Here is a 72,089-nt window from a genome sequence, read left to right as displayed (position 1 = left end):
TAAAATCCTTCATTTGCATATGCCTCATCCTCTTTTGTTTCTTTATTTTCTTCATCCATGAGATGTATGGTGTGAAGGGACGTTAATCTCGTAGTGGAAATGGAGATCTCGTTCTTGAATTTTGACGAACAAAAAACACACAATTTGAAAAGGAAAGTACAGGGGAAAGAGAGACTTACATTTGAAGACCTTTTCGAAATATTTTCCAATGATTCCATTCAACACCACCATCGATCTTTCCGGCTATCCTCTGGGAACGAGAACTTACTTGTGGGAGCTTTGATTTGGAAGTAAAAGGGAATTAGGGAGAGATGAAGGTTGAGAGAAAATTTGCTGGGGAAGCTTTTGTTATGTTTCCTGTTTTGCACAACTATTCTACAAAACAAGAATGACATGAGGAGTTACCCCACGTCAAAACCAACCCCGAGTCCCCTGCAATTAAGCAGGGGAGTGTTTTATTTAATATAATATTAATATTAATTAAATTAAAATTAATAATAATTAATAAAAATATTTATATAATTAATTAATCTAATTAAAATTAATTAATTATATATATATATATTAAATAAATTATTATCATTTAATTATTTATTACCATAATAGAATCATATTCTAAAGCATTTCTCTCGTATAACCTATAGTTGTAATGTACATCTTATGTTCATTATTTTTAAACTATAGTTTTAATATGAATCATATTCATATTGATTTTTAGTTTTGAAACTCATTCAAATCATCTCTCATAATATATAGTTTCAATTTAGAATTAAACATATAATATAATGTATCAATATACATACATATAATCCCTTGAGCAATTTGAACATTTCAAATTCTTCCAAAAAAACTTAATCCTCATTTTACCCGTTGTGAGCTAGCAAGGGGATCTAAAGACGATTCTTTCTCTACTGCTTCCAATATGATTATCCACCATTAGCCAGTAATGTGGGTTGGCTTGGATTACTTAGTGTTGCGCGCCTAGGAGGGCAGCGCGCTTTGGGATGCGGAGGAGCTAATATCGCCCAACTCCCTAACCTAATGCGGCACCGGTAATGGACATACAGATCAGAAACTCCAACGAAGGAGATTAATCAGTCAAACTCATTAACCGAGTTAATCAAAATTTGTTAACTACGGGTCATTCTACTAAAAACCTGCAGTTGAGTCTTATTACTATTGAATATTTTTGTGTCCACGGATATCGACCATTGACCAGAAGTCATTCCTTCACGAGTGTTCGTAACCACAGATTGGTCAAATTAACGTTCTTCGACTGTGTTACATCTTGTACCTTAAGTATCGCTGATCCTCTAATGACAACCCGGTTATGGTCTGACCATTAACTGGAAGTCCCTCTTGGGTCAGTGAGAGGGTGGGGCCATTTGTTCATGTCCCGAAGTCAGCACTAAAGGGAAGACTCATCTACTCCCTTAAAGTCGGGGAGAAGTAAATTCCAACTTGTGAAGTTATGTTCCCAGCTCCCCACTCGGTCTCGTCCCCAAAATGGTAGGAATGTTGAGTCGGCGACTCGGGCCACTCTCACCCATACAGATCAAAAGACGAACCCTCACGGGCAGGAGTCCATAACTCACTCAGGATTGAGAATGAGTTGCCTGGTCATTCTATGAAATAGCAATCTGTCAGTCAACAGCGTTACATTTAAGGATTGGCTATTTCATGGTCCGGTTTTATACAAACTCATTGTATAGGATACCCTCATTTGTATGTCTCCACACGAACGAAATGGATCGGGTCGTCTCTAACAATTACAAAGCGGGTCGTATCCATAGTGGTGCTAGGATAAGGTACCCAGCCTTATCCATATACTATAAACCCTTTAGGTTATTCCCAGAATATTATCCATATGTATATCGACGGTATATCAAATATATACCCAGTATATAGACCATCTCGACATGATAATAACCTTCGATGTTTAGTTTATTCGATTTGGAAAATGCAATGCTATGAATTCAACAACAAATTGATTGAGTGGTCCTATATCTATAAGTGAGTTGTCGTGAAATTTTTTTTGAAGGAAATGAGAGAGTGATCCCATAGCTGCAAGTGGTGGGTTTGAGTCCATTGCAATCTCGTCATTTGAACTTGTCCCACCCTCTTCCTTTTCTAATCTTTTTTCTTCATTATGGAGATGAATATTCAACTCCCCCTCATGTATGTCTTGCTTATCCTTCAAAACTTGTTGAGGGAATGGAGAGAGTGGTTCCAAATTTACGAGCATTGGGTTTAGGCCTATTGCTACCTCATATTCATCTTTTTGTTCAATTACCTCAACCGACTGCTCAACTTCTTTCTCCTTCTCTACCTCGTTGGTCACATTAAAGATTGATTGGATCATTATTTTCCACTCAGAACTCAGGTTCCTCATAAACTAGCTCGCTCCCTAGGTTCACTACCTCACTTTGCTCTTCTCCTGCTCGCATTAGGGGTTCCACGTTAGTAGGCAATGCTTCTTGTGTAATGTTTCTCCATTCATCGGTCAATTGCCACAGACGGATCTGAAGGTTGCATATTGCTGCATCATTTCTTGCCATGAATTCCATCATCATCTCTTCAAGATTGCAACTTTGCGACGTTTGCACTTGTTCCAGCATCCATTGTTGATCATAGTCTTGCTTGGGCTGTGTCAGGAACTCTCGTGGAAATGTTTGCTCGTATTGCTGGGCAAGATTAGAATAACTTTCATTATATTGTCCTCGCCACGAGAAATTTGAACGATCTCCCCAACCTTCGTTGAACATGTTCAGGTAAGGGCTTGAGTTCCAATTGCTCTGTTGTTGACTTCAAAATAATTAGAACTAGGATTAGATGGACAATAATCAAATAGACGGTTACCACCATAATATATACAAGAATATTTATTTTCATTAACTATGAGGAAGTTACTTCCAATTGCTTGGTCAGCATTTGAAACATCGATGGAGCTTGAGCATTCCAAGTTGAAAAGAACCCATCTCAAGCACTTTTTGTTGGATGAAAGAATAAAAGTATCTTGTCCTACTTTTTTTTTTTTTTTTCAAATTTTCAGTTTATAACTTTCTGTTCTCCTATCAACCTACGAAAGGTTCTATCAATTTAAAGATCAGAGAGCAACAAAAATGATTAATGCGCTCATACACGTGAACAACAACCTTTCAGGTTACGTTTGAGAACAAAAACGGCAATTACAAAAACTAATCATAAAAATTAATAAAGACTAAAACAAATAGTCCCCGACAATGGCGCTAAAAACATGTTTGGGATTTTGGATTTAAAATAATTGAAAGAGCGCAAGTGCACACCCGTCACAAGTAGTAAAACAGAATGGACATTCCTAGTATCGATCCTCAGGGACAAATGAAGTCTTTTTAATGAAAATGAAGTTGATCGGTGACTTTACAATTGAATTTGGGGTAACAAATATCAAGGGTAATGTTGGTTTTGGTATTTTAAGACTCAATGCAATAAACCCAGCCTAGTTACATCGAATTGGATAAATATACTACAATTTTTTCCAACTAGGCGTCAGACACCTCTCAATATTTTTCATCGGTTTTGCTTCGTTGTCTTCTTATGTATAAGTGATTTTGAAGGTATAAGTTCATCCCTAATATGTCTATTAGAAAATTGAACTTAATTTTTTTCTTATATCTAAGTTATTTTGAAGGTATAAGTTCATCCCTAATATGTATATTAGAAAATTGAACTTAATTTAATAAAAACTGTTGACGGCGAATTTTGGCTAAGATCCGCGTGGTCTCAAGACGAGTAGTTCATAGATGAATCCACCAGACCTGAAACCAAAGAACTCGACGCTGGTGCGGTGTCCCACCTAATATACTTCAACGTTCAATTTAGTAATTAGAGTAAAGATAGGAATAATACACCAGAGAGTTCGGTGACAGGTTTTTCACTTACTTGGTATGGAAGATTGTAACGCCCCGAGTCCCTCAGGTTAGTTAGTCTCGAATCAGGAGATTTTTTTTTATTTTTTTTTTAAATTAAACTCTAAGTAAATTTATATTTATCAGGCTCTAAACTTTAATTAAATTTACATTTATCGGGCTCCGTGTGGTTGGTTTTGTCTTAAGTTCGGATGGATATCTTTTTCTCTTGGGCTTGGTCACGTTGGGTCTTTTGGGTTGGTTTGGGTTTTAAAAAAAAAGAAAAGAAAGTTAATAAAAGAAAAGAAAAGAAAACACAGGGTTTTTCTTTCCATCTTCTTCTTCCTTCTTGCCCTAGCCACCGTCACCCACCCCTCTTCTTCTTCTTGGTCACCGGCGACGGTACCACTCCGACGGTGGACGATTTCTCACGCAGCAGCGCACGGGGTAGCAGCAGACTCCGACGTCCCTTGCTGCGGCGGTGCGACGAGATCTCAGCCCCCACCCGCGTGTTGAACGAAGTTGGAGTTCGACGGCCGGTGACAAACTCCGATCAGAACCGGTGTGGCGGCGTGTTTTCCTTCGGAACCCGACGGTATCAGCGGCGGCCGACAAGATCTGGAACATCTTCGACACACCAGCAGCATTTTCGTTCGATTTTGACGTCCCACTAGCAAACGACGTGCAGCTGTAGTCTTCTCTCCTATCCACGACCCCTCAACGACCCACGAACCCGCGATCAGCACGTGAATCAACGCTTCGGTGACCTGTTCTGTGATCCCAACGCGAGCAGTAGCATTCCAGCGCATTTTGGCTTTGACCCATACCAAATCGGAGCTCGATTCATGATACCCATCCTTGTTTGAAGCTAGAATTAAGTTACCCACACCTACGAAGTCGATTTTGTGGTAATGAGTCATTTGAACCCTTTTAGAATTGATTTCGAAGGCGGAATAGTGTACGTAACTTGCTGTATTTTTCTGTTTTAGTGCTTAGGTGTGAGATCGACGCAAAACTTAAGGGCGCAGTTGTGAGCAAGTAGACAAGGGGCGTTTGCGTGCATCAATGTGTGTCAGATGACTTCTAATGTGTTGTTTCTATGTTTTTTGATATTATTTTGATACACTGTTGTGTTAGGTAGCTCTCGGTTGTGGTAATCTGTATACTTGGAGTAGTGTTGAATATTTGTCGGTGATAATGGTGTAATTATGAATTGTTCGGCGTGTTTCGTGTGTTTATTATATCTAGCAATGCTTGTTGAATATTGATGTTGGATATTAAGTGTTTTGAGTGAACTGTGTTGGGCTCTAATTGTTTAAAATTCGTTTGGTTATGCTTTGTTGCAACAAAACTCATTGTGGAGCTGTTGTTAAGAAATGTTATGTTGTGGAAGCATGCTGAATTGTGTTTGTGAGCTGAAAGATGCATGGGTCATGGCTTAAGAAAGTATATAGTAAGACTCTGGTGAGATCTGGATTCTTAGAGAAAGTGAATGGGTGAGTGTCAGGGCCTCGGATATAAATGGTCGGGGGCTGATACGTCATTAATTGAGTATCGAGGCCTCGGGTAAAAATGGTCGAGGGTCGATGCAAGGAGTCTTTTGGAAGGAAAGCTATTGGGGCCTTGGGTAAAAATGGTCAAGGGCCAATAGTGGTGAAGTCATTGGGGCCTTGGGTAAAAATGGTCGAGGGCCGATGCAGTAGTGTCAGTGGCCAACTTTACTCGAAGAAGTTAACTGTGGAGGGCTAGGATAGCTACGATAAGCGTAGAGGTTCTTAAGATGTTAGGAAGACTCGAGGTTGGTAACTGATTGGTTCATGGTTGTGGTTATTGCCGAATCTTATAGAATGTGTCTATGTTTGATTGCATAATGTGATGAAGAGCATGACTATGAATGTTTCATGATTTGGTTGAGCATGATGTGTGTGTTGTTGGTGAGGGCTACTTACGGAGTATATTTTATAGACTCACCCCCCCTCTACAATCATTGTTTCAGGTGAAGGACTCGTTGGCGACCATGGTGATGAGACGGGGGAGACATGACGAGCGAGGACCATAGGCTGCGTAGTTACTTTTGCTTAGCTTAAGTTTTTAGATGGTTAGGACCCTATGTTTTGGTCGATAAACTATTTGTTCTTATTTGAATAATTGGGAGGTTCCCACTTGTTGTTTATTTTATTTCGGGATAGGTGTTTATTTTAGTTTCTTCCATTCATTGAGTTTTGCCTAGTTGGAATAATAAAGTTGCCTCGCGAGGTTGTCCACGGATGATGTTTATTGATATTCTATACAATTGACTCACTGTTAAACTGATGAGAGGTGAAGCTTGATTTTATATAATTATTTCATAGGTAGTCGACATCTCGTGTTTGGGGTTAAGATTAAACAGTTGGGTAGTTAACGTAACCTAGAAGGGTGTGGGAAGTTCTGGGGCGTTACAAAGATCGTCCTTCCTTTTATAGCCTAAAGCAAAAATATAAAGTGTAAAGTTGAATCAATCCCTGGAATTGACACCAAAAACTTGTTGGTTACGGTTTAGAATTCTTTGTGCAAGTGTACACAACCGCTGTAGCAAGTGATAAAAAGATCGTCTCCACAGGGATTGATAACTAAACACTTCAAAATTACTTAAGAAAATAAACGAATTAACAAAATATGTTTTGAACAAGAAAAACTACAGGAACTCAAACAAAATAGTGCATATATGATTTGCTGAGTAAAAACAAGTCAGAACCAAGCAAAACGAAATCAATTAAAGGAAAATATACAAACAAGAGGTTAATTAGTGATATTTAAAAGGGTAAGGAGGAAGAGTTTGTGTGACTTTTTCTGGGCTACTCTAACAATGCTATAGCATTAACGATGTTTGATATACTGGCCAAACAGACACGAAATCTTCCCAGATTTCCAGATTTTCTGCTATTTATGTTTTTAGACAAACTTGACAGCATATATACTCAGTTTATAACTTTGCTAGGTGAGCCTTATTCCCAAGTACCCACACTCTAAACTCAAGTAGATCTAGCACGAGTTGAAGCCAAACACATCCTATTACAATTTTCCAAGAGTTAATAAGAAGATATTCCAATATGTTGCCAAGCACACTGAAAATAAAATGTTAAAAACAACTTCAACTCAGTATATATATATATCATCATTAAAGCCAAAGCAAAGTTTATAGCCCAAGAACAAGTTCACAACATCCTCCCCCTTACAAATAAACTTAGCTACTCAATGTCATACAAGAAAAGATAAGAAGAAAATACAAAATCGTGCACTTAAGAGTGCAAAAGAAGAAGAAAATGAAGAATAACAACAACCCTTCTCTCTTTGTTTTCTACTTCAACGGTTTCTTGGGAGCTTTCTTTAAGTGAGAGTAAAGTGATGGGACGAGGAATGTTGGAGAGTTGTTGGAGGCAACCCTAATTACAAGCTTTTATACCCCTCTTGATTTTAGGGCAACACAAATGACATATCAGACATTTTTCCGTTTTACTGAAGTAATTTCTCGGGTAAAAGCTGTAAATGCAAACTCTATCTTTTTCTGCCTTTTTGCTTATGATGTTGCAGCATTGTTGATGCTGTAACAAAACATTCAAAAATTAGGCCATTTTTCATAACTCTCAACATCATTTGCAAATATAGGGATGTTAGTGAATTTGAAACATTATTTGCACAAAATCGGTGTAGAGTGAGTGTTAGTGTGGCTATGCCTCTTGGTTTCAGCATTCTCTATGTTTATTGTTTGTATTCTACTATGCCTCTTCTTTTCAACTTCTGAGTGTGTACCAGTCTCTAGGCTTGTGCCTTAGCTGGGTCTGTCAACTCTTCTGCATTGGTTTTGGGCTCTGCAAGTGCTTCTTCGTGATCTTTTTCCTGTTGCTGTATTGGTGTTAAAGCTTTGCCACTCCGTAGTGTCAATGCTTTGCACTGCTTTTTACCATCTCTTTTAGGTTGCCCTATATCACTTGGCAGCACACCTTTTGGTCTATTCTTCAGTTCTGTCGCCAGCTGTCCTATTTGGACTTCCATGTTTCGCAGTGATGCTGCCTGACTCTGCAAGAGAGCTGCCTGACTTTGCACGTTGGCATCATTCTTAATCATGTAGATTTTAAACATCTCCTTTAAGCTCATTGATTCTGGTTGCTTTTGTGTATTCCATTGATTTTGTCCAGAAAAACCTGGCGGATACTGTGGTTTTTTAGTATACCCTTGGGTGTGACTTGAATCGGCGTTATTGCCTACTTGGTTCCCTCCCCAACTAAAGTTTGGGTGGTTCCTCCAACTTGAGTTGTATGTGTTACCATACACATTATTTATATTTTGCTGCTGATTGCCAAGTAATATACTGATGCGGGATTGCCCGAACAGTTTTCAAAATGATGTTGCCCTTCACAGTATGTGCACAGGTTGTTCTGTACAGCTGCCACCTTCGCCTTAGACCCTACGACCTCATTTGTAGTGACATTCTTCATGATAATATCGGCCAAGTGTGAAATTTTGGAATTGAGGTCTGCCACTACATCCTCTGTTACTAACCCTGTGGGACTTGCTGTTGTTGATGCAGCTTGTGATTTCGACCATTGATGTTTATTCCTTGAAATTCTTTCCAACATGTCAAAAGCTTCTGTATACGGTATTGACAGCAAAGCTCCATTAGTTGAGGCATCAATTACCAATTGTGTGACCTCGTTTACCCCATTATAATAAGTCTCAATCTGAATGTAGCGAGGTATTCCATGATGGAGGCATTTTTGCAACAACCCTTTGAATCTTTTCCAAGAATCACTTAAGGATTCTCTTGGTAACTGCTGAAAGTTGTTAATCTTGTTTCTGAGTTCAGCATTATTCGAAGGTGGGATGTACTGCATCAAAAATTGCCCTGCTAAGTCGTTCCATGAAGTAATTGATTCGGCCGGCAAGGAGTCCAACCATGCTCTAACAGAGTCCCTCAACGAGTAAGAAAATAGCTTCAATCTCATTGCTTCCTTACTAACTCCAACTTCCTTAAACAAATCAGCTACTTGCATAAAATATCTTAAGTGTTTGTGCGGGTCTTCTGATGCCAGTCCATAAAATGGTCCCACTATTTGCAACATTTGAAACATTGCAGGCTTTAGCTCAAATCTCCCTGCTTCGATGATTGGATCAGTAATGACATGGTTGAAGTCATAGAATGCTGGAGCTACATATGCTCTAATTTCCTACTCTGTGTCATCAGCGAGCAGAACGGCGTTCAGGGGAGGTACTCTATTGACAACTCCTTCCCCTAGTATTCTTACTACTTCTTTCTTAGGTGGGTTTTGCTCGTTGCGATTCATTTCTATTTCCTCTCTTTGCACCCGCCATTCAGCAGTCTTTTTCGTAAAATTCTTTCCGATTCTGGCTCAAAAGCGAATTCGAATGTAGGAAAATCGTTCATTCACAGCCCCCACACTCCTGAAAAAGAGCAACAAGGTCTTTAAGCACCGTACCCCCAAATAACTAACCACAATCTATAGTTTTCAAAAAAAATTCCCCAACAACGGCACCAAAAGCTTGTTGTGGTTTGTAGCAATGGGTAAATTATAGCGCAAGTATACACTAATTTTGTCAATTGTAGTACAAACAAGGTCGTCTCCACAAGGAATTTATGCATACAAAAAATGGTTAATTGATTCAAGCTACCCAAAAAAAATAATAAAAGAAAATGAAGTTGGTTTATCAATGTTGCTAGTAATTTGTAAAAATAACATGTAAATAAAGTAGTGAATAAGAGGACAAATAAACTTTTCGAGAATGCTTCCATCGAAGGATTGAATACAAGGGGGGTTTAAATCTATTTTTAGAGATTCGGGGAGAGAAAATCCACCTACTGATTTTAAGCGTCACCTACTGAAGAAAAACACATGAAACTCTTAGAACCCAGATCGTCACGGCTCTCTTCCGAGTTACCCAGAAAATGTTCTAACCCAACTCCCGTCGTGGTAACAACAAGCATGAAACCAATCTATAGTGCCGTAGAGTGAACCCCATTCGTAGGTACTCACTATTCTGTTTCAGAAAGAACACAGAAACTACGACTAACAATAGCGAATCTACACACAGGAGCTTTCCCACGCTTTGTTAGGGTTGACTTTTTACTGCAGAAACATGTGTCAGTAGCCCTGTTTGACCATATTTTTGACCCATTTTCCATTATTATTTGCCAAAAAGGACCACATACTCTTAAAGTAGAACATCCATAGATTATTTATGCATAAAAGTCAAACTATGGTACTTTACGAAAAATATGAGATAAATGCGGTCAAAGTTGGAAGAAAATAACAGAATTATGTCTTTTTCATAATTGCGCTTGGCGCATTTTTGGAGGACAATTTGTCAAAACGCACGTTTTGATTAATCAAGGGCAAGGAAGACATTTTCCACATGTTCAAAACCGTGAGTCCAAGTCCAAGTGAGGTGCTTAGGTCAATCTCAACCCTTTTCCACCTAAAATGGAGGGGAGTTTCAACCAACCTATGGTGCTATAAAAGGAAGTCATCCATCCCTCAGCAAATCATCCCTTCCAAGCTTCATTTCATCTTCTTTTAGATGCTCTCTAGTTGTAGAACACGTTTTTAGGGTTTATGTTCATGTTCTAGTTGTTCATTTCTTCATTTTGCACGCTTTTACCTTTTGTATTGCTTTTAATTCAGTTTCTTACTTCCGTTCTTTGTTCATTCTGTTATTTTAAAGTTCATTAGCGAGTTTCAACTCCCCTCACGCTCGAGAGAGAAGAGGGTCAAGCTAGAACTCCTTGTACGGCTTATTTATTCATTTAAATTCAATGAAAAAAACTTTCTTATTGTTTTCGTGCATTTACTTTCATTTAATTATGTTCTAAATTAGTTATCAACCTCCTGGTGGAATGCCTTAGTCAAATGATTTAATTTTCAACACGCTCGAGATTTTGGCCAGATTGCGCCTGGCACTTTTTTGGGTTAGTTTCTAAAAACTTCTCTTTACGTCTTTTTTCCATTTGGTCAGTGGGAACTTGATTTATACACCAAAGTCCAACCTTGGGAAAGGTGAGTTAGGTAAAATAATAGGAAACCAATTTGGGATGTGACTTAGGAATAAGCGCATAAAATATGGTCCTAGGCATAGGCCCTCTGACCCATAATGCAAATGAGTTGGAATATATTCTATAGGATTGTAATCACACATTGGAATATGATTGTAGCTTACCCTAGCCTCTGCAGCAACCAAAAGCGGTAGTGAAAGAGTAGATCTCAAATCCCAAGAAAAGTCAGGAATTGTGCCTGGTGCATTTTCCCAACATAGTGTGTTTTTCATGTTTTGCATCAAAACTAAGGTAGGAGACAAGGAGGTTGAGTTTCATTAAATCGCTTGTTAGTTAAAACCCCAAACAACAACATTTCACCACTATTTTTTTCCTAAATCACAATTGCATATTTGAACCATTTCACTGCATTACTTGATTTTGAAAAGCAACAAGTCCCTAAGGATTCGACCTTGGATTACTTCCGAGTATTACTTGTGAACGTGTGCGCTTGCACGAATCTCTAATCTTTTTAAAGGTGGAGAAAATCCCAACAAGTTTTTGGCGCCGTTGCCGGGGACTTAAGTTTTCAAATAATATTCTTTTCAAGTGAATTGTTTCATTGTGTGATTGTTGCATACCTGTGTATTTGGACATAATTGTTATATCTAACCTTTAAGGGAGTTGTGTATGAGCACAGGGTCTGGTTGGTTGTGTTGGGTGTGTTGCCCTAAACTCGTAGTTTGTATTTTGTAAAAACAAATGTCTATTTAATAAAGTTTTATTCAATAAATTTGTTGTCGAATCATAACTTTGCATTGTCCAAAATCCAATAAACTAAACATCCAAGGTTATTTTTGATGTAATCGGGAAAGTATATATACTGGGTATATAGTTGATATACGGGGTATATATTTGATATACCCCTGATATATGAATAGATAATGTCCCATGAATAACCTAAAGAGTCTATAGTATATGGATAAGGCTGGGTACCTTATCCTGGCAACACTATGGATACGGCCCACTCTGTAAAGGTTACAGACGACTCGATCCAGGTCGTTCGTGTGGAGACATGCGAGTAGGAGTATCCTGTACAATGAGTTTGTATAAGACCGGACCACAAAATAGCCAATCTTTAGATGTAACACCGTTAACTAATAGGTTGCTCTTTCTTAGGATGACCAAGCAACTCATTCTCAATCCTGAGTGAGTTATGGACTCCTGCCCGTGAGGGCTTGTCCTTTGATCTGTATGGGTGAGAGTAGCCCGAGTAGCCGACTCAACATTCCTACCATTTTGGGGACGAGACCGAGTGGGGAGCTGGGAACATAACTTCACAAGATGGAATTCACTCCTCCCCGACTTTAGGGGAGTAGATGAGTGTTCCCTTAAATGCTAACTCCGGGACTTGAACAAGGGGCCCCACCCTCTCATTGGCCGAGAGGGACTTCCGGTTATTGGTTGGACCATAACCGGGTTGTTCATTAGAGGAGCAGTGGTGTTTAAGGAGTAAGATGTAACTCAGGGGTAAAACGGTAATTTGACCCAACTTGAGTTACGAGCACTCGTGAAGGATTGACTCGTCACTAATGGGCGTATATCCATGGACACGAAAACATTCTGCAGTGAGAAGAGTGCAACTGCGGGTCTTTAGTGGAATGACCCGTAGTTAACGAATCTTGATTAACTCGGTCAATGAGTTTGACCAATTAATCTTGCATCGTTAGAGCTTCTGATCTGTAGGTCCATTAGGTCCCCTTTCTAGCTCATAACGGGTAAAACGAGGATCAAGTTTTTGGAAGAATTTGAATTGTTCAAATTTCTTAAGGGATTATATGTATATTGATACATTATAATATATAGTTAATTAAAAATTGAAACTATATATTATGAGAGAAATTATTTGAATGTGATTCAAATAAAATTAATATGAATAAGATTCATATTAAAACTATAGGTTAAAAATAATGTGCATAAGATGTACATTAGAACTATAGGTTATACGAGAGAAATGCTTTAGAATATGATTCTATTTTGATAATAAATAATTAAGTGTTAATTATTTATTTAATTAATATATATATTTAATTGATTATTAATTAGATTAATAATTAATTAATTAATATTAAATAATAAGATTAATTAATTAAATATATATATTAATTATTATTAATTAATAATATTATTTTATATTATTATTAATAATAAATCACTCCGTGCAAAATTGCAGGGGAGTGGGAAGTTGCATATGACGTGGGGAGTTACCCCACGTCATATTTCCATCTGTTCCTTTTGCAGTAAGTTCTGCACAGTACAGAAAAAAAAACCCAAGCATTGTTCAATCTCTCTCAAGATCTCTCTCAACTGTCACTGACATTCAAAACAAAACGCTCCCACAAGCGTGTTCTCGAAACCCAAGAGGATAGCAAGGAAGACTCGGTGGTGCTGTTCGGGTGGAAATCGTTGAAGAAAAGTTCTTCAAAGGTAATGGCTTTCCTCTGTATTTTCCTTCTTTGCAAATTGATTTTGTTTCTCAAATGTCACGAACAACGGTCCGCTTCCGCTCTGGGATTCACATCCCTTCAGGTTGACCTTTGATCCAGAGATTGAAAGAACCCTTAAGAGGAGAAGGCGTGACCAGAGGTTGAGAAAAGAGAAAGAAAGTAAAAAAAAGAAAGAAGTTGAAGAAGAAGAGACCATCGAGATGAATAGAAATCCACAAGATCCTCCACCGCCATAAAATCCACCTGTGAATGGAGATATGGCAGGTGAAGGAGCAGCAAACTAAGCAGGAGAAATTCCTAATCCGATCCTTCTAGCAGATAATCGAGATGTAGCCATGCGGAATTATGTTACTCATGCGTTCCACAACCTAAATTCAGGGATAAATAATCCTTTACCCCAAGCCGCACAGTTCGAGCTCAAGCCAGTCATGTTCCAGATGTTACAGACGATGGGCCAGTTCGGAGGATTAACTAACGAAGATCCTTACTCCCATCTCAAATCCTTTATTGAAATAGCTAATGCATTTCAACTTCCTGGTGTTTCTGAGGATGCACTAAGATTAAAAATGTTTCCTTTTTCTCTCAGGGATGGTGCAAGGACTTGGCTAAACGCGTTAGAACCAAATTCTATCAACACATGGGCGGAACTGATGGAGAAATTTTTGGCAAAGTACCACACTTTGACCAAGAACGCAGACCTTTGAGAGGACATTGTGTCTTTTAGACAGAAGGAGAACGAAGCAGTTCAAGAAGCTTGGGAGCGTTTTAAGGAGTTACTTGGAAGATGCCCGAGCCATGGATTGCCCGCATGTGTGTAGATTGAACAATTCTATAGAGGATTGGATCGTTCATCAAGGATGATGTAGAACACCGCAGCCAATGACTCGTTGTTAGAGAAGTCGGTAAATGAGATCGTTGATATCTTGAATAAGATGACAGACATTAATGACCAAGGCGAAATAGGAAGGTCATTACCAAAGAAGCAAGTATCAACTGGAATCTTTGAGTTAGACATAGTAGCTTCAATGCAAGCCCAAACGGCGGCTATGAACCAAATGTTAAAGCAGTTGACAATGGAGAAGGAAACCAAAACCACAATTTCGGTGATACCTGAACCCTCTCCTGTTTTACAAATTTCAGATATATCTTGTGTCTATTGTGGTGATAACCACCTGTATGAGAACTGTCCAGCTAATCCAGCATCTATTTTCTATGTAGGTCAAGGTGCCCAGTGGAATTTCAACACGTATTCAAACACTTACAACCCTGGATGGAGGCACCATCCAAACTTTTCCTGGAGTAACCAAGGAGTAGCTAGTAACAGTGCACAAGCACCCGCTCAACAATACAAGCAAAACTACACTCCTCCTGGTTTTCCAACTCAACCGCCGTCACAGCCTCAACAATACAATCAGCAAAGAGGTCAAAATACTACTCAGCAAAGTGGTAGCAACGCAAGTTTGGAGGCCATGATGAAAGAGTTCATGACAAGAACTGATGCTGCGATAAGAAGCTTGGAGATGCAGGTGGGGCAGATTGCAAATGACCAAAAGTCTAGACCCCAAGGTACATTGCCTGGACATACAGAAAACCCGAAGCGAGATCGTGAGGGAAAAGAGCACTGTAAGGCGGTCATCACGAGAAGCGGATTAAGTTATGAAGGACCCTCACTTCCAGACGACGGAACTCATATAGTTACACCTGTTCCTGCATCCACCTCCAATCCACAACAAGAAGAGAAAACAGAACCTGTAAGTTCAGAAGAAAAAGGTAACAAGGCAGATAAAGGTAAGCAAGTAGTCCGAGCACTACTCCACAAATAGGTAATATTAAGATTCCTCCACCCTTCCCCCAAAGGCTAGTTAAAAAGAATCAGGATAGTCATTTTAAGAAGTTCTTCGAGATTCTAAAACAGTTGCATATCAATGTACCTCTCATGGATGCTTTAGAACAAATGCCTAACTACACTAAGTTTTTACAGGACATCATATCTAGGCGTAAAAAGTTAGTGAGCATGAGATGGTAGCCTTGACAAAGTGTAGTAGTGATGTTCTAGGGAATCCATTGTCTGTTAAATGTAAGGACCCAGGTAGTTTTACCATCCCCTACTCAATAGGAGGTAAGAACCTAGGAAGAGCATTGTGTGACTTAGGAGCAAGCATTAATCTTATGCCTCTTTCTGTCTTTAAAGAGTTAAATATAGGAGAAGCTCGTCCCACTAATGTCACTTTACAACTAGCTGATAGATCCATAAAGAAACAGAAAGAAAAAATAGAAGATGTGTTTGTTAAAGTTGATAAGTTTATTTTTCCCGCCGATTTCATAACTTTGGACTGTGAAGCAGATCTTGAGGTGCCGATAATTCTTGGGAGGCCATTCTTAGCAACTGGAGATACAGTTTTCAATGTTAGGAAAGGAGAGATCACGATAAAGGTCAATGATGAGCAGGTAACCTTCAATGTCCTTGATGCGATGCGTCTCCCGGATGAAGTCGAGGAGTGCTCTACAATAGGAGCAATCATGGAGGAACTCCAGCAAATGATGGTGGAAGACTTGGAAGCAGATTTGGAGGCCGCAGAAAAAGAATCCAAAATTACGCCTGGCACAATTTTGCCCCAATTTGAGCGTTTTAAGTTTTTGCAACCGACAATAGCGGATTTGAAGGCCTTGTAACCTTCCATCATTGAACCTCCAGAATTGGAAAAGAAACCCCTACCTTCTCATTTAAAATATGCTTATTTGGGTTTAAACGATACTTTGCCCGTTATCATTTCTTCATATTTGTCTAATGAACATGAATCTTTGCTTTTGCAAGTTTTATCAAAGTACAAGAGGGCTATTGGATGGACCATAGCGGACATAAGAGGAATTAGCCCTACATTTTGCATGCACAAAATCATCCTGGAGGAAGGAGCCACCAATTCTATCGAGTGCCAAAGGAGGCTTAACCCGAAAATGAAAGAGGTGGTCAAAAAGGAAATCATAAAATGGTTAGATGCTGGAGTGATCTACCCCATTTCGGATAGCAGCTGGGTTAGCCCGGTTTAATGCGTTCCCAGGAAATGTGGTATGACGGTGATTACAAACGACGACAACGAGTTGATCCCAACTAGAACGGTGACTGGTTGGAGAGTGTGTATGGACTACCGTCGATTAGACAAGGTAACTCGAAAAGACCATTTTCGATTACCCTTTATTGACCAAATGCTTGATCGTCTTGGAAGGAAAAAATGCTATTGTTTCCTCGATGGGTATTCTGGTTACAACCAGATTACTATAGCTCCGGAGGACCAAGAAAAGACCACGTTCACGTGTCCCTATAGGACATTTGCGTTCCAGAGAATGTCGTTCGGTCTTTGTAATGCTCCCGCTACCTTCCAGAGATGCATGACCACTATTTTTTCAGACATGATAGAAAGCACGGTAGAGATTTTCACGAATGATTTTTCTGTGTTTGGTGAGTCGTTTGATGTTTGTTTAGAGAACTTAGAGAATGTTTTAAAAAGGTGTGAAGAGACTAACGTTGTGCTTAATTGGGAGAAGTGCCATTTTATGGTACGTGAAGGTAGAGTCTTAGGTCACAGAATTTCGGAAAAAGGAATTGAGGTCGATAGGGCTAAAATAGATGTGATTGCTAAACTACCCCCTCCTACAACTGTAAAAGGTGTTAGAAGTTTCTTAGGACAAGCAGGTTTCTACCGCCGTCTTATAAAACATTTTGCGAAAATTTCTAAACCCTTGTGTCAGTTGTTGGAAGTGGATTGACCCTTTGTTTTTTATGAACATTGTTTGAAAGCTTTTGAGACACGTAAGAAAGCACTTAGCTCAGCACCTATCATAATTGAACCAGATTGGAACTTGCCATTTGAACTAATGTGTGATGCAAGTGATTTTGCTGTAGGTGTGATGTTGGGTCAACGAAAAGGTAAAATTCTTCATCCTGTTTATTATGCAAGTAAAACTTTGAATAGTAGTTAGTTGAACTATACGGTGACTGAGAAAGAACTTTTGGCTGTTGTTTTCGCATTTGATAAGTTTCGTTCATATTTGATTGGGACTAAAGTGATAGTGTTTACTGATCATTTTGCACTTAAATACTTGTTTGCTAAAAAAGAAGCTAAGCCTAGGTTGATTAGATGGATCTTGTTGTTACAAGAGTTTGACTTAGAGATAAAAGATAGAAAAGGAAAAGAAAACCAAGTAGCGGATCATCTATCTAGGCTAGAGTCTTCTTTGCAGCATGATAGTTGTGAGATTAAAGAGCATTTTGTGGATGCGTATCTTTTAGCTATTTCTGAAGTCCCTTGGTATGCTGACTATGCGAACTATCTGGTGAGCAAAATAATTCCTAATGATTTGAGTAAGCACCAAATAAAGAAGTTCTTTCATGATGTTAGGTTTTATAGATGGGATGAACCTTTCTTGTTTAAACTATGACCTGATAATATTCTTTGTAGGTGTGTTGCTGAGCATGAACAGAAGGAGTAACTAGAGGCATGCCACAAATCACCATATGGTGGCATTTTGCTGGACATAAGACTGCAGCAAAGGTCCTCCAAAGTGGTTTCTTTTGGCCGTCTCTATTTCGAGATGCTCATATATTCACTCAAGGATGTGACCGCTGTCAAATATCAGGGAACTTGACAAGGAAGCATGAGATGCCCTTAAACCCAATATTGGAAGTTGAACTTTTCGATGTTTGGGGCATCGATTTCATGGGTCCGTTCCCACCTTCATTCGGTAAGAATTACATTTTCTTGGCTGTTGATTATGTCTCGAAATGGGTTGAGGCTTTGGCCACCCCTACTAACGATGCCAATGTAGTTTCTCTCTTCTTGAAAAAGTTTATTTTTACTAGATATTATACACCTAGATGTTTGATTAGTGATGATGGTATGCACTTTTTGAATAGAGCAGTAAGTAATTTGCTTAAAAAGTATAACATTCACCATAAGATTGCCACTGAATATCACCCACAAACTAATGGACTAGCAGAGGTATCAAATAGGGCAATAAAATTAATTTTAGAGAAGTCCGTGAATGTAAATAGGAAGGACCGGGCTATTAAACTTGATGACGCTTTGTGGGCGTATAGAACTGCTTATAAAACTCCATTAGGCATGTCCCCATATTGCATTGTTTTTGGTAAAGCATGTCATCTTCCGTTAGAATTAGAACATAGAGCATATTGGGCTACGCGGAAACTAAATTTTGATTATGTTGCTGCACGTGAAGCGAGATTGCTCCAGTTACATGAGTTGGATGAATTTCGTCAGTTTTCTTATGAGAATGCCAAGATGTACAAAAAACAAACTAAGAAGTGCCATGATAAAAAGATAAGAGACAAGAATTTAGAACCTGGAAACTTAGTTTTGCTTTTTAACTCTAGATTAAAGTTGTTTCCAGGTAAGCTTAAGTCTAGATGGTCAGGGCTATTCGTAGTTGAACATGTTTATCCACATGGAGCGGTGGATTTAAAGGGTTCTAAAGGTAATATCTTTAAGGTAAATGGGCATCGGGTCAAGAAATATTATGGCAAGTATATTGACAGAGGTAAAACCTCTGTAATACTGAAAGACCCATGACAAAACAATGGAAACAGTCCCTCGGACAGTTTGGGGGCGATTTTATGTAAAATATTTTTTTGTCTTCTTTTTACGAAATTTTTACACTTTCTTTAAGACTTTTTTGTGTAGATTCCAAATCTAATTTTTGTTTTTGGATTTGAATTTTGCAGGATCAAGATTCGACCCTCGTCAAAATTGCGCCAGGCGCAATTTAAGAGACAAATTCGATTTTTTTGAGTTATTGATTAGGGCTTTGGTGGGCTTTATGTGAGTTATGTTTAAATGGGCTTTGGGTTGTTTTTAAATCAAAAAGAGGCCCAATTTTAAACCCAATTATGTCTTTAATAGGTTTTAAAACATAAAACAAAACGCCCTAGAATTTGAAAACACCCCATTCACGATTTTTACCATAATTTTCTCACTTGTTTTCAAATCTTCTCTCAAAGTATCTTTCATCTCTCTCTTTTTCGGCACTTTTAGGGTTTATTGGAGGGCTTTTCGTTGTTGATCGTGAAGCAAACTCAAGAACCATGGAAGGTTCATCTTCCTCCTAGCCACAAGACAAAGAGAAGGAAAAAAAGAGAGTGTTGTTGCCTCCACCAACCAAACCGGATATGATTCTCTTGAACCTTCTAGGATTTCTCATGAAAAATTAGTTTTTGATCCTAGGGAACTAAGAAGAAAATATGAGGAAGCTATAAGAATGAACCCTAGGAGAAATCTATCCATAGGTGGTACAAATTCTGAAAAAATCAATATGGAATCTCATGATGCTAGGGTTAATAAAGAAGGTTCTAGTGAAAAGAAATTAGGAGGTGTTAATAAAGTTTATCTTCGAAAAAATCAATCTTTAGAGGAAAAAGGTGCTGTTTTAGATGAGAAAATAGCTAGACTTCAAGAGAGAGCGGAGATGTTCGGTAAAAATAACGAAATTAGGGATAAAGAGAATGAGAGGGTTGATGCGAAAATTGAGGAATTAAACATAAAATGGCAAGAATTCATTGAAAATTCAAAGAAAGTGAGTGAGAAGATTCAACTTGAGTTAAATAGCATGAGTATACGTCGTAGGATGAATCTTTCTCAAGATGACCTCGTTTCCGAGTCTTTAGAACTATCTATCCCTCCCCCTCTTTCCACTACTGTTGTTGTGCATATTGAAGGTCAAGAATAGGTTAGTGGGGACTCAGAACAGGACACGGAGCCCTTGGAGCATTCAGATTCAGCCACGGTCGAAATCCAATGCCAAATTGCGCCTAGCGCAATTATGGATGAGACTCCACCGGCCAATCTACAAGGTATTTTGTCTTCATCTTTTCCAGATCCTATCTTGACTAAAAAGCCCCTAGTTTTTGATGATTTAGAACAGGAAAGGACAACGTCGAAAATTGCCGAAATTTTGGTGGCGTTGAATGAAGCACGGGGAGAGGATCCATTGGAGGATGATGGAAACAGTGAGGCAGCACAAGAACAATTGAATGTTGATAGAGAAGATGAAAATTTTGGAGAATTACCCCAAGAAGTACATAGAGATGAGTTTGAGGACGAGGAAGACAATGACGATATCTCGAAATATGAAGTGAGAGTACAAACTCCGGTGCATGAATCTCAGCAAGATGATGAGGAGCCCCCTGCACAAGAGCAAGAAGGAACATCCGGTCTTGTGGATGTCCTAGTAAGGCCATTGAGGAATCATCTTCCACTTCTTCAGAAGGTAAGACCCCTTCTTTGTCGAGTTTGAATGTTTCTGACCCAAACTTTGTTCTACTACAGAGACTTCAGATGAGGAGGTGAGTTTGACCAAAGTGGTAAAGAAAACACAAAAGAAGAAAAAAGTTGTAGAAATTGTGTCTGGTGCAATTTCTTGGCTTAGGACCCGCGTCACTGTAGCACGTTTGGCTGCTCAAAAAGAAGCCGAGGCTGGTCCATCTAAAAAAGCCAAGAGGGCTAGGGTGAAAAGAGGGGCAGAAGAGCCACTTGAGGAGGCCAACGAAGAGGAGTCCGATTCTACCGAATAAACACCATCAAGAGTAAAAAGGGTAAGATTGGAGGTGAGGAGACCCACCTTCACAACATGTGATATCCTCTTTGAGAGAGGTTTTGATGAGGCCCAAGAGCCGGTGCTGGAATATGTTAGGAGAAGGCTTGTGGAGAATGGTTGGGGGGCATTGTTTGCCACAATTACACATGTATCAGAGGCCTTGGTGAAAGAGTTTTACACTGTCATCAATCCCAACCGAGAGGATGTAGTGAGAGTACGGGGTAAGGTGGTAAAATTCTTGCCTTCAATTATTAATACCCACTATGGTTTGTTGGATGTTTTTAATGCCATAGGTAATGAGATTTTGGTGCATCCATCGGACGAGCAAGTGAAGGAGGCGCATAGACTTATTTGTAGACCACATAAGACATGGACCATCTCAACCATGGGGAAGCTTTCCTTAAAGCCCCTTGACATTAATGAGCAAGCGACAGTTTGGAAGTATGTGGTGAAGAACTGGTTGATACCCACTTCTCAAGATTCCTCCATTAAGCGCAGTAGGGCGATGATGGTGTAAATTCTCATGAAGGGCGTTGAGTTCAACTTTGGGGAACTCATAAGAAACGAGATACGGAGTTGCTCGGAGAAAATGGTAGGTCCACTTGTTTTTCCTGGACTAATAACTGAGTTATGCTTTCCCCGATGAGCTGGCAGCCGATTTTTACCATCCTCTTCCCATTTTCCTACCGATTCCATTGACGATGAGTCTTCTGATGATGAATAGGGGATTATCTCCCTCTTTTTGTTTTGAAATATGGATCTTGATTTTGTATGTTAGATTGTTTAGTTTAGTCTACATGTTAGGTTATGTAGGTTGTTTTTGTTCTTTTAGTTTGCATGATAGGTTGTTTAGTATAGTTTTTGTTTTTGGTTAGTGTTGGAATGTTGTGCTGTTAGGAAGGTATATATGTTGTGTTTTTGCATATGTTTAAAGTTCAAGCTTGCATGTTTCCTTATTGTAGCTACTAGCTTGTCCTTGGCTTCTTCAATGCATCTTTTCTAAGCTATCAACATGTTCATCTTTTTAATGAAATGCTTTCTTTTGTTCTTTGTTTTTGTATCATGTCGATGAGGATTCTTAAGGGCATGAATGAGTTAGATTTCCTAGTTTTATGATCCAGCCATAAGTCATTTTCCATTCTTTTTGTTTTGGTTATAAAATTGTGTTCTGCTTCTTTTTGTTTTGAAACCTTAACTTTTTCATTGCTTTGGAAGTCCTTGTCCTTTTTGTGCCAAAATTTTGTATCTCTCAAAATTTCTTTCCCTAGTGAGGACACTGTTTCCGTTAAGTTTGGGGGGACAGTGTGTGTTTTTTTTGTTTTAAGAAAGAAAATGCATTTTATGTTTTGAAAAAGAGTCAAGAAAGAAAATGTAAGAAATAAAAGAGTCATATGCAATAAAATATTTTTGAAAGAAAGAGTATGAAAAAGAGTACAAAAAAAGAAAAGTAAGTTTAAAAAAAAAAGAGTCTTGAGAGAAAATAAGAGTGGGGGAAAGAAAAATAAAAGTGAGTAAGAAAAGAGTGGTAAGAAACATGAGAGGAAAGAACATGCACTTACTTTTTCACGAGTCCCACTATAGACATTCGTTTTCTTTAAATGGGTGGCGTTAGCATCTTGCAGGGTGGTTGCCTACATATTAAGGTGACTTCGTGAAAACCATTGTTGACATCATTTTATGCCGGGTTGCTACCTAACAAGTTTCTATGAGTGGCTGTGGTTTGAAACCGATATTAGTGTGTTGAAAACCTCAGGGGCTAGTAGCCGGTCCACGTGATATTAAAATTTTTTAATCAAAACGGAAGTGTGCATATTCCATGGTTTTGTAAAAGAGTTTTGTGTTTTAGAAAACAAGAGGATTTAGAATCGTTTTTATTTTCAAAACAAAGGATGGTTAATAGTTTGTTGGCTTGAGAGTAAAGTTAGGACGTTTAGCTTGTGGAGCCTTTCCTGAGACTTATATGATTCATTTGAAAGGATGTGAATCCCGGAGCGGAAACGGATTTTCGTTCCTGATTTTCGGGATACAAAATCGAATTACAAAGAAGGAAAATACAGAGGAAACTTTACCTTTGAAGAACGTTTCTTTAACGAGTTTCCCTCGAATGCCACCACTATGTCTACCTCGCTATCCTCTTGGGTCTCGGGATCGTGCTGGTAGGAGCAATCCTTTGGAACGAGAGGGAAAAAACCGAGAGAAAGAACTTGATCGAGAGAGCAAAAAAAACTTCGGAGAGCTTCTTCTGTTCTGTTCTGTATTTTTACAGAATTGCAAAAAACAAAAGCAGTGACGTGGGGTAACTCCTCACGTCACACTAACCTCCCACTCCCCTGCAATTTTGCAGGAGAGTTTAATATTATTAATATTAATAATATTAATAATATATATATATATTTATATAAATAATTAATATATATAATATATATATAATAATTAAAATATAAAATTAATTTATTAATTAATCATATTAATTAATAAATAATTATTAATTATTAATCCAATTAATAATTAATATATATATATATATATAAATCAAATAAATAATTAACACTTAATTATTTATCACAAAAATAGAATCATATTCTATAACATTTCTCTCGTATAACCTATAGTTCTAATGTACATCTTATACACATTATTTTTAACCTGTAGTTTTAATATGAATCTTATTGATATTAATTTTATTTGAATCTCATTCAAATAATTTCTCTCATAATATATAGTTTTAATTTATAATTAACTATATATTATAATGTATCAATATACATATAATCCCTTAAGTAATTTGAACAATTCAAATTCTTCCAAAACTTGATCCTCGTTTTACCCGTTATGAGCTAGCAAGGGGACCTAATGGACCTACAGATCCAAAGCTCCAACGATGCAAGATTAATCAGTCAAACTCATTGACCAAGTTAATCTAGATTCGTTAACTACGGGTCATTCCACTAAAGACCCGCAGTTGCACTCTTCTCACTGCATAATGTTTTCGTGTCCATAGATATACGACCATTAATGACGAGTCAATCCTTCACGAGTGTTTGTAACTCAAGTTGGGTCAAATTACTGTTTTACCCCTGAGTTACATCTTACTCCTTAAACATCACTGCTCCTCTAATGAACAACCCGGTTATGGACCAACCAATAACCAGAAGTCCCTCTGGGCCAATAAGAGGGTGGGGCCCCGTGTTCAAGTCCCGGAGTCAGCATTTAAGGGAACACTCATCTACTCCCCTAAAGTCGGGGAGGAGTGAATTCCATCTTGTGAAGTTATGTTCCCAGCTCCCCACTCGGTCTCGTCCCCAAAATGGTAGGAATGTTGAGTCGGCGACTCGGGCCACTCTTACCCATACAGATCAAAGGACGAGTCCTCACGGGCAGGAGTCCATAACTCACTCAGGATTGAGAATGAGTTGCCTGGTCATCCTAAGAAATAGCAACCTATTAGTTAACGGTGTTACATCTAAAGATTGCCTATTTCGTGGTCCGGTCTTATACAAACTCATTGTATAGGATACCCCCACTCGCATGTCTTCACACGAACGACCTAGATCGAGTCGTCTATAACCTTTACAGAGTGGGCCGTATCCATAGTGTTGCCAGGATAAGGTACCCAGCCTTATCCATATACTATAGAACCTTTAGGTTATTCATGGGACATTATCCATTCATATATCAGAGGTATATCAAATATATACCCATTATATATATTGTCCCGATTACATCATAAATAACCTTGGATGTTTAGTTTATTGGATTTTGGAAAATGCAAAGCTATGATTCAAAAACAAATTTATTGAATAAAACTTTATTAAATACACATATGTTTTTACAAAATACAAACTACGAGTTTAGGGCAACACACCCAACATCATTTACTTAGAACATTTGGATTGCTGATCATTCATATTTCTAACATGTTGATTGTTTTAGATTTGTTGTTGTTGTTTTTGCTTGAGGACAAGCAAATGGCTAAATTTGGGGGTGTGTTAGGGTTGACTTTTTCCTGCAGAAACATGTGTCGGTAGTCTTGTTTGACCACGTTTTTGACACATTTCCCATTATTATTTGCCAAAAAGGACCACATATTCTTAAAGTAGAACATACATAGATTATTTATGCATAATAGTCAAACTATGGTACTTTAGGAAAAATATGAGATAAATGCGGTCAAAGTTGGAAGAAAATAACAGAATTCTGTCTTTTGCAGAATTGCGCCTGGCGCATTTTTTTAGGGCAGTTTGTCAAAATGCACGTTTTGATTAATGAATGGCAAGGAGGACATTTCCCACAGGTTCAAAACCGTGAGTCCAAGTCCAAGTGAGGTGCTTAGGTGAATCTCAACCCTTTTCCACCTGAAATGGAGAGGAGTTTCAACCAACCTATGGTGCTATAAAAGGAAGCCATCCATCCCTCAGCAAATCATCCCTTCCAAGTTTCATTTCATCTTCTTTTAGATGCTCTCTAGTTGTAGAACACGTTTTTAGGGTTTATGTTCATGTTCTAGTTGTTCATTTCTTCGTTTTTCACGATTTTACCTTTCGTATTGCTCTTAATTCAGTTTCTTACTTCCGTTCTTTGTTCATTCTGTTATTTTAAAGTTCTTTAGCGAGTTTCAACTCCCCTCACGCTCGAGAGAGAAGAGGATCAAGCTAGAACTCCTTGTACGACTTATTTATTCATTTAAATTCAATGAAAAATACTTTCTTATTGTTTTCGTGCATTTACTTTCATTTAATTATGTTCTAAATTAGTTATCAACCTCCTTCTGGAATGCCTTACTCAAATGATTTGATTTTCAACACGCTCGAGAATTTGGCCAGATTGCGCCTAGCACTTTTTTGGGTTGGTTTCTAAAAACTTCTCTTTAGGTCTTTTTTCCATTTGGCCAGTGGGAACTTGATTTATACACCAAAGCCCAACCTTGGGAAAGGTGAGTTAGGTAAAATAATAGGAAACCAATTTGGGATGTGACTTAGGAATAAGCGCATAAAATATGGTCCTAGGCATAGGCCCTCTGACCCATAATGCAAATGAGTTAGTATATATTCTCTAAGATTGTAATCACACATAGGAATATGATTGTAGGTTACCCTAGCCTCTGCAGCAACCAAAAGCGGTAGTGAAAGAGTAGAACTCAAATCCCAAGAAAAGTCAGGAATTGCACCTGGTGCATTTTCCCAACATAGTGTGTTTTTCATGTTTTGCATCAAAACTAAGCTAGGAGACAAGGAGGTTGAGTTTCATTAAATCGCTTGTTAGTTAAAACCTCAAACAACAACATTTCACCACTACTTTCTTTCTAAATCACAATTGCATATTTGAACCATTTCACTACATTACTTTATTTTGAAAAGCAACAAGTCCTTGAGGATTCGACCTTGGATTACTTCCGAGTATTATTTATGACCGTGTGCGCTTGCATGAATCTCTAATCTTTTTAAAGGTAGAGAAAATCCCAACAAGCTTCCTATGAGCTTGCACACTAAACCTGTTGGCCAAACATGTTTAGAATGATGGAAAAATAAAACTCACTGCTATTAAATAAGAGTTCAAATGCATTCAATAGTAGTTCAACGTCTATTACAGCAAGTTTCAACCCCTCCTTGAAAGAGGGGGGATTAGTTCATGATGAAACAAATATAAGAAAATGCAAAGGTGGAAGAGGACTCCATTTCAGAAGGCGTAAAGAGAAAATCCATAAGCTTCCCCGGATGAACAGTGAAGATGATCTCGAGCCAAATCAATGTCTTTCTCTCTCCCATTGTCAATGGAGACCCCACGTCTTTCTTCAGAGGATGTTTTTCTGAAAACGATGCCTTCTGTCAGGTCCACTCTCCTCTCTCCCTTTTACGGCTGGGGTCGCTTTTTCTTTTTGTACTGGGCCTTTAGCTTAGGGCACCAAATAACCTCACGCGGATGCTATATAGACAATGTACGGACACTGTATGGACACGGTAACAGTGTGGGTGAAATCAAATTACTGCTTCAGTCTCTACTCTATAGCTTTCAAAGCGCTAGCCTGCTTCCGATCTATTCCACTAATGCTTCACCTGCTCCAAATGCACCAAACTTTGCTTTATTCACTAAACATCCACAATTTAGCATTCACTCAAAAATTTAATGAATCTACAAGAGTCTATGCATCGAAGGTTCCCTCTAGAATTTCTCACATTCTTGTGGTTTAATTAGCTTGTATCTCACATTCTTGGCACACAATTACCCTTAGCTTGGCCTAAAATTCACTCTCTATTTGAGAGCTATCAGTCTTACCCGTCATTACCTTTTTCATCAACCACTGGATGGGCCTCTTCCCGAACTTCCTCTTCTACCAGATCTTCTACAATCTTCTTCCCTTTGTCCTTTGCTCTTTTTCATGATTTCCCTTTTCCACGGTGGGAGGCACTTCTACAACAGGTGGATCAGGTCTTACATCAATGTCGTCTCTTGGAGGGAAACGATGCAGGCTTCCAGTGGAAGCATGATACGGTCCATGTGCTGTTGCTTAGCATCTGTCAACTCCAAGTATTCCTTCACCTTGGACTGCATAGAACCGATCGTTAGATCCAAATGAAAAAACAAATATCAAACATATGACCATTTGAGAATTACTTACTCGCGTGTTATCGAATACATCACTCGCCAACACACGAAACCCACGAGAATAGGTGCATGACCATCTGAGAAGCCGAGGAATGACGTCGTCACTCAACCTCGTTGCTACTCGCACACTCAACGTCGAGATAGTCTCATACACCCATACCTGGAATCATATGAAGTCAAATAAATGATGTAGTTAAATAATCAATTTAATTATACATTTGACTAAAACCCCACTTACCTAAAACGCGTACGGAAAGCCATGGAGACTATAAGTCTCAACGTGTGCAGGGTCGTCTCTCGCCTTTTGTTGCTACACCAGTAGTTTATCCTTTAGAGCGTTCTTCAAACTCCAAAATTGTCCTTTCGAAAATCATCATACTCTGGTTATAGTTGCAGAACAACTCCCACTGATCCACAATATCTAACAGGTTCGTATCCATGTACTATTTCCTCTCCTTATCCATCATGGCAAGTTCTATGAAGTAAACTATGGCAACCTTGACAACATTCTCGTCGTTGTCAAAACCATGCTGGATAACAACCTTCTTCAACTCGTTACACTAAACCCTCACACTGTCTTTAAAATATTGTGCTCTAAGTCTTCGGTCAATAATATCGTTACCTACTCTATTTATCCTATGTCTGAGCCTGGTGATTAAGTCAAACTCTTTCTTGCCGAAAGACACCCTTTTCCCAAACAGTTCAAAGCTAATAACATCCTGCCTAGGCTCCTCAACCTCTCTCAACAACAGGTGATGAATTGATAGATCGTTAAATGCAACGTCCATGTCCAAAATAGGACCAAAACATGTCTAATTGGGTTGGGGTTAACCTAGCCTTAAGAGTATAACTGATTTTATCTATATGGGCAATGTTTGTTAATGAGGCCAAAAACCAGTCATTACGGTTTAGCTTTAGTCTCAAATTCATCGTATTCCCTAGACAAAGTTAAAACAAGAATTAAATAAAAACTACAAATTAAGCAGAGAAAAAAAAAAGGCTTGGTGGGTGTCCTTGACCTTCTTCCAAGCATCTCGGTCCGAGACAGACCAAGATGATAGGAAGAAGGGTATGCTAACGCGTCGGGATTGAAAGACACGAGGAAATTTGTTCTTCTAATACATCTAGTAAATCTAGTTATCTAAATCTGGGGGGAATCTTGAGGCAATAAGGATATCTTCTCCTTTTGAATATAGGATATTTTCTCCTAAATCATAATGCCATCAAGATATATCTTCCCTTTTAAATTACTTAAATAAGGGGAATTCGAATGTTAGAAAATAGGGATTTTCTCATCCATAACAAAAACAAAAAAAAATGGTTATGAACATATATGATTTTTGTTTTTTAAAAACAAATAACCAAGATCAAAAATAAAAAACCAAAAAACATAAATCGTTATCAAACAGCCCTAAACGTTTGGAACTTAAAATTGATTAAAAACTTACAGTTTTGGTTTTTAGTTGGTCTATTTTCTATTTATGATTTCTTGTTTTTTTGTTTTTCTTTTTTTAAATAATACATGTTTGGTATTTTTTTTTCATTATATTTTGTGTTGAGGGAGAAATTCGAGCAGGATATGTGTCGAGCGATAGGGATGACATTGAGGCACAGGACCGCATATAGTTAGGAATATACACTTCGCATGCATATGGGCGTGACACCACCAAAGTTGTACAGTTAGAGTATCGAGGCCTACAGCCTAAGACCTACGACTGTAGGGGGCAAACTGGCAGACGGAGGCGCCACTCACGTATTGTCAGAAACGACTACCCACAACCGTTAGAATCTCGTACAGCTCGATATCATAACTGTCATCCTTCCTGATCGGCCACCCGCACCTATAAAAGGGAAGGACCCTATCACTACCAAGTAAGTGAAAAATCTGTCACTAAACCCTTAGAATTTTCGATAAGCCTTTTTTGAATAGCTGACCATCATTCATGATATGCCTTTAGGTGTCTACTCCTATTTCCTTTACTCCGATTATTGACTTGATCGTTGAAGTGTATTAGGCGGGACACTGCATTGGTGCCTAGTTTTCTGGTTGTAGGCTCATTTGCCCTTCGTGGACGTACGTTCATGAAGGACACATGGACATCTCCCAAACTCACGATGAACATTTTGAATTTTTTAAAAACTAAAAAATTTAGACTTGTTTGATAAACGTTGTTCTTCTTTTCTTTATTTTATAAATAAAAAACAATAAACTATGTGGTAGTTTGATTCTTGTTTCTAGTTTTGTATGTTTTATGATAGAAAATCAAACCATTTTTATAAGTTTGTAGTTTCGAAATTTAATGTCATATAATTGGAAATATTTTAAATGTTTAATAATAACTCTCAATCATAAGACAAATAACCAAATAAATATATGTCTAAAAGATATAAATAACAAATACCAGAAAATAATAATCGAAAACAAAATCTATTTGAATAAACCATGAAATGGATCTTAGATCTTTGGTTTAAATTATATTGACTATGGAACCTTACACTCTTTTATTTTAGTTCAGAAAATTACTTTTGACATATCTAAGTTTGAACATAATCTCTAACGTTATCATGTTAATTTTCGAATAACAGGTAATCTTAGGTTCAAGCTTAAAATTTTTTCATTAACAGACTTTTTAATTCAATGATACAGGGTGGAGATTCAATCCTCTTTTGACAACTTACAAATCTTCCCTGTAATATTTTAAATATTTTGTTTGTGGGAAACACTATATGGGATAAGATATTAAAACTAAATATAACTTATTCCAATAAAAAAAATTATCACAATATATTCAAAATATTCAAATGTATTCAAATACTTCAATAGACTTGTGAGGTCAGCAGATTCCCACTACAAAAGAAAACAAAGCCCGTATGGAATTTTTATAAATTAGAATCTATTCGTTTCCAATTTTATTAAAAAATCTAAACATTTCACAACAAAAATTTTGCAAATAACAAAAGTAAGATATTGTTTCATCATTCTTGAATCTACTAAATGGACCGTAAAAAATGAGAGAGTGAATTGATTATTTGATAAAACATAATCTAACAGAAAATTTAGATTCCTTCCCCAACTATTTCGCCTTTTATTTTTAAAAATTATACTGTTTTAATTTAATTTTTTAATACAATTAAATTTTTAGTCAATTTTCAAAAACAAAAATAAATTTTTAAAAAGAACTTTTTTTTTTAAGTTTTCAAAATTTAGCTTATCTATTAAAAACAATATTATTTCTAAATTTTGGATAGCAAAACAAAGAAAAAGGGGAGGCAAAATTAGTAATTACAAACTTTAACGTTAGAAAACCAAAAATAAAAAACAAATATTTTTTCAGTTTTAGTGAGCAGGAATATTTCCATATGCGTCTTGCCAACTCAAGAGTATAGAGTAAACTATCATTCAATGATGTGCCAAAATGTAAATGTAAACGGCCAACACAAATATACGATTTATTTATACAAAATTGATGAAACGTATTTTCGCTTTTTAGATGTAGTTTGATAATTAATAGTTGATGGCAAGATTTCACTCCATCAAAAAATATATCTTTTTTTTTTTTGACGGGAGGGTAATGAGGGCGATGATTGACAATGTCAGTTGAGCATAAAAGTAATTAAGGAAGCAATCCATATCTATTCTATAAACATTATTTGGCATACATAATATAAATCCCTCAAAATCATATCATAAGATAAAAGAAACAATAATCCATATTCTCTTAAAACAAATAAACAAACGATCCATATTTAATACTCATCATTTGCCATAGCCACAAATCCTCAAAATCATACCATAAAATAAATAACAAAATACCAAAAAAAAAATGTTACTAATAACATTCAATACGAAGACAAAAATATAAGAAGCAAAAAAAAAAAAAAAATTAATAAGGGTTAAGCACCACCCAAATGGGGTTAGGCCAAACATATGGGTGAGAAGGATAACCATAATTACCCAATAAATTTTGACATATTCTTTCTCTTGCGTCGTATAAACCAAAATCATGCCCACAAAACTTACTTTCAAGCTCCATGCTATCATTGGTGTAGAAGATTTGATTACCTCTCAGCTTGGGACAATCTTTAGACGAGATACAAAGAGAAGTATTCAACCCCAAGAAGATAGAACACCCGTCGAGGTTATAAATCTTAGACCATGTCGCTCGGCTTTCTACCCAATCCAACTTGTATAAGTTGAACCCAACAGTCTTCGACGCATAACTTGTTTTCCCTCTAAGTTGAACATGTTGCACCTTAAAAAGTCTTTCAACCATCAACAACTCATCATCTCGACCGACCAAATACAACGTGGACTCAATCGAAAGCCGTTGTCGCATGATCACATTCATGTTCTTCACTTTTATACCCGCCACTTGTGTCGGATCGTCGATAGGAGAGACAACAAGATCTTGAAATTTAGTCAAAGCATAGATCTTTTCATGGAATAATATGCAATCACAGATGTCTGACGTAGGAATAGCTGTCCATTTGTCGTCACCAAGCTTAGTAAAAGCAATCTTCGAGAATACATTATATATGGCCACTGCTATAAAATGGTCCTTCGAGTGCAATAGGCAAATTTTGTGTACATATGCAACAGGAACATCTGTTTGGTGGTCGATGCGGCCATTTGGATTGTAGATCAAATAGGGATCTGGAAAAGAAGAAGTCGAAGGGAGTTGGAGTTGGAGCTTTGTAAGAGGATTAAAGAGTTTTAGCGTCCAAGAGTTGTCGAGAAGTACCAACCAACCATTGGAAGAGCCAAGGCACCGACCACTGACTTCACTCAAATCAGGGCAATAAATTTCTTGGTTTAAAGGGTTGAAGAACCCTCTAAACAACGAAGAACAAACTTTATGAGGAATCATCAAGCGTGGAACTTGATAATATTGGTGCTTTGGCCACTTGGGCAAAGTGCTTCTACACGAAGCACAAACGGCTCGAAATCGAATGTAATCGGACAAATTTTCTAAGTGTTCTCCAATTATTGGTAGGATATCTTTAGGGAGATCGTTCCACCCAGGGATGAGAGCCATGGAAGAGGAAAAGAATGATGTTTGGAAGTTTAGAAAACGTTATCGAGATTAAGTATAGAAGAATGAATTAAGTTATATATATTTCAAAAGAAAAATGATTACGAAGTTCAAAATCTTTATTCAAACGAAACGAGATCTCAAATAATTTGAAATATACAAATAATATTCTATAAAATAATTTGAATGGTTTGTTTTGAATTTAAAAGGCAGAGAAGTAATTTTCAAAATCAAATGTTGAAATTGAGAATTCGAATTTAATTATGAAATAAGAAAAATAGTATTGAAATCTCCTTGATATCAAGGATGATTTTGAAATTGCAAGATTTTTTCATTCAAATCAATGATTTTGCTTCCAAAAGCTGGAATTTAAATTTTAAATTTTAAAACAAACGTGACCAAAAAAAAATAAAAAATTTTGTTTAATCGATTAATTTTTTTCTCTCCTTTGTAATTCAATTTATCAATTTCATTTGATGTATTTTTTATCTCAACGTTCAACTTTGCCTCGCTCATATTTTTTAGGTTGATATTACTGATTACTCTACTTCTATTTTAATTATAAAAAAAAACTATATAAAAATTCATATTTTTAATTCAAATCTTATTTATCTCTGATAAGTTTTAAATTTATACATGTACGGCTTTGTAAATTCAAATCAAAATTTTATTTAGTTTTAGAGAAATAACATATTTCAAGTTTCAAATTTGATTCTCTTGTTTAGGTTTTCATATCATAAAATTTAAATTTAAATGAAATATCATAAAATTCAACTGTGCGTTGAAATCTGCCACGTTCGAATTTGGCTCAGGGAGATTAAATTTAATATGAAGAGAGGAACATAAAATATTAAATAATGTGGACGAAGACAACTGTTTTTAAGTTTTATGAATTTGTTTAGTTTTCTATCCTAAGAAAAACTAATATTTAGTTTTTATTAAATATTTAACAATTTTTCTTTTGAGAAATAAATATTTAACAATTGGTTTCATTAAAAATATTTTTCTTTTTACTTTTTTTTTTAACATTAGTATTCTATTTTAAAAAAGGTTATCAAAAAATTGGTTAAATTGTAGGCAATAGTTCGAGATAGTTAATGAGGACGGTTGAAGAGTAGACGTTTGTATATCTCTTAACATTTAAGGATTTAATTGTAACCATTTGTAAGTTGTTTACATAGTGATGGATCAAAATAAAAGTTTGAACTTATTTGTAAAGAGGCGATTTGTGCAATTTTTTGTTTTATTGTTATTGAGCAAGGAGAAGTCAAGGCATATTAACAAGCCAGATGTTGATATCAAAGAAGATCAACAAGCGAGAGGTCGATCACCAAGGAAGCCGATCACCAAGAAAGATCAACAAGCTAGAGGCCAATAACAAAAGAAGATCAACAAGGCATAGGCCGAACACTAACGTAGATGAACAATCCTAGAGGTTGATCACCAAGGAAGATCAATAAACCTAGAGGCCGATCACTAACGAAGATCAACAAGCATATAGGCCAATTACCAAAAGAAGATCAAACCTTCTGTTAGATGAAACCTTGGGTTGGGTTGAATTGTAATTTTCCCAACCCGGGTTGGATTCGATCTGGGGTATAACCTTTAAAAAATCAGGTCAACCCAACCCAAATATATAATAATAATAATAATAATAATAATAATAATAATATCTTTATGTCAACTGTCCATTTAGTTTTAATCGTAGTTCTTCATTTAAGGTTTTCATATTATCTTATTTTGTTTTTTGTATCTTAATCTCATTCATCCATTTAGTTCTAATCCTATACCCCGTCTCCGCGATAATTAAAAATTAAAAAAATCACAAGACCCGATAACCCAACCCAACCCGAAAATATTTTGTTGGGTTGATCATCCAATTCAAACCCGACGGTTCCTATATATGGCCAACCCGAAAATTCGGGTTGGTTCCAAAATCTTTTCTAACCTGAGCCAACCCAACCCGTCAACACCCCTACAAGGCGCCATCGGAAGTGGATTGTTCTCATATCCCTTGTACGGACCAGTCTAGCGATAGTATCGCCACAGGAAAACAGGTTTTCAGGGACATAGAAAATGTAACGCTAAAAATCATATTATGTCGCTGAAACTATCAGCGACGATGACACGCGCGTCGCTAAAGTCGTCGCTAAAAATACGTCGTTTATACTTTTAGCGACGACAGTGCGGACACGTCGGTAATAACATTATCAGCAACAAAACGGTAAGTTGCTAATAATTTTATCAACGACATCATGACTCTGTCGCTAATAATATTCATTGCGACACATCGGATTTCGCAAATAATTTATTTGCGACACAAATGAAATGTCGCAAATATATTTATTAGCGACAATATTGTTTTGTCCATGATAAGGTTATCATCAACAAATTGTTTTTGTCGCTAATAATAATAATTGATTTTTTTTTCCTTTTTTCCACTTTGAAATTTTTTTCCTTTCTAAAGCGACAATCTTAATTATTCGTCATAACTTCCCTTTCTCTCAAATAATTTGCACTCAATAATTCCACAATACGTGAACCTCCTAAATCATTTGAATGCAAAAGTAACTTTTAAGATTAAATTGAAAAATGTAACATAAGATAAATTCAACTTGGAATACTAAAAAAATGAACCTTAAAATTGCAAATATATGTATTCAATCATTACATCCGAAAAAAAAAACATACATCAAAAGATCGAGTACGACCCATATAAGCTTTAATGTTCTGTTTGAGTTTATCTCAAAAGTAGCCTTCAAAATTAGACAAGATCTACACACCTGAAATGAATCAAATAATATTTGGAAATGTTATTGCATAAAGAAACAAATGTACGAAATTAAAATGTGGCAAAATAAAGTAGTTAAGTGAGATATGAAGACCAAAATCATGAAACGATACATTAAAACTATCTTCAACGTGTAAACGAGAATATAAACTATAAACTAAAACCATATAAACTAAGTCATAAACAAGTGTCTTTAAAGAGCCTAAATGCCCTCAAAGACCACAAACTAGCTTCAAAATCACACTAAAATGATATAAAATGAGAAATTAGAAAACTATTAAATAAGAAATATAAATAACCACTAACATTAAATTAACATTAAATAACAAGTATAAATAACCACCAAACAACAGAACTCATTAATGAATTCTCTCTCAACCAAGTCTATCCAAAACAAACAAAGCATAAGACAGTATACAAACTAAAACTAACTAACTTGGAGGAGGTGAATTCTCCCTTTGCCCCTCCTTACATAACTACCTAATATTTTGAGTCTTTCATCTAACCTCCAACCAAGCCCTATGCACAACTACGACTACCATAACGGTAAGATAGTCATAACGATTCAAATACATCAAAAACTCAAATTTTAAAGTACATGCATCAATATCTAGTCAAGCTTCATGAGCAACTATGACTACCATAACTGCATGATAGTCACAACGATTCCACTACATCAAAAACTCATTTAAAATGGCATAAATCAATATCTAGTCAATTTCTATGCACAACTACGACTACTATAACTGCAGGATAGTCACAACGATTCAAATACATCAAAAACTCAAATCTAAAAGTACATGCATCAATATCTAGTCAAGCTTTATGAACAAACTATGACTACCATAACTGCAGGATAGTCACAACGATTCCAATACATCAAAAACTCATTTAAAATGGCATAAATCAATATCTAGTCAATTTCTATGCACAACTACGACTACCATAACTGCAGGATAGTCACAACGATTCAAATACATCAAAAACTCAAATCTAAAAGTACATGCATTAATATCTAGTCAAGCTTTATGAACAATTATGACTACCATAACTGCAGGATAGTCACAACGATTCCACTACATCAATTTCAAATATCTATTATAAGTCATGAGATAATAGAAGCTATGAAAATTTTGTATGTGTACCTTTTTAAGTGTCATTGAGCGGCTGAGAACTACTTCCCTATTGTGATTGGGCGTTTAACCTCATTACTATTTCTCGCAATTGACCTATTTCAGCCACTGTTGAGTCAATTATGCCTTGTTGCAATTGTATCAATGCTTGTTGTGATTCCACAATAGCTTGTAGTTATGCGATTGGATTATGTGATTCCTTAAAGTTTTGGGAACTTCGTTCATTACGAGCATTCGATGTTGGTGGTCCCCATCCAAGTGCACCACGCTTACCTAACACTTGCACAGATACTTCTCGAGCTGATGGAGGTTCTACACCTTCTTCAACAAGAGCATTTCTCAGTTCAATCATTTATTCCTATAATATGATAGATTTAGTACAAGTAAAATAATATAAAAGTTAAATAACCAGTTTCACTTACATGTTTTTGACTTGCTATCGGGTTCACCCACTCTTGGTTTGCTCTTTTAGGAAGTTCATTTGCTCTATTCAAGAGCTTACCCGAGCCTTTATAACCCAATTTTTAGAAGGTCGAGATCGATTAAGGCCTGCCACACCTTCGCACCATCAAGCAAATGTCAAACGAAAGCCTCAATGACTATGCGGCCAAATTTAATAACAAGCAGTTCGGAGTCGACAGCCATACCGATGGAATATCCATCACGCTTTCAAGGCTAGCCTGAAGAACGAGAAGTTCTTGTACTTGTTGGGAAACAAGCCACCCAACAACCTTTGTCGAGGTGCTCTCCTGAGCATAAAAGTACATGAGTGCTGGAGAACTTATCCATATGAGCAACAACAAAAATGACCAACCTGAGCACAATGAATGGAAGAATTGAGTCATATCAGATCCTCAGTCCAATCCTGAGAGAAGGGAGACCGAGGATTGGATTGGCAGGAGCGTCAAGAGAGATGAGAGAGACTTTGAGATTCTTTGAGATTTCTTGAGAGAATATTTCAAAACAAGTGAGAAAATCTTGGTGAAAATCTTAAATGGGGTGTTTTGAAATCGTACGGCTTTTTGTTTTATGTTTTAAAACATATTAAAAACATAATTGAGTTTAAAATTGGGCCTCTTTTTTATTTAAAAACAACCTAAAGCCTATTAAAACATAACTCACATAAAGCCCACGAAAGCCCTAATCCATAGCTCAAAAATCGATTTTTTCTTTCTTAAATTGCGCCTGGCGCAATGTTGACGAGGGTTGGATCTTGATCCTTCACAATTCAAATGCAAAAACAAAAACTAGATTTGATATCTACATAAAAAAGCGTTAAAGAAAATGTAAAAATTTCGCAAAAAGAAGACAAAAAAAATATTTTACATAAAAACACCCCCCAAGACTGTCTGAGGGACTGTTTCCACTGTTTTCTCACGGATCTTTTAGTAATACAGAGGTTTTACCTTTGTCAATATACTCACCATAATATTTCTTGACCCGATGCCCATTTACCTTAAAGATATTACCTTTGGAACCCTTTAAATTCACCGTTCCATGTAGATAAACATGTTCAACTATGAATGGGTCCAACCATCTAGACTTAAACTTACCTGGAAACAATTTTAATCTAGAGTTAAATAGCAAAACTAAGTTTCCAGGTTCTAAATTCTTATCCATTATCTTTTTATCATGCCACTTTTTAGGTTGTTCTTTATACATCTTGACATTCTCATAAGAAAACTGACCAAATTCATCCAACTCATGTAACTGGAGGAATCTCGCTTCACCTGCAGCAACATAATCAAAAATTTAGTTTCTGTGTAGCCCAATATGCTCTATGTTCTAACTCTAATGGAAGATGACATGTTTTACCAAAAACAATGCGATATGGGGACATGCCTAATGGAGTTTTATATGCAGTTCTATAAGCCCACAAAGCATTATCAAGTTTAATAGCCCAGTCCTTCCTATTCACATTCACGGACTTCTCTAAAATTGACTTTATTGCCTTATTTGATACCTCCGCTAGTCCATTAGTAGGGATGGCCAGAGCCTCAACCCATTTCGAGACATAATCAGCAGCCAAGAGAATGTAATTCTTACTGAATGAAGATGGGAACGGACCCATAAAGTCGATGCCCCAAACATCAAAAAGTTCAACTTCCAATTTTGGATTTAAGAGCATCTCATGTTTCCTTGTCAAGTTACCTGATCTTTGACAACAGTCACATCCTGAGTGAATATGTGAGCATCTTGAAATAGGGACGGCCAAAAGAAACCACTTTGGAGGACCTTTGCTGCAGTCTTACGTCCAGCAAAAATGTCCACCATATGGTGATTTGTGGCACGCCTCTAGAATCTCCTTCTTTTCATGCTCAGTGACACACCTACGAAGAATATTGTCAGGTCCTAGTTTAAACAAGAAAGATTCGTCCCATCTATAAAACCTAACATCATGAAAGAACTTTTTTATCTGGTGCTTACTCGAATCATTAGTAATTATATTGCTAACCAGATAATTTGCATAGTCAGCATACCAAGGGACTTCAAAAATAGCTAAAAGATACTCATCCACAAAATTCTCTTTAATCTCACAACTATCATGCTGCAAAGAAGACTATAGCTTAGATAGATGATCCGCTATTTGGTTTTCTGTTCCTTTTCTATCTTTTATCTCTAAGTCAAACTCTTGCAGCAACAAGATCGATTTAATCAACCTAGGCTTAGCTTCTTTTTTTGCAAACAAGTATTTAAGTGCAGAATGATCAGTAAACACTATCACTTTAGTCCCAATCAAATATGAACAAAACTTATCAAATGCGAAAAAACAGCCAAAAGTTCTTTCTCTGTCACAGTATAGTTTAACTGACTACTATTCAAGGTTCTACTTGCATAATAAACAGGATGAAAAGCAATCACATCTATTTTGGCCCTATCGACCTCAATTCCTTTTCCTGAAATTCTGTGACCTAAGACTATACCTTCATGTACCATAAAATGGCACTTCTCCCAATTAAGCACAAGGTTAGTCTCTTCACACCTTTTTAAAACATTCTCTAAGTTCTCTAAACAAACATCAAACGACTCACCAAACATAAAAAAATCATCCATGAAAATCTCTACCGTGCTTTCTATCATGTCAGAGAAAATAGCAGTCATGCATCTCTGGAAGGTAGCAGAAGCGTTACAAAGACCGAACGGCATCCTCCGGAACGCAAACGTCCCATAGGGACACGTGAACATGGTCTTTTCTTGGTCCTCCGGAGTTATAGTAATCTGATTGTAACCAGAATACCCATCGAGGAAACAATAGCACTTTTTCCCTGCAAGAGGATCAAACATTTGGTCAATAAAAGGTAATGGAAAATGGTCTCTTCGAGTTACCTTGTTTAAGCGACGGTAGTCCATACACACTCTCCAACCAATCACCATTCTAGTTGGGATCAATTCATTGTCGTCATTTGTAATCACCGTCATACCACCCTTCTTGGGAACTCATTGAACCGGGCTAACCCAGTTGCTATCCGAGATGGGGATAATCAATCAAGCATCTAACCATTTTATGATTTCCTTTTTGACCACCTCTTTCATTTTGGCGTTACCCTCATTTGACACTCGATCGAATTGGTGGCTCCTTCTTCTAGGATGATTTTGTACATGCAAAAAGTAGGGTTAATTCCTATAATGTCCGCTATGGTCCATCCAATAGCCTCTTATACTTAGATAAAACCTGCAAAAGCAAAGATTCATGTTCATTAGACAAATACGAAGAAATGAGAACCGGCAAAGTATCGTTTAAACCCAAATAAGCATATTTGAAATGAGAAGGTAGGGGTTTCTTCTCCATTTCTGGAGGTTCAATGATGAAAGGTTGCAAGGTCTTCAAATTCGCTATAGTTGGCTACAAAAACTCAAAACGCTCAAATTGGGGCAAAATTGTGCCAGAGGCAATTTTCGCTTCTTTTTCTGCGGCCTCCAAATCTACTTCCAAGTCTTCCACCATGATTTGCTGGAGTTCCTCCGTGATTGCCCCTATTGTAGAGCACTCATCGACTTCATCTGGGAGACGCATCGCATCAAGGACATTCAAGGTTACCTACTCATCATTGACCTTCATAGTGGTTTCTCCTTTCCTAACATTGAATACCATATCTCCAGTTGCTAAAAATGGCCTCCCAAGAATGATCAGCACCTCAAAATCAGCTTCACAATCTAAAATTATGAAATCGGCGGGAAAAATAAACTTATCGACTTTAACAAGCACATCTTCTATTTTTCATTTCGGTTTCTTAATGGACTTATCAGCTAGTTGTAAAGTGACAGTAGTGGGACGAGCTTCTCCTATATTTAATTCTTTAAAGACAGAAAGAGGCATGAGATTAATGCTTGCTCCTAAGTCACGCAATGCTCTTCCTAGGTTCTTACCTCCTTTTGAGCAAGGGATAGTAAAACTACATGGGTCCTTACACTTAACAGGCAATGGATTCCCTAGAGCATCACTACTGATTACGCTTGTTTACATGCGTAAAAAGAAGGTTTTAAATGCTGTTTTTACTATGTTTCAGCTTTGTTTCGGATTTTTCTCGATCGTTTGAGTTCCAATTCATGCAAAATTCATATACTATGGTTTGTGGATGGCTTATATTGTATTTATGACATTTTAGGACCATTTGGGAGTGCAAATTAATCAAAAGAAGCAAAAAGACGAAAAAGTATCATGGGAGGCGCCAGGCGCCTGGGATGCCTACAGAAAAACAGGTTTTCTTCCAACTTTGCCCTTAATGAAACGCGTCTTCCAATGCGTTTTGGTGGTTCCAACCGATGCATACGTGTAGAAGAAGTGTTCCACTATCAGTTTGAGCACGATTTGGTCAGTCAAAAGAGTTGGAAATGGGTGATTCACCATCGTTTTAGGACCTACCTAACCAATTCTGCACAGCTATAAATTCCAGCAACTTCTCCACCAAATTCATCAAGCCTTGCTTCCTTCTCTTGATCATTTTTAGTGTTTCTTTGTTGCTTTCTAAGTACTTTTGAGTTGCTTTCATTAGTTGCTTTTGGTTTTTAAATCCCGAGTACTTTACATTCTTTTATTGAGCTTTGTTTTGTTTCCATTTGTACTTAGTCATTTTCTACTTATTCAAATATATAAAAATCTAGCACTTTGCTTATTCTCTCTTTGCCTTTACTTTATTTTTAGTTAAGAGAGTTGTGTTTTTGGAGGAAAGAGCACGTGACACTCCCCCTTGCTTGAAAGAGAAGGGTGAAGCTCTCAATCCCGATAAAAACTCTCCGTTAGTTAACTTTTGTTTTTCACACATGCATTCCACATTCAACCATTTTACTTGCTGTATTTTCTTCAATATGTCTTTCTAAATTCCCGTCTCTAGCCCGGTTATGGATAGTTAGCCTTTTATGTCTAAAAGGGGTTGCTAAGAAGTAGTGTTTTTGCTTTCCATTCATTGCTCAACATATTTTCCCAAAAAGTTAGGATTTAGAGAAGGCCACTGTAAGTCTTAACAAGTTAATACTGAAAAGGTTGCTTATTTGCATTGTTGAGTGGTTAAATCGAGGAGAGGAGCGCCTTAGACATAAGGGTTCCGCTTAAGTAGCCTAGACATAGGACCTTAACCCGAGGTTGCGACTATTTCCATCCTAAAACTAAGATATATCTCATAATAGACATATTAGGGAATGTCTTAGGACTTTGAACTTGCTTAGACATAAGTAAAGTGAGAAGCGTAGTCGTTAGTTTCTAAAGTAAAATGCATATTATCCTTAGTATGTCCTTGATTCTTTGTTGGCTAACTTGAAGTAAATCGGGCTAGGTTTTATTATTATAAGTCCAAATCCCAAATCCAAAACCATTATTTGTGACCACTTCCCATTTTACAAGAATCACTCATTTCAACATTCACTATTCTTTAAAACTTCAGAGTTTGGAAATTATTTAGAAGTCCTTGAGGATCGATACTTGGATACTCCATCCATTTTATATTACTCTGACAGGTGTGCGCTTGCATCTATATAATTGTTACCACGCTTAGTGCGTGCGTTCAGCATAAACACCCAGTCAACTACTACACTTTGTTAAGGCTACCGTCTCATGCTCAACTAACTTCTTACGTCTAGATATGATGTCTTTTAAAAACTTGGTGTAGTTAGGCATTTTTTTAAAAGCAGCTATGAGAGGTATATTTATATGCAAATGTTTTAGAATGTCAAAGAACTTCTTAAAATGACTATCCTCATTCTTTTTAACTAGCCTTTGGGGGAAATTTGGAGGAATCTTAATATTACCTACCTGTGGAGTAGTGTTGGGCACTACTTACTTACCTTTATTTGCCTTCTTACCTTTTTCTTCTGAACTTACGGGTTCTGCTTTCTTTTCTTGTTGTGGATTGGAGGTGGATGCAGGAACAGGTATAACTGCATCAGTTCCTTCGTCTGGGAGTGAGGGTCCTTCATAACTTAGTCTGCTTCTCATGATAACCGCCTTACAGTGCTCCTTTCCCTCACATCTCGCTTCGGGTTTTCTGTGTGTCCAGGCAATGTACCTTCGGGTCTAGATTTTTTGTCATTTGCTATCTACTCCACTTGCATCTCCAAGTTCCTTATCGCAGCATCAGTTTTTGTCATGAACTCTTTTGTTGTAGCTTCACTTTTTGACATGAATTCTTTCATCATGGCCTCCAAACTTGCGTTGCTACCACCTTGCCGAGTGTTATTTTGAGCTCTGTACTGATTGTATTGTTGAGGCTACGATGTCGGTTGAGTTGGAAAACCAGGAGGAGTGTAATTTTGTTTGTATTATTGAGCGGGTGCTTGCACACTACTACTAGCTACTCTTTGGTTACTCCAAGAAAAATTTGGATGGTGCCTCCATCCAGGATTGTAAGTATTCGAATACGGATTGAAGTTTCGTTGGGCACGTTGACCTACATAGAAAATACACGCTGGATTAGCTCGACAATTCTCTAGTGATTATCACCACAATAGACACATAAGATATATTTAAAATTTGTAAAACATGAGAGGGTTCAGGTATCGCCGAAATAGCGGTTTTGCTTTCCTTCTCCATTGTCAGATACTTTAACATCTGGTGCATAGCCGCCATTTGGGCTTGCATTGAAGCTACTGTGTCTAACTCAAAGACTCCAGCTGATACTTGCTTCTTTGGCAATGACCTTCCTATTTCGCCTTGGTCATTAATGTTTGTCATCTTGTTTAAGATATCAACGATCTCATTTACCGACTTTTCTAACAATAAGCCATTGGCTGCGGTGTTCAACATCATCCTTGATGAACGATCCAATCCTCTATAGAATTGTTCAATCCACACATGCGGGCAATCCATGGCTCGGGCATCTTCTCAGTAACTCTTTAAAACGCTCCCAAGCTTCTTGTACTGCTTCATTCTCCTTTTGTCGAAAAGACACAATGTCTTCTCGAAGGTCTGCGTTCCTGGTCAAAGTGTGGTACTTGCCAAAAATTTCTCCGTCAGTTCTGCTCATGTGTTGATAGAATTTGGTTCTAATGCGTTTAGCCAAGTCCTTGCACCATCCCTGAGGAAAAAGGAAACATTTTTAATCTTAGTGCATCCTCAAAGACACCAGGAAGTTAAAATGCATTAGCTATTTCAATAAAAGATTTGAGATGGGAGTAAGGATCTTCGTTAGTCAGTCCTCCGAACTGGCCCATCGTCTGTAACACCTGGAACATGACTGGCTTGAGCTCGAACTGTGCGGCATGGGGTAAAGGATTATTTATCCCTGAATTTAGGTTGTGGAACGAATGATTGACATAATTCTGCATGGCTACATCCCGGTTATCTGCTAGAAGGATCGGATTAGGAATTTCTCTTGCTCGGTCTGCTGCTCCTTCACCTGTCATATCTCCATTCACAGGTGGATTTTGTGGCGATGAAGGATCTTGTGGATTTCTATTCATCTCGATGGTCTCTTCTTCAACTTCTTTCTCATTTTTATTTTCTTGATTTGTTCTCAACCTCTACTCACGCCTTATCTTCTTAAGGGTTCCTTCAATCTCTGGATCAAAGGTCAACCAACCAGACCCTGTGCTCATACACAACTCCCTTAAAGGTTAGATATAACAATTAAGTCGAATGACAGATGTATGCAACAATCACACATAAAACAATTCACTTGAAAAAGAATATGATTTGAAAACTTAAGTCCTCGGCAACCGTGCCAAAAACTGGTTGGGACCTTCTCTACCTTTAACAAGATTAGAGACTCGTGAAAGCGCACACGGTCACAAGTAATACTCGAAAGTAATCCAAAGTCGAATCCTCAGGGACTTGTTGCTTTTCAAAATAGTTTTTAAGAAGTGAATGGTTCAAATATGCAATTGGGATTTAGGAAGAAAAATGTGATGAAATGTTGTTGTTTGGGGTTTTAACTAACAAGAAATTTAATAAAACTCAACCTCCTTATCTCCTACCTTAGTTTTGATGCAAAACATGGAAAACACACCATGTTGGAAAAATACACCAGGCGCAATTCCTGACATTTCTTGGGATTTGAGTTCTACTATTTCACTACTGCTTTTGGTTGCTGCGTAGGCTAGGTTAATCTACAATCATATGTCTATGTGTGATTACAATCCTAGAAAATATCTACCAACTCATTTGCATTATGGGTCAGAGGGCCTATGCCTAGGACCACGTTTTATGCGCTTATTCCTAAGTCACATCTCATATTGGTTTCCTATTATTCTACCTAACTCACCTTTCCCAATGTTGGGCTTTAGTGTATAAATCAAGTTCCCACTGGCCAAATGGAAAAAATATGTAAAGAGAAGTTTTTATAAACCAACCAAAAAAAGTGTCAGGCGCAATCTGGCCAAAATCTCGAGCAAAATCAAATCATTTGACTAAGGTATTCCACAAGGAGGTTTATAACTAATTTAGAACATAATTAAACGAAAGTAAATGCACGAAAACATAAAGAAAGTATTTTTCATTGAATTTAAATGAACAAAAAAGCCGTACAAGAAGTTCTAGCTTGACCCTCTTCTCTCTCGAGCGTGAGGGGAGTTGAAACTCGCTAAAGACCTTTAAAAGAATAGAATGAACAAAGAACGAAAGTAAGAACTTGAATTAAAAGCAATACAAAAGGTAAAAGCGTGAAAAACGAAAAAAAATTAACAACTAGAACATGAACATAAACCCTAAAAACGTGTTCTACAACTAGAGAGCTTCTAAAAGAAGATGAAATGAAGCTTGGAAGGGATGATTTGCTGATGGAGGGATGACTTCCTTTTATAGCACCATAGGTTTGTTGAAACTCCCCTCCATTTTAGGTGGAAAAGGTTGAGATTCACCTAACCACCTCACTTGGACTTGGACTCACGGTTTTGAACATGTGGGAAATGTCCTCTTTGCCCTTCATTAATCAAAATGTGTGTTTTGACATTTTGCCCTCCAAAAATGCGCCGGGCGCAATTCTGTAAAAATATAATTATGTTATTTTCTTCCAACTTTGACCGCATTTATCTCATACTTTTAAAGTACCATAGTTTGACTTTTATGCAGAAATAATCTATGCATGTTCTACTTATGTGGTCCTTTTGGGCAATAATGATGGGAAAGGGGTAAAAAACGTGGTCAAACAGGGCTACCGACACATGTTTCTGCAGTAAAAAGTTAACCCTAACAAAAAACTAAATGTCATATTTTTTATTGAAGAAACTAATAATCAAAATATATAAACTAATTTTAATGCTTTATGATATAAAATTTTGGACCTATCACTAAATGATGTTACTGTGTGCTTATGCAAGAAATTGCACTACGTCAATCTAACTTGAACCCCGTCCTTGTTCCGACCCGAAACAATAAGGGAAGACCTGCACAAGAGGGCAAAATCTCTGATGCTCATGTCAGTAAGCAGCTCGAACTCAATATTAAGTCCGAGGAGAAATTCGATACCTGGTGGTGAAATGAGGCCCTCTATTTATAGGTTTAGGTTCCGACAGGGGTTACGACAGACGGTTACCTTGGTCGGATTAGAGGTCTGTCGTGTCGGGTTCGAGCATATCGAACTCTGACACTTTCCTGGGAATAACAAGGTAATCCTTAATAAGAAGTGGCAAGTCTTCCGTCTCGGAACGTTCCGAGATGGAGCTCAGTAAGCTTGTTCCTTTGATTCTTCTGTCAGCAGCGAACCCCCGTCCTCCACGTGGCAAAAGGATATTTCATCCCAAAACATTGGCCCCCTCTCTGCCAGGTTCGATCTCGATTGGGCAGAGAAGTTCTCTTTGTAAAAAGAACCAATTCACGTGGTGACTTCCGACGCCGTCATAATAATTATTGTCGTTGGAAACCTTGAAAACGGAACCGTCATTCGGCGTGCACTCAAGTTCCCCTGTCATTCGGACTTCTTCCGATCTGGGTCATCTGATTTTGGACACGAGTGTGGTTGGGATTAAATCTCGGGATACTATAAACACCCCTAAATCTTGATCTCCACTTTTTATGCTTTCTGAAATCTTGGAGTCCGACCTCGTCAAATCGGAGTCTTTGCTTTAGGTCAGTCTCGTTCCTGCACTTTTGTTTCGTTTTCTCTTTTTTTTCGAAGTCACGTCGACGTCTTCTAGTTTCTCAAGCTCAAATAACAGTAGTTCGTCTAGTAGCACAGTTCGGAATCGGTACCCTTCGCCTAAGAGGGTCGATTCCATAAAGGATTGTGCGAATAGGTTAGACTCCAAACTAGAAGAAGAGATAGATAACTTTAGGTTCTCAGAAGATGACGGGGATGATAATGATACTTCAACCTCGAGGTAAGGTTTAGAATTCCCTTCCCAAATGCCTGAGAACTACCTCGGCCCCCTTCGTAGGAGATATAGCATACCATATGATATCATACTTAGGCTTCCCAAGGAAGGGGAGCAAGCTGACAGTCCTTCAGAGGGGTGTGTAACTTTATACTTAAAGATGTTCGAGTATGGCTTTCGCCTGCCCGTTCATCCTCTGGTGCAGGAGTTCCTAGCTCGAACTGGGTTGGCTTCTACTCAAGTGGCCCCCAATGGATGGGGAGTCATCTTTAGATTAGCCGTTTTGTTTTGGCTAAGGTGTAAGGAGGTAGAAGATTTGGACCTTCTCGGAGTCGACCAACTCTTAGCCTGTTTTGAGGTTAAGTGAATATCTAGGAAGTCGGGGAGGTATTACCTATGTGCTAGGAAAGGCGCGGGAGGCATTCTGAAGGGTCTGACCTCCACAAAGAAATGGGTTGGGAAGTGGTTCTTCGCCTCCGTTGCATGGCTGGCCAGGAACGAGTCCGACCTGCCTTTCTTCGACGTCCCTTGTAGGTTTGGGAATTTAGGTAAGGAGTAGAGTCTTTACTTGCCTCCAATTGTTTCCTTTCTTTGCTTAACTCATAATATTGATGTTTTCAGTTGCTATAAGGCCAATTCCCCAACTTTTCGAGCCGACCTTCAATGCTCTGAAGTTTTTAAAAGGCAGGTCCAAGAGCGGCAGACAGATCAGCACACTCATAACGGACAAGCTTCTCCTTGCCTCGGGATTGCTTGACTACAATCCCCTTCTCTACCCACCTATAGCTTAAAGACCGAACTCGGAACTAGGTTGGTGTACCTTTGGTGTGGTTTTGCACTTATCATACTGGTGCTTTCCTTTACTCTTTTTCGATACTTATTCCTCGTATGTTTTCTTTGTAGCCATGGTTTGTGGCTTTTCCCAAGATGTTAGGCGCAAGCGCCTACGCGCTGGGCAGGCTTCCAAGAGTAAGGAGGCACCAAGCGCTGCTGTCATTGATCCTCCTACCGAGGCCGAGGTGGTTGAGGTCGGACATGAAGCAGCTTCAACACAGGAGGCAACTGCAGCTGGAGCCCCTCAGGATCAAGAGATCCTTGAGGTCTCTCCCCTTAGAGAGATTTGGAGGAAGGCCTCCCCCAAGAAGTCCAAGAAGAAGAAGTGCAAGGCTCACCACTCGGAGGACGAGGTGAGGGAGGTACGCGCTGAGCAGCGAGTAAGTCCTTTCGGAGACTTGGTAGATGACCCTGAGGCCAGGATGCGCGACACCTCAGATATCGACATGAGGTTCAACGTGGAACCTTTAAGCACTAGGGTGAGGAAGAATGCAATGCGGATATCGACTGTCTGCCTCGACCACTACTGGAGGAGGGTGTCCAAGTTTGTTAGCACCCCAGGGTCAGCTATTCAACGAATGTTGGATTACTCGGCCGAGGTAAGATCTAATGTTACTTTAATCTCACGCAATCTTCCCAGGGCTAACCATTGCTTGTTTTTTGGCTTTTTCTTTCAGACTCACGATGCCATCTATTAAGCCACTCTTATGAAGAAGGCCGAGCTGGAGGGGCACGACCTTCTCACTGTGAAGGAGAGGGAGGTCTCCTCGGCTGCTTGGAGGCTGCTATTGCCTTAGAGGGAAAGCTCAAAGAGGCTCATGACGAGGCTCAGGCATGGAAATCCACCTCTAAAGCTGACAAGGCCGAGCTCAAAAGGGCCCAAGCGGAGGCTGCTCGGCACTTGGAGAATCTGAGCGGCGTGCACGCTGTGGCCAAGTGCCTTGAGAAAGAGAAGCTCGCACTGATGAAGAAGAACGACGACCTCGAGCGCCTCCGAGACAACCTGGAGGACAAGATAAAGGCTCGCGACTCCCAGGTGGCAGAATTAAAGGCTAAGCTCGAGCTCAAATAGTCCAAACTTAGCAATGAGGTTCTTTAGAAGGAGGCATTTCGCAAGCATTCTGACTTCACGGCTTTGCCAAGGACTTCAGCGATGCTGGTTTTAGGTTCCTGATAAAGGGAATACATGAAGTGGCTCCCGAGCTCGATCTCGCACCCATCAAGCTTAGGTATGCCAAGAAGTGGACCCCTGGCCCCCAAGACTTCGTGGAGCAATGCTTGAAGGAGCTCGAGTCTGACGTCGAGCTCAACGAAGGCGAGGATGCGGATCCGTCTTCCCAAGAAGTTGACGGGGCTCTCCTTCCAACTGCTGGTGTGGACTCTTCCCAAGAGGCTAGGATGATAAACTCTCAGGAGGTCGACATCCTTGGATCTCAAGTTCGGATCGCACCTCGGAAGCAGCTGAAACTTTCTCCATCTCTTTTCAGCTTTGTTGTTTTTGTCTTTATCTTTTCATCTCTTGTACTTGGCCACGAGGTTTATACACCTCGGCCAAAACTTTCATTTATTAATACAATGTCACATTTTGAACTATCTCTTGAGTCTGTCATCTCGGCTTCTGAATTCGCCTGTTTTACTTTGCCTTGCACTTCATACCCACAAGTCTTTAAAGGTTCTAAATTTTCTAAGTCTCAATTCACATCTTACCTCGAAACTCATAAATTCTAAAGTTTTGAATTTTCTAAGTCTTAATTCACATCCCATCTCGAACTCGTAAGTTCTAAAAGTTCGAATTTTCTAAGTCTTAATTCACATCCCACCTCAAACTCGTAAGTTAAAGGTTCGAATTTTCTAAGTCTTAATTCACATCCCAACTCGAACTTGTAAGTTCTAAAGGTTCGAATTTTCTAAGTCATAATTCATATCTCACTTGGAACTCGTAAGTTCTAAAGGTTCGAATTTTCTAAGTCTTACTTCACATCTCACCTCGAACTCGTAAGTTCTAAAGGCTCGAATCTTCTAAGTCTTAATTCACATCTCACCTTCGAACTCGTAAGTTGTAAAGGTTTGAATTTTCTAAGCCTTAATGCACATCTGCCCCCATTTAATTTCACATCAAACTCACGCCCTTAGAAGATATGAAATTAAATAACAAGAGTCCAATACTGGTACTATTCCTTGAAAATTTTACAAGTCTGATTTATTTTCAGACCCTTTCAACATTTCAAGGGTAATATCTCTTCAAATGCTCTGTTTTCCACGAGTGCAAGAGTAACTTTCCTTTCAGATGGCAAGCATATACGTCCCAGGTCGGACTATGCCCTTAACTTCAAATGGCCCCTCCCAGCTTGGTTCCAACTTGTCAACATGCTTCTGTACTTTGCAAAGGACTAAGTGTCCGACCTGAAAACTCCTAGGTCGGACTCTCGAGTTGTTTTGCCTTGCCATTCGATTTTGGTACTCTGTCAAACGTAGTTGGGCTGCTTCCATCTTCGTCAAGGAGGTCGAGGTTGAGGAGTAGCTCTTCCTCGTTTCTAACATGCTCGTAGTAGTCTATCCTCTCAGTTGGCATCCCAATTTCTACAGGCACTACGGCCTCGGAACCAAAGGCCATGACGAAGGGAGTTTCGCCAGTGGACTCCCGAGGTGTAGTTCGGTAGGACCAGAGTACTTCAGGTAGCTCCTCGGTACACCATCCTTTCCTTGCGTCCAGCCGTAGCTTAAGGCCGCACTTGATGATTTTTTTAACCGCCTCTACTTGTCTGTTGGCTTTAGGGTGAGCTAGAGATGAGCAGAGGTGACTAATTCCGAGCTTGTGGCAAAAACTTTTGAACTTTGTCTTGTCAAACTGCTTGCCATTGTCCGTCACAATAGTGTCGGATATGCCGAAGCGGCAGACCACGTTTGTCCAAATAAAAGTCGTGACTCTAGCCTCTATGATTGTCGAGAGTGCTTCGGCCTCGGCCCACTTGGTGAAGTAATCCACGACTACAACAGGATACTTGGTCTACCCCTTGCCAATTGGGAAAGGTCTAATCAGGTCAACTCCCCATTGTGCAAAGAGCCATGGAGCTGAGATCGGAGTCAGCAGCTCGGGAGGTTGGTGGATGAAGTTCGCGAAGCGCTGGCAGTTGTCACACATTTTCACGAACTCTTTTGCGTCTTGATCAATTGTAGGCCAGTAGTAACCCTGACGAACAACCTTGGCCGACACAAAATTCCTATCTTCCTTGGAAATGCACTTAAAGAGGGGTAAGGAGAACCCGCGCCGGTACATTGTTCCATCTCGGAGCAAGTATCGAGCTACTTTCTTTGCCATCTTTTTGGCTTCCATCGGGTATACTAGGATACTGCCTTCTAGGAAGCTCCTTATGGGATCCATCCATGACGGAGGCTGGCAATCAATTTCCATCATATCTGGCTTCAGAATGGATGGGTTGTCCAAGATTTCCATCGGGACCAATCTCGCCAGGTTAGTCTCGTAGGCAGATGCAAACTTGGCCAAGGCATCGGCATTGGAGTTTTGTCACCTCGGAATCTGGCTGATGTCGTAAGCCTGAAAATAGGCGAGGTGCGACCTGATCTTTCTCAGGTATTCTCCATCCGAGGGTCTCTTGTCTGATACTCTTCTTTAATCTAATTCACTATCAACTGTGAATCACTGAAAATTTGAAAGTAGCTGGCTCCCAGTCCTCTTACCATGCGCAGCCTGGCCAACATGGCTTCATATTCGGCCTCATTGTTTGAGGTACGGAAGTTGAAGCGAATGGCGTACTCGAAATTCATGCCATCTGGGGCGAGGAGGAGCACACATGCTCCACATCCTTTTTCATTTGAAGACCTGTCCACGTACATCATCCACGGCTGGTCAGACTCGGAGGTTGGAGCAGGAGGAGTTAGCTTAGCTATGAAGTCTGCGACAACTTGCCCCTTCACAGCTGTTCGAAGTTCGAATTGGATATCATACTTGCTCAGCTCCACAGCCCATTTCATTAAGCGGCCAGATGTCTCTGGCTTATGGAAAACTTGCTTCAAGGGCAAGTTTGTGAGCACGGTCAGAGTGTGGGCTTGGAAGTACGGCCTCAGTCTTCGTGTCGAGGTGACCAAGGCGAGGGCAGATTTTTCCATTTAGGGGTACCTGGTCTCGGCCTCGGTCATGGCCTTACTTGTGTAGTAAACAGGACTTTGCCGCACTCCGTCTTATTTAATTAGGGCCGAACTGACTGCGTTGTCGGACACGACCAAATATTAGTGTAGTTTGTTTCCTGGCATAGGCTTCGCGAACAATGGTGCCGAGCAGAGGTAGCTTTTGAGTTATTCAAAGGCTGTTTCACATTAGGCTGTCCATTCAAAAGGTCTCTTCTTTCTTAGGGTTTTGAAGAAATGGATGCATTTATCCGTGGATCTGGAGACAAACCTGTTGAGGGCAGTAATTCTCCCGTTAAGGCACTGTAGCTGCTTAAGGGTCCTTGGGGCTTGCATCTCGAGCACGGCCCTTATCTTCTCTAGGTTAGCCTCTATGCCACGATTATTCACCATGAACCCTAGAAACTTGCTAGATGAGACTCCAAAGGTGCACTTGGCAGGATTCAATTTCATCTGGTATTTCTGGAGGACCTCGAAAGTTTCGATCAGGTCGGCCAGGTGCGACCTAACTGCTTGCTTTTGACAAGCATATCGTCCATGTAGACTTCCATATTGCGTCCGATCTGGTTGGCGAACATCTTGTTCACCATCCTTTGATAAGTCGCCCCTGCGTTCTTTAGACCGAAGGGCATGACCTTATCGCAATATAGGCCTTGATCGGTTATGAAAGAGGTGTGGACTTGATCTGGCTCATGCATCTTTATCTGGTTGTATCCAGAGTAGCCATCCATGAAGGTGAGCAGCTCGTGCCCGACCGTAGCGTCCACGAGCTAGTCAATCTTTGGCAGTGGGAAACAATCTTTTGGGCAAGCTTTGTTAAGATTGGTGAAATCTATTGTAACGCCCCGAGTTCCTCAGGTTAGTTAGTCTCGAATCAGGAGATTTTATTTTCCTTCATTTAATTTTAAATTGATTGTTAATTAAATTTATATTTACTATCGGGCTCTAAACTCCAACTTAAATTAATAATTATCGGACTCCGTGTGGTGGGTCTTGTTTTAAGGGGGATGGACTTCTTTCCTCTTGGGCTTGAACGCGTTGGGCCTCCATTGAGGTAATTTGGTTTTAAAACAAAACAAAAGGAAAAGAAAACCCTAGCCCCAAGCCTCTTTTCTTTCTTCTTCTTTTTTTTTCTTCTACCCTAGCTGCCGCCCGGATTTCTCCTTCATCTTCCAACCCCGCCGCCCCTCTTCTCTTGTTTTCCGGCGAGGTGCAGCAGCGGCGTCGGCACCCTTCGGATCAAGCAGTGCTCCTTCGAACAGCAGCGGCAACGTCCCGATCCAGCGGCGTCACGGCCCCCTCCTCGCAGCGGCGCACGGCAGATTGTTATAGCGGCGGACCGGCGACGCGACTCCCCGACATTCCGACGGTCTGCAGCAGCGGTGGCGCACCCCGACGATCTGCAACGAACCAGCACGGCCTCCTACTCGCGGCGGCGCACGGCGGACGGGCGGTACAGCAGCGGAACGGTGGCAACATGCTGCTACGAGCCGACGCACAACAACTCCAGCGGCGGGATTTGTACGTTACAGCGGTGTTTAGGACGTTTGGCGGTGACCCACATCCGTTCGACGCTCGATTTAGGCTACCCACACCTTGGCGAGTTAGATCTAGGTGACCCACATCTATACGAAGTCGGTTTTGGTGGTAATGCGTCATTCGAACCCTTTTAGAGTTAATTTCGAAGGATAAATAGTGTACGTAACGTGCTGTATTTTCTGTTTTGGTGTGCTTAGGGTGAGGTCGACGTAAAACTTAAGGACGAGGTTGTGGGTAAGAAGACAAGGGGCGTGTGCGTGTATTAATGTATGCTCGATGGTCTCTAACATGCTGACTTTGTGGCATTTAATGCTAATTTTGTGATGTCATTGTGCTAAATAATTTTCGTTGTGTTAGTCGATATACTTGGAATGGTGTTGGATATTTGTCGATGAAAATGGTGAGTTTTCTGCTTGCTAAACTGTGAGTATTGCCGTGGTAATGTTTGTTGCCTGGATATGCATGTTTTGTTCGGCGTGTTTAGTGAGCTATTATCCTTAGTAATACTTGTTAAATAATGGTGCTGGATATTGAGCATGATTGGGTTATTATTATTTCGTTATTAGAAAGTTGCCAAGGTTGTGAAAGCATGCTGAACTGTACTTGTGAGTTGAAAGATGCAAGGTTAGTGGTAAAAGAAAGTATATAGTAAGACTCTGGTGAAAGCTGGATTTTTGGAATGAATGAAGGAGTGGGTCAGGGCCTCGGGTATAAATGGTCGGGGGCTGATACGTCACTAGTGGAGTGAAGGAGTGAGTGTCAGGGCCTCGGGTATAAATGGTCGAGGGCTGATACGTCACTAATGGAGTATCGAGGCCTCGGGTATAAATGGTCGAGGGTCGATACGAGGAGTCCTTTGGAGGGAAGACTATTGGGGCCTTTGGTATAAATGGTCAAGGACCAATGGATGGTGAAGTCATCGGGGCCTCGGGTATAAATGGTCGGGGGCAGATGCAGCAGGGTCGGGGCTCTGGGTATAAATGGTCAGGGGCCGACCCTACTCGAAGGGGATAGCTGTGGAAGGATAGGATAACTGTGATAAGCGTAGAGGTACTTGTGATGTTTGGGAGACTGGAGGTTGGTTGTTAACGTGTTCCCTGGTTGTGGTTGTCCCTATAATTTTATGGAATGTGTATATGTTTGAATGCATAATGTATTGGAAAGCATGATTACGAATGTTTCTTGATATAGTTGAGCATGACGTGGGTGTATGTTGGTGAGGGCTACTTACGGAGTATATTTTATATACTCACCCCCCTCCCCCTTTACAATGATCGTTTCAGGTGAAGGACTCGTGGGCGACCATGATGATGGGACGGAGGAGACATGACGAGCGAGGACCATAGACTGCTTAGTCACTCTTGCTTAGCTTAAGTGATTAGCTAAGACATTATGTTAAGGTCAATAGACGATTTGTCCGTATTTGAATAATTGAGATATTTCCCCTTGTTGTTAGTTTTATTTCGGGATAAGTGCCTATTTTAGTTTTATTCCATGCTTTGAGTTTTGCCTAGTTTGAATAATAAACTTGTCTTGTGAGGTGGTCCACGAATGTGTTTGAATGATATACTATGAGATTGATTTGTCGTTAAATTGATGAGAATTGGAATTTGATTTTATAAACTTGTTTGTATAGGGAGCTGGCATGACTTATTTGGGAGTTAAGTTTAATTAGTTGGGTAGTTAACGTGACCTAAATTGTGTGGGAAATTCTGGGGCGTTACATCTATGCACATTCTCCACTTTTCGTTGGATTTTTTAACTAAGACCACGTTATAGAGCCAGTCGGGATACAAAATTTCTTTAATGTATTCAGCTTTTAAAAGTTTGTTTACTTCCTCAATAATTACATCACTCATCTCTTTATTTACAGGTCTTCTTTTTTACTTGGACAGGTCAGAATGATGGGTCGATGTTAAGGCGATGGACCATAATCTTCGGATCTATTCCCGGCATGTCCTCATGAGACCATGCGAACACTAACCCTAAGGAAGGAGATGAGCTTTTCTCTGTCCACGGCTCCCAGCTTCGTGTCTATGCTCACTTGCTTTTCTAGGCTGAGCAAAGGGACAAGCTCCAACTCTTCCGTAGGCGCAGCCACTTCTCGCTGGCTAGTTTTGGGCAGCTCGTCCTTGGAAGCTTGAGCTATTGGACTTAAAAGATTTGTAAATTCTTCCATGATGCAAACTGCTAGTCCCTTGAGTGTAGAGGAATAGCACTCACGGGACGTTTTCTACTCTCCTCGGATCATGCCGACCCTATTAACTATAGAATACTTCATGACCTGGTGCAGAGTCGAAGGAATAACCCGAAGTGAGTGGATAATGGGTCCCCCGAAGATGGCATTGTAGGCCGATCTGCCATCTATTACCACGAACTCAGCCATCTGGGTGACTCGGGTGTCACCCTGGCCGATGGTAATGGGAAGATCAATGCAGCCTTCAGGAGTGATGGACTCTCATGCAAATCCAACTAAGGGGGTTGGACTTTTTTTCAATTGTGCCCTGGTCCATCCTAGCACCAAGTACGTGGTGAGAGATAGGATGTTAGCCAAAGCACCCCCATCCACCAGCACCCTTCTGACTTGTACATGGTCAATCAAAGGTGAGATCACCAAGGCATCATTGTGGGGCAAGTGTACCCTCTCCAGGTCGGAATCGAAGAAGGAGATGAGACAGGTCGGCTTCTGCTCCCGAATGATGCAGACTTCACGTCGAGCTTCCCTGGCCAACTTCTTCCTCTTATTGTCGAACTGGCCCCCGTTCGGGCCTCTGAAGATGGTCTTGATGACCCCAGGTCGGTCATCCCTACGAAGTGGCGTCCTTGAATGCTTCCTCTCTTCCTTCTTTTCTGTCGAGCTCGAGCCCGACTTACCAACATATTTTGTGAAGTAGTCATCTTGAATCAAGACTTCAATCTAACGCTTCAGCTCCTAGCAGTTTGAGATATCATGGCCATAGTCGCGGTGGAAACGGCAGTACATGTCCTTGCTGCGCTTCTCAGGGTCTCCTCTAAGCTTGTTAGGTCGCTTGAGGAGCTTTTCCAATCCATTATCCTCAATGTTGGTGAGGATCTCGGAGATCGAAATGGTGGTCGAGGTATACCTCTCATAAGGCCCCCTTCGGTTGGAGTCCGAGCTGGATGTCCTGTAATCATATCGGCCCTAGTGGGGCTAATAAGACGACTCTTTGTCCTTGGACCAAATATCGGACTTCCCTTTGTCTTGGCCACCCGACTTTCTCTGGTCGGACTTCTTGTCTGTCCGACCCAACTTGGTTCTGAGCAGCTCTTGCCCATCTATGACTTTCTTGGCGTTTTGTAAGACCTCAGTGAAAGTTGATGGTGCTTCTTCACCTAGCATAACCGTCAGAGTCTCGTCGGCCAGGCCAGTGACGAAGTAGCACATGGCCGAGTCATTAGAGCAATGCGCGACCTTAAGCTGCTCCTCCTGGAAACAGGTCACGTATTCACTCAAAGTCTCGTCTTCTTTGTGTCGGATGGTGGCGAGGCAGTCTTCCTATCATAATGCCCAGAAGAGAATTGACTAATGAACTCTTTCTTCAGCTGATTGTAGGTCGAGATTGACCTTGCCGGCAGTCTTCTATACCAAGGCTGAGCGCTCCCGGTGAGGACGATCTGAAAGGCCCGGCACTTGATGGCGTCAGACGCCGCTTGAAAGTCCATAAGGCCTTCGAAGATCTCCACGTAGTCCTTTGGGTCCTTAGACCCGTCGTCGGGCTTCTTGGCAGGCGTTTTAAACTTTCGAGGGATTGGGGCCTCCAGACATCCGAGGTGAATGGTGATTCACCCATCTCGCCATCATCAAATGGGCTTTCTTTCTTTTTGCACTTAGCCTTAAGTGTCTCAACTGGCTCATCAAACCTATTTTTCATTAAGTCGAATTCCTCCCTCGTTATGATAGCCTCTGGCGTCAACGGTGTATGTTTTGACTGGGCCTTGAGGTCGGAATTGGAGTATCTTTGAAAGTAGGATGGACAGATCCCTGGGCCCCGTGAGGCCTTCCTCTTTTTATCGACGAGGTGCTTCTGAAGGTCGTGATCCCTTAAACTATAGTCAATCCGTCCGTTGTCGGCGATGGGCTCATAGTCATCAAGGTGGATGGGGGGATCTTGGTCATCTCCATCTTCTGGCAGGTCGTCTGCCTCGCCTGGGCCTTGGAATGAGACCCCGTTTGGTTTGCCCTTATCATATCATTATATGTCTCCTCCATGGTGCGCACTCGGTTGTGCATATCATCTAACTCTCATTGGAGGGTAGCGAGAACCTCAGGGTCCGCAGCAGGCGCAGTCCTTTGAGAAATTTTTTCGAGGTCCCACCTCTGAAGGGATGTGAATCCCGGAGCGGAAACGGATTTTCGTTGCTGATTTTCGGGATACAAAATCGAATTACAAAGTAGGGAAAATACAGGGGAAACCATTACCTTTGAAGAACTTTTCTTCTACGGTTTCCCACGAACACCACCACTACGTCTTCCTCGCTATCCTCTTGGGTCTTGGGATCGTGTTTATGGTAGCACCTTGATCGAAGAGGGGGAGAGATTGAGAGAGTTTTTTAGAGAAATTGGATCGGAGTTCTTTTTCTTGTCCTGTATCTTACTTCTTCTTCTGCTTCTTCAACACTTGGAGAGGAAGAAGAATGGTGACGTGGGGTAACTCCCCACGTCACAACTCCTCCCACCCCCTGCAATTTTGCAGGGGAGTTAATATTAATAATAATATTATTAATATTAATATTAATATATATATAATAATAATTAAAATATATATGTAATAATATATATATAATAATTAATATATATATATATATATATAATTAATTAATCAAATTAATAAATATAATTAATTATTAATCCAATTAATAATTAATAAATATATATATACATAAATAATTAACACTTAATTATTTATAAAATTAGAATCATATTCTAAAACATTTCTCTCGTATAACCTATAGTTCTAGTTATACTTCTAATATGAATCTTATTCATATTAATTTTATTTGAATCTCATTCAAATAATTTCTCTCATAATATATAGTTTTAATTTATAATTAACTATATATTATAATGTATCAATATACATATAATCCCTTAAGTAATTTGAACAATTCAAATTCTTCCAAAAACTTGATCCTCGTTTTACCCGTTATGAGCTAGCAAGGGGACCTAATGGACCTACAGATCCGAAGCTCTAACGATGCAAGATTAATCGGTCAAACTCATTGACCGAGTTAATCTAGATTCGTTAACTACGGGTCATTCCACTAAAGACCCGCAGTTGCACTCTTATCACTACAGAATGTTTTCGTGTCCATGGATATACGACCATTAATGACGAGTCAATCCTTCACGAGTGTTCGTAACTCAAGTTGGGTCAAATTACCGTTTTACCCCTGAGTTACATCTTACTCCTTAAACACCACTACTCCTCTAATGAACAACCCGGTTATGGTCCAACTAATAACCGGAAGTCCCTCTCGGCAAATGAGAGGGTGGGGCCCCTTGCTCAAGTCCCGGAGTCAGCATTTAAGGGAACACTCATCTACTCCCCAAAAGTCGGGAAGGAGTGAATTTCATCTTGTGAAGTTATGTTCCCAGCTCCCCACTCTGTCTTGTCCCCAAAATGGTAGGAATGTTGAGTCGGCGACTCAGGCCACTCTCACCCATACAGATCAAAGAACGAGCCCTCACGGGCAGGAGTCCATAACTCACTCAGGATTGAGAATGAGTTGCCTGGTCATCCTAAGAAATGGCAATCTATTAGTTAACGGTGTTACAACTAAAGATTGCCTATTTCGTGGTCCGGTCTTATACAAACTCATTGTATAGGATACCCCCACTCGCATGTCTCCACACGAACGACCTGGATCGAGTCGTCTGTAACCTTTACAGAGCGGGCCGTATCCATAGTGTTGCCAGGATAAGGTACCCAGCCTTATCCATATACTATAGACCCTTTAGGTTATTCACGGGACATTATCCATTCATATATCAGGGGTATATCAAATATATACCCGTATATCAACTATATACCCAGTATATATACTGTCTCGATTACATCACAAATAACCTTGGATGTTTAGTTTATTGGATTTTGGATAATGCAAAGCTATGATTCAACAACAAATTTATTGAATAAAGCTTTATTGAATAGACATTTGTTTTTACAAAATACAAACTACGAGTGTAGGGCAACACACCCAACAACCTCGACCTCGGTTTGTCTTGCTGGGCCTTGGGAGTGCTAGGGGCAGGACGGTGTTGGCGTTGCGGGTATACCTCCATGGTGGCTCCACCTCTTGCCCTGCTCTAGCTTAGTCTTCAGTTAATTTGGCGTCAACTTCACGTTGAGCACCATTGTTTGCATTCAAAGCCCTCCGTTCAATGGTCTTTGTAGAATCTGCTGGGTGAACCATCTCGGATCGGGTTGCTTTGGTTGTTGGGACGACTTGCAATGTCTTTCCCACAGACGGCGCCAAATGTTTATGCAAGAAATTGCACTACGTCATTCTAGCTCGAACTCGGTCCTTGCTCCGAGCCGAAACGAGGAGAAATTCGATACTTGGTGGTGAAATGAGGCCCTCTATTTATAGGTTTAGATTCCGACAGGCGGTTATCTTAGTAGGATTAGAGGTCGGACGTGTCGAGTTGGAGCAGATCGAACTCGGACACTTTCCTAGGAATCAGACGGTTGTGATCGACCCGTGATAACGGACGACACAGATTTCTTTATGTCTGGATATCAAATTTCTGCACCAGCCGGGAATCGAACCCGTGTCTGTACCGTGGCAGGGTACTATTCTACCACTAGACCACTGGTGCTTCGTGCCAACAACTATCGTCTATTTCAATAACTTCATTAATTCTTGTCGTTTTAACTCCCAATGTCTCTTTTTTATTTTATTTATTTCTTCTCTTTTTCTTTGTTTGTTTTCTTTAATTTTCTTTCAACAGCGTTGTCCCTATTTTTATTTTGAAACTTTCAATATGACAATGTCTAACTTCGAGCTTTCATTCCATTTTTATTATTAAACTTTCAATCTCTTACAATTAAATATATAACTTACTTGAACAAATTTAACTAGTTAAATTTGTTATGAATAATCACATCAAATATTATTACGACAACAAAGATTACATAGCTTAATTGATCACGATATTGATACTAAAAAAAATCAACCGTTTCAAAAAAAATTATATAAAAAGAATAACAATAAAATAATGTCTAGGTATTAGGTACCTCGTTAAAGGTTAGAGGTTTGAATCCCCACACACTTTTCTGTAGCATTCAAATTTAATCCTTATTTAAAAATTAAATTTGCTGTGGAAAAAAAAGAGAAAGCCAAAATTTGTTGAACAATAAGAATTACCTAAATTTAGAATGTAACTTGTGATAGCTAGTGAAATTAAGATATATATCCCATGTGAATTATGTCTCGTACCCTTTATTAATATAAAAGAATTATTATCCATAGTTTGTGATGCAAAGGAAGCGTAATCCTTCCCATCGGAATAGGAGACTTAACAACAATATTATATTGGAAAACACAATCTTAGGTTTATAGGTGGATCCCTAAGATCATTCTCAATATTTCATCCACACAAATAGCCCCACATGCAGTTTTAGTTACTACCTTTTTAAGAACTCATTAATAATGTTTATGCAAGGATATGCACAACAGTGTATTTCAGATTGCAGCTCGAACTCGGCCTCCGGACCGATCTGAATATTTGGGCGGACCTGCACAAAAAGGTGAGCACTCCGACGATCAAGTCAGTATGGGTCGGATTCCCAGTTTAGTTCGAGGTCAGAAAATCATCGTACCTGATCGCGGAGTGAGGTCCTCTACTTATGGGTGGTAGTCCCGCTAATCTCGCGGCGGTTACACTCGGTAATCTCGGGACCGTCGGTTACACCCGGTAATCTCGGGACCGACGGTTACACCCGATAATCACGCCGCTGACAGTAGCTCACCTCGGCCCCCACCGAGCTCCTGGTATCGGACCTCGGCCAGGTTCACCTCGGCCCTCATACTTAGCATCTGTCAACGCTAGTGGTGGTGATCTCGGCGGTCCGAGCTGAGCATGACTCATGAGTCACCTTGGAGCACCAATAGGGGTCTTCCACGTGTCCAGGGTATTCTCTCCCCCAAACATTGGCCCTCTCTCTGTCTGGTCCGATCTCGACCTGGCAGAGAAGTTCATTCGACTTGCTTTGGACGCGTGGCGACTTCCTATTCGTGGGAAAATATAACCGTTGCGGTGGATTTATCGTCGGATTATTCAAATATTCCGACGCTTCGGATCTTCGGGAGGATCCTAGCCGCTCGTTGATTACACGTGTATGGTGGGGAAATTTTTCCGACGAGCTATAAATACCCCCAATCCTTCAGGTCATACCTTACGTTCCCTGAATTCTTGGAGTTCGATCTGAAGGCAGCTCGAACCCTTGGTAGGTCGGTCTCTTCCCTCACTTTCTCTTTCGAACGTAGTTGCCATGTCGTCCTCTTTTATCAGCGACTTAGGGTCCGATGAGGATTTAGCTCGTAGGTTAGACTCCGAGCTCGAGGAGATAGAAAACTTTAGGTTCTCCGATGACGGGGAGGATAGTGATGCCTCCACCTCGGGTCAGGGTTTGGAATACCCTTCTAGGATACCTGAGCACTACCTCGGATCCCTTCGTAGGGGGTTCGCTATCCCTGAGAACATCCTCCTTAGGATTCCGGAGGAGGGGGAGAGAGCTGACAATCCTCCAGAGGGATGGGTCACTCTCTACTTCAAAATGTTTGAGTACGGCCTCAGACTTCCCCTTCACCCTTTCGTCCAAGAGTTTCTTTTCCGAACTGGGCTGGCTCCGGCTCAAGTGGCCCCCAATGGGTGGGGTGTCATTTTCGCTTTGGCCATCCTTTTTTGGCTACGAGCTCGGGATAGTGAAGAGGCCGAGCTGTTGGACGTAGACCAGCTCCTCGCGTGCTTCGAAGCGAAAAGGATAGCTAAGAAGCCTGGTCGGTTCTATATGTGTGCAAGGAAAGGCGCAGGCGGTATAGTTAAGGGGCCGACCTCCATCGAGGGATGGGTGAGGAAGTGGTTCTACGCTTCTGGGGAATGGCTTGCAAAGGACGAGTCAGGTCGTTCCTTCTTTGACGTTCCCACTAGGTTTGGGAACCTAGGTACGGAGTAGTTCTTGCTTTTTGTGATTTTCTTTCCTGTCATTCAGGTCTAACTCGGATTTTGTCTTCGTGCAGTTTCAATCCGACCAGTCCCCGAGCTTACGCAAGCCTTCTTCGACACGTTGAAATATTACAAGGAGCATTTTCCGAGGGGTAGGAAGGTCGGAACCTTGGTGACCGACAAGCTGCTGCTTGAGTCCGGACTGCTAGATTACAACCTTGCCTCTTCCACCATGAAGGATGAGCTGCTGAAAGCTCACTCTGAGGTGGAAATTTTGAAGGCTGAGGTGGAAGGTCGAGCTGCTGAAGAAAGAAGAGGACAGACGCAAGGCCCAGCTCCGAGCTGCCCATGCTATCACCAAGGGCTTGGAGAAGGAGAAGTTCCAACTCCTCAAGGAGAAGGACGACATGCTCCAGGCGCTTGAAGCGAAGGAGGAGGAGCTGAAGCATGCGACTGTTGAGCTGGAGACGGTGAAGGAGCGTCTCAGCAATGGAGCCCTATTGGAGGAATCGTTTAGGCAACATCCTGACTTCGATGGATTTGCCAAAGACTTCTCTTACGCGGGCTTCAAGTTTCTCATGAAGGGCATTGCTTCCGACATGCCTGACCTTCAGATCGATCTCGGTGGTCTGAAGAAGAGGTATGCTGAGCAGTGGGCGTCTGGGCCTAGCGGCACCCCTGGCCCCCAAGCGTTGCTGGATAAGTACGTCAGAGATCTGGACTCTGACTACTCCGACCTCGAAGAGGATCAGGTCAGTACCACTCAAGAGGGCACTCCTCAAGCAGGCACTTAGGCGACCACCCTTCAAGAGGCTTTTCGATGTCTTTCTTCTCTTCTCTTTTTTTGTTTGTAAGTGTCAGGGCAGAGCTGCAAGGTCTATAAGCCTTGGCTCTGCTCTCCATTTAATGAAGAAGCTTTGTTCGTTTTTACTTTGGTGTTGGCAACATCTTTCATTTCTTTGGTTTTTCTTCGAACTGCAGCCAATGTCACCTCGCACCTCTTACTTTTGAGGTCGCGCCTTCAATTAAAATAATTGAAAGTTTGAATTTGAATCTCTGTCTAGTGTTCAATGCATTGCACCAACTCTGGATTTTTTAACATCGCACCCTTAACTTAAAAACGTTAAAAGGCTAAAATCCTCTAGTGTTCAATGCATTGCACCAACTCTGGATTTTTTAACATCGCACCTTTAACTTAAAAATGTTAAAAGGCTAAAATCCTAAGTCCGTAGCTGTTCTTCATATCGCACCTCGTACCCTCAAGTTCGGAGGCTTGATCATTTTGAACTTTTCACATCGCCCCTTTACCTTGAAGGTTTGAATTTTAAGTTCGTCAGTGGTTTTGGCATCGCACCTCGTACCCTTAGGTTTTGGAGGATTGGATTTTAACCGACTGCTGGAATGTGATTGTGTGGGAGTCCGTGGCCCCCATTTAATTTCTGGTCAAACTCGGAATCATGAAATTAAATCATCACATTTATTCCGATCATAATTGTTTTGAAACAGTTTTTACAGATCCATTGAAAACCTTTTTGGCATTTTAAGGATAATAACGCTTCAAGTGCTCCGCGTTCCACGGGTGCGCGAGGACGTCTCCTTTCAGATCGGCCAATATGTACGTCCCAGGTCGGACTATGCCCTTGACCTCAAACGGCCCCTCCCAGGTCGGGTCAAGGGCACCCACATGGGTTTGGACCCTCCTTAAGACCAGATGTCCGACCTGGAAGGTCCAAGGTCGAACGCGGGCGTTGTAATGTCTGGCCATTCTGCCCTGATATTCCGCCAGGCGTAGCTGGGCCATCGCTCTTCTTTCTTCCAACAAGTCGAGGATGAGAAGCAGCTCTTCCTCATTTGCTGTAGGCTTGTAATGCTCTACTCTGTCAGATGGCATGCCGATCTCAACCGGGACTACAGCTTCAGAGCCGAAGGCTAGAGAGAACGGGGTCTCACCCGTCGATTCTCTTTGGGTGGTCCGGTACAACCATAGAACCTCTGGTAGCTCCTCGGCCCACCTGCCTTTCTTGGAGTCCAGTCTAAGTTTGACGCCTCGCTTGATGATCTTGTTGACTGCCTCCACCTGCCCATTTGCTTGCGGATGTGCGGGGGACGAGCTAAGGTGACTTATGCCAAGCTTGCTGCAAAAGTCTTTCAACTTGGCGTTGTCAAACTGCTTCCCATTGTCTGTCACAATGGCCTGCGGTATACCAAAGCGACATATGATATGTGTCCATACGAAGGACGTGACTCTGGATTCCGTTATGTGGGAGAGCGCCTCGGCCTCGGCCCACTTTGTGAAGTAATCCACAGCAACCACAGCAAACTTGGTCTGGCCTTTGCCCAAAGGGAAAGGACCAATGATATCTACCCCCCACTGCGCGAATGGCCACGGGGCCGAGATGAGGGTAAGCAGCTCGGGAGGCTGGTGGATTATGTTTCCGTAGCGTTGGCAATTGTCGCAAGTTCTAACGAACTTCTTGGCGTCCTGGCTGAGGGTCGGCCAATAGTATCCTTGTCGGATCACTTTGGCTAACAGCGACCGGGCGCCTGAGTGATTGCCGCACACTCCTTCGTGGATTTCTCTGAGGACGTATTGGCCCTTTTCAGGGGTTAGGCATTTCAATAGAGGCAGGGAAAAGCCGCGTCGGTACAACGCTCCACTTCGGACCACGAACCGAGCTGCTTGCCTTGCCAACCTTCTGCGCTCATTGGGGTCTTGTGGTGAATTGCCCCTAATAAAGTCCACACTCGGGTCCATCCATGAGGACTCTGGAGCGTCGATCTCCATCAGATCTGGATCTGAGATCGAGGGATTATCTAAGATCTCGACGGGGACCGACCTGGCCAGGTCGGTCTCGTACGCTGATGCTAACTTGGCCAAGGCGTCGGCATTAGAATTTTCTGCTCGGGGAACCCGGCTTACTTCGTAAGTTCGAAATTGGACGAGGTACGATCTGACCTTGCCCAAATACTTCTCTATTCGGGAGTCCCTGGCTTGGTACTCTTCCGTGATCTGGCTCACAACCAGCTGGGAGTCGCTGAAGATCTTAACATAAGAGGCCCCCAATGCTTTGGCGATTCGTAGACCGGCAATAAATGCTTCATACTCAGCTTCGTTATTGGAAGTCTCGAAGCCGAACCTCAAGGCATACTCAAATCGCTCGCCTCCTGGCCCGAGCAAGAGGACCCCGGCCCCGCACCCCTTCTCATTGGAGGATCCGTCGACATAGATTGTCCACGGTAGGTCGGACTCGCCAGGCTCGGAGGGTGGTGTGAGCTCGGCTATGAAGTCTGCCACCGCTTGCCCTTTCAACGCAGCTCTAGGTTCGAACTGGATGTCGTATTCACTTAGCTCCATTGCCCACTTCATCAGGCGTCCAGAAGCTTCTGGCTTATGGAAGATGTCTTTTAGGGGCAAGTTAGTGAGCACCACCACAGTATGGGCTTGGAAGTATGGTCTAAGCCGTCGGGCCGAGGTGACTAAAGCGAGAGCCAACTTTTCCATCTGAGGGTATCTAGTCTCGGCTTCGGTCATAGCCTTGCTTGTGTAGTAGACCGGGTTCTGCCGCGCTTCTTCTTGCCTGATTAGGGCCGAGCTGACGGCACTGTCAGACACTGCTAAGTACAATTAGAGCTTGTCCCCTGGTAGGGGCTTGGCGAGCAAAGGTGCCGAACAGAGGTAGCTCTTCAATTGCTGAAATGCTTGTTCCCACTCTGCTGTCCATTCAAACGGCCCTTTCTTTCGCAAGACTTTGAAGAAAGGGAGGCACTTATCTGTCGATCTTGAAACAAACCGGTTCAGGGCTGCAATCCTGCCATTGAGGCACTGAAGCTGTTTCAGCGTTTTGGGTGCCTCCATCTCGAGCACGGCTTTAATCTTTTTGGGGTTGGCCTCGATCCCCCGGTGGTTCACCATGAAGCCAAGGAATTTTCCCGAAGAGACTCCAAAGGCACATTTAGCTGGGTTGAGCTTCATTTGATATGTCCTTAGAACCTCGAAGGCTTCGGTCAGATCGGAAAGATGCGACTTAGACCGCTTGCTCTTGACGAGCATGTCGTCCACATACACTTCCATATTCCGGTCGATCTGCTCGGCGAACATTTTGTTCACCATTCTCTGGTAGGTCGCTCCTGCGTTCTTTAAACCGAAGGGCATGACCTTGTAACAGTACAGATCTTGGTCTGTTATGAATGCGGTATGATCTTGATCTGGGACATGCATCTTGATTTGGTTGTACCCAGAGTAGGCGTCCATGAAGGTGAGCAGTTCATGCCCGGCTGTGGCGTCCACAAGCTGATCAATCCTTGGCAGTGGGAAGCAATCTTTCAGGCATGCCTTATTTAAGTTCGTAAAATCTACGCACATTCTCCACTTTCCGTTAGATTTTTTAACTAATACAACATTGGAGAGCCACTCGGGATATGAAATTTCTCTTATGTACTTAGCTTTCAAAAGTTTGCTAACTTCCTCAACAATTACATCACTCCTCTCCTTGTTTATAGGTCTTCTTTTTTGTTTTACAGGTCAGAATGATGGATCTATGCTGAGGCGATGCGTCATAATTCGCGGGTCAATGCCAGGCATGTCCTCATGGGACCACGCAAAGACGTCCGAGTTGGATCTGAGGAAGTGGATTAGCTCCTCTCTGTCGGTGGCCCCCAGCTTGGTTCCTATGCTTACTTGCTTCTCGGGACTAAGCAGAGGAACAAGCTCGAGCTCCTCAGTGGGTGCGGCAAACTCCTTCCTCAGCAGGTCGGCCTCGAACTCGAGCATCCCATCCCTACTGGCGAGAGTTTCAAGGGCGCAGACTGATGAGCCTTTGAGTGCGGAGGCATAGCACTCCCTCGAAGCGGTCTATTCTCCTCGGACCGTGCCCACGCCATTGGGGGTGGAATACTTCAAAACTTGATGAAGTGTCGAGGGAAGGGCCCGAAATGAGTGGATGATGGGTCTCCCAAAGATGGCGTTATAGGCCGATCTACCGTCAATTACCACGAACTCGGCCATTTGGGTGACCTGAGTTTGGTCCTGCCCAAGCGTGACCGGCAAGTCGATGCAACCTTCTGGGATGACCGATTCTCCAGAGAACCCAACCAGCGGTGTCGGGCTTTTCTTCAATTGCGACCTCGTCCATCCCAGGGCGAGGTAGGTCGGTAAGGACATGATGTTAGCAGATGCGCTTCCGTCTACCAGCACCCTCCTGACCACCACATGATAAATCAAGGGAGCGATCACAAGTGCATCATTGTGGGGCAGGTGGACCTCCTCCAAGTTTGCACCGTCGAAGGTGATTGGGCAGGTCGGCCTCTGCTCCCTGATGTGCACACCTCGCGCCTGGCTGCACGAGCTAACTCCTTTCTTTTATGTCCGGACTGACCCCCGCTTGGCCCTCCGAAAATGGTATTGATGACCACAGGTCGGTCAGTGCGCCGAGGCGGCGTCCTCGAACGCTTTCGCTCTTCCTTTTTCTCTGCTGAGCTGGTCCTGGGCTTTCCCACAAATTTCTTGAAGTAGCCATCTTGAATTAGATCCTCAATTTGGCGCTTCAACTCCCAGCAGTCCGACGTGTTATGGTCGTGCTCCCGATGGAAGCGGCAATACTTGTCCTTGCTGCGCCTCTCCGGGGCTCCCCGAAGCTTCTCAGGACGCTTGAGTAGTTTTTCCATTACAGACTCCTCGATGTTCGTTAGGATCTCAGAAATTGGAATCGTGGTCGGGGTGAAGCGTTCGTAAGGTCGGCTCCTGGTAGGTCCGTTCTCCGCCCTTCGATACTCAGCTCGGCCGTTGGAAAAGGATCCCTTGTCCTTGGACTTGGGATCTGCCTTTTCTATATCTTTTCCACTTTTGCCCCGGCCGATCTTTCGTTCTGGTCGGCCGGTTTTGGTTCGGAGGAGCTCCTGTCCATCGATGACTTTCTTCGCCTTCTGAAGCACCTCGGCGAAGGTGGTCGGGGCCTCCTCTCCAAGTTTCACCGTGAGGGCTTCGTCGGCTAGACCGGTGAGAAAATAGCACATGGCCGAGTCATCGGATCAGTGTGCGACTTTCAATTGCTCCTCCTGGAATCTGGTGACATATTCCCGCAGTGTCTCACCCTCCTTCTGTCTGATGGTGGCGAGATGGGTCGCTGTCTTTTTGTCATAATGCCGAGAAGAGAACTGGGCGAGGAACTCCCTTCGCAGCTGAGAGTAGGTCGAGATCGACCTGGCTGGCAGTCTCCGATACCACAATCGCGCGCTGCCAGTAAGCGCGATCTGAAAGGCGCGACATTTGATTGCGTCTGATGCCGCTTGGAAATCCATGAGGCCTTCAAAGACCTCAACATAATCCTTGGGGTCCTTCAACCCATCATAAGGCTTCACGGTAGGAGCTTTGAACTTCGGAGGGATCGGTGCTTCCAAAACGTCCGAGGTGAGGGGCGATTCTCCCAAGTCGCCATCGTTCAGTGAATCTTCTTTCTGCTCACATTTGGCCTTTAAGGCCTCCACCTGAGCGTCGAGCTGGCCCCTCAGCTAGTCGAACTCCTCCCTTGTAATCACTCCTGCAGGAGTTGCTGGGTTGCGAGAGGATTCAGCCTGCTGGTTGGAGCTTCTGTGTGAGCGGGATGGTGACTGTCCTTTTCGGAGAGATGAGCCTCTCTTTCTGTTGAGGTGTTCACGGAGGTCTCTTCTCTGGCGAGTGTGTCCCTCGCTCTCGTTGCCTTCGGGATGTTGCTCCTCGACTGGGCCGAGGTGGGAACCCCTTTGCTCGCGTATGCCAACGCGCGTCACTCGGTTCTCAGATCGAGACCCTGCGCCTGGAGCTAATATCATTTCGTTATATATTTCCTCCATGGACCGCATTTTCGTGCGCATTGCCTCCATTTCTCTCTGGAGTGCGTCCAAGTTCTCACTTGTCGGGGCCGAGGCTGAACCCCGGGCGCCCTTCTTAGAGGTTCCACCTCGGCCACGGGTGGCCTTGGATGTCCTTGGGGGGTGCGCAGGTGGTAGAACAGGCACGGTGATTCGTGCCGACCTGCGGAGGGGTTCTGTTGCTAGGCCGTCGTGACCTTGCCCCTCTACCACTGCTGCTCCGACCTCCCTCTGGTGGGCATCGCTGGCAGCTAGGGTCCTTCGATCTGCCGTATTGGTCGAGTTTGCGGGTTGAACCATTTTCGCTTGCGTGTTGGTTTAAAAGAATTGGGATGACTTAGATTGTCGTTCCCACAGACGGCGCCAAATGTTTATGCAAGGATATGCACAACAGTGTATTTCAGATTGCAGCTCGAACTCGGCCTCCGGACCGATCTGAATACTTGGGCGGACCTGCACAAAAAGGTGAGCACTCCGACGATCAAGTCAGTATAGGTCGGATTCCCAGTTTAGTTCGAGGTCAGAAAATCATCGTACCTGATCGCGGAGTGAGGTCCTCTACTTATGGGTGGTAGTCCCGCTAATCTCGCGGCGGTTACACCCGGTAATCTCGAGACCGTCGGTTACACCCGGTAATCTCGGGACCGACGGTTACACCCGATAATCACGCCGCTGACAGTAGCTCACCTCGGCCCCCACCGAGCTCCTGGTATCGGACCTCGGCCAGGTTCACCTCAGCCCTCATACTTAGCATCTGTCAACGCTAGTGGTGGTGATCTCGGCGGTCCGAGCTGGGCATGACTCATGAGTCACCTTGGAGCACCAATAGGGGTCCTCCACGTGTCCAGGGTATTCTCTTCCCCAAACAAATAAGTTTCAACAAGAATTTTTAAGAGTTAGTGTAAATTCTATTATAGACAATTTTTGGTCTATGAAATAACGTTGGACCAAATATTTAGTAGTATTATAAAGGAATTTGTACATTAATAGACTATTTAGAGATACTAATTATACCAAGGGATTCATTGTTTAAAAATTACACTTTAATTTTGTGAAAAAATACACCACTTTAAATGGAACCCATTAGCCATTTTACCATTATATCCTCTTTTTTATATATGTGTAATTAATATTAAATTATAAAAAATTTGAATGAAAAAAAGTGTGGGATTATGTTTTAAATCTCACTATTAAAGCTTAATAAAAGAGAAGACATAACTTCCCTAATGTGAAATGCCTCCATAATCAAAATCATGAGATATCTTGAACTTAGTTGGTAAATCTCCATTATTTCCTTTTCATTCCACGGCACTTGAATAGTCTGTTTCATCTTTTTCATAATTTTTGCAATTAATTTTCTTTATTATAAATTGCATGAAATTAATTGTTAGAATTTGTTATGCATGTTTATGGTCAATATTTATATTTGAATTATTTGGATGGTGAAATTAATTAGCGTGTTTGTATTTTTAATTTGTTGTTTAATTTTTGTGTTAAAATTATGTGTTCGTAAAAAATTTATTTATTTGTTTAAATTGGGTCCACCATGTTAAAAAGTTTATAAAGTTTCATTAAATCCTATTTATCAGAGCGAGGTTTCACTCTTCTACATAAATTATTTTTCAAATTTTATCTCGATACTAAGTATCTTATTAATTTTTGAAAAATTATTTGAAAAGCTTAATTGCTAGAGTTATGACAACTTTAGATTTTCTTAAAAGTCATTGCATTAATAGACCTCCATTGTTTGATGGTAAAAAATTATGATATTAGGAGACATAGAATGAAAACATTTTTGCTGTTGCTATTGATTTTGATATTTTGTATTTTTGTGAAAATGATTTATCAAAATCCAAATTAAGCGATGAAATGATTTCTTTTAATACTCAAGTCATTAATATCGTATGTTGTGCTTTAGATAAAAATATATGAGATAAAATTTCACATTTTACATATGCATATGATATTTTGTATTTTATTGATGATGCTTATAGTATTGAAAATTCTCATTGTGCTTGATGGCTCATTCAAATGATGGGAGCGATGTTGAAAGTGATGAAGATGAGGTAAATCATAAACCTCCTTATGATGAATTGTTTGAAGCATTTGAAAATATGCAAAAGGACTTAGAAAAACTTGGTTCCAAATATGTTATGCTTAGAAAGAAATATCATGTCTTATCTAGTGAAAATACATCTTTGATAGATGAAA

The 72,089-nt window shown here is 40.6% G+C and overlaps 2 protein-coding genes and 3 non-coding genes across 5 annotated transcripts; 2 read left to right on the top strand and 3 right to left on the bottom strand.

Moving 5' to 3' along the window:
- Positions 1–8,621: 8,621 nt before the first annotated feature.
- Positions 8,622–8,728, top strand: LOC148209159 (small nucleolar RNA R71). The gene has a single exon (XR_015787525.1). It is a non-coding gene; the product is annotated as a small nucleolar RNA R71 (small nucleolar RNA).
- A 5,385-nt stretch (positions 8,729–14,113) lies between these two features.
- LOC148209158 (small nucleolar RNA R71) lies at positions 14,114–14,220 on the bottom strand. The gene has a single exon (XR_015787491.1). It is a non-coding gene; the product is annotated as a small nucleolar RNA R71 (small nucleolar RNA).
- A 13,232-nt stretch (positions 14,221–27,452) lies between these two features.
- On the bottom strand, positions 27,453–32,662 carry LOC111023713 (putative F-box protein At4g17565). The gene is made up of 4 exons (XM_022301187.1): positions 31,648–32,662; positions 28,464–28,564; positions 27,640–27,786; positions 27,453–27,566 (listed from the first exon to the last, which is right to left on the bottom strand). Exons 1-4 carry the CDS (start codon positions 32,660–32,662, stop codon positions 27,453–27,455), a joined length of 1,377 nt encoding a protein of 458 aa, XP_022156879.1.
- Positions 32,663–43,876: 11,214 nt separating this feature from the next.
- On the top strand, positions 43,877–43,983 carry LOC148209157 (small nucleolar RNA R71). Its single transcript, XR_015787488.1, has one exon. It is a non-coding gene; the product is annotated as a small nucleolar RNA R71 (small nucleolar RNA).
- Positions 43,984–51,793: 7,810 nt separating this feature from the next.
- LOC148209156 (uncharacterized) lies at positions 51,794–52,285 on the bottom strand. The gene has a single exon (XM_088117431.1). It carries the CDS (start codon positions 52,283–52,285, stop codon positions 51,794–51,796), a length of 492 nt encoding a protein of 163 aa, XP_087973557.1.
- Between the last annotated feature and the right edge of the window lie 19,804 nt (positions 52,286–72,089).

This window comes from Momordica charantia (genome assembly GCF_013281855.1).
Source record: "Momordica charantia cultivar OHB3-1 chromosome 9 unlocalized genomic scaffold, Mcharantia_2.0 BLBB01000009.1, whole genome shotgun sequence".
Lineage (NCBI taxonomy): Eukaryota > Viridiplantae > Streptophyta > Magnoliopsida > Cucurbitales > Cucurbitaceae > Momordica > Momordica charantia.
The sequence above is the reverse complement of the archived record's forward strand: the minus strand, read 5'-3'. Positions and strand labels throughout refer to the sequence as shown.

What these genes read in the sequence shown, in the direction of transcription:
- LOC111023713 (XM_022301187.1), bottom strand. Translation starts at nt 32,662, where the DNA reads ATGGCTCTCATCCCTGGGTGGAACGATCTCCCTAAAGATATCCTACCA. An exon ending in TGATAGCATGGAGCTTGAAA is followed by an intron (nt 28,565 to 31,647) that starts GTAAGTTTTGTG and finishes AACTTTGTCTAG; the next exon opens with GGAATACGATGAATTTGAGA. An exon ending in AAATCAGTTATACTCTTAAG is followed by an intron (nt 27,787 to 28,463) that starts GCTAGGTTAACC and finishes ATATGATTCCAG; the next exon opens with GTATGGGTGTATGAGACTAT.
- LOC148209156 (XM_088117431.1), bottom strand. Translation starts at nt 52,285, where the DNA reads ATGGAAAAATCTGCCCTCGCCTTGGTCACCTCGACACGAAGACTGAGG.